This window comes from Melospiza melodia, chromosome Z (genome assembly GCF_035770615.1).
Source record: "Melospiza melodia melodia isolate bMelMel2 chromosome Z, bMelMel2.pri, whole genome shotgun sequence".
Classification (NCBI taxonomy): Eukaryota; Metazoa; Chordata; class Aves; order Passeriformes; family Passerellidae; genus Melospiza; species Melospiza melodia.
Window position 1 is genome coordinate 21,536,905 of NC_086226.1, and position 70,631 is coordinate 21,607,535.

Below are 70,631 nucleotides of genomic sequence, written 5' to 3' on the forward strand. Positions count from 1 at the left end.
TGGAAAGCTGCGCACACAATCCCAGTGTTGTGCAGCTTCCTTCTTCACCTTTCCGAAGGTGCCGCTCTCTCCGGCTCCCGGAGGCGAAGAAGCGGCTTCTTCGCGCAAAGACGATTGTGGCGCTCACAGTGCTCTCCGTAGCGCGGCTTGTGCCGAAAGACGCCCGGGAGCGGCGCTCAGCTCCGGAGAGCATCGTACCTTCGTCTTTAGCGTCTCTTCTCGTCTACATCTTAGCAAAAAGCTTTCTACTATGTCTGGCAGGAAAAAACTGTGCCAGAGCAGAAAACATCTCCCATCGTGTTCTAGACGTTGCACGGAGGTGTGCCGAGGCTTTGTATGTATAAAAGAATAGTTGTCGAAAACAGCTTCCAATCGAAGGTTTATGTGATTGGAAAAGACAGGAGAGTGCAAAGATACTGTTTTCTATCAGTTGGCAAGCTGCGCACACAATCCCAGTGTTGTGCAGCTTCCTTCTTCGCCTTTCCGAAGGTGCCGCTCTCTCCGGCTCCCGGAGGCGAAGAAGCGGCTTCTTTGCGCAAAGGCGATTGTGCCGCTCACAGTGCTCTCCTTAGCGCGGCTTATGGAGAACGACGCCCGGGAGCGGCGCTCAGCTCCGGAGAGCATCGTACCTTCGTCTTTAGCGTCTCTTCTCGTCTACATCATAGCAAAAAGCTTTTCCACTATGTCTGGCAGGAAAAAACTGTGCCAGCACAGAAAACATCTCCCATCGTGTTCTAGACGTTGCACGGAGGTGTGCCGAGTGTTTGGCAGGAAGAAAAGAAAAGTTGTCGAAAACAGCTTCCAATCGAATGTTCATGTGATTGGAAAAGTCAGGAGAGTGCAAAGGTACTGTTTTCTATCAGTTGGCAAGCTGCGCACACAATCCCAGTGTTGTGCAGCTTCCTTCTTCACCTTTCCGCAGGTGCCGCTCTCTCCGGCTCCCGGAGGCGAAGAAGCGGCTTCTTCGTGCAAAGGCGATTGTGCCGCTCACAGTGCTCTCCTTAGCGCGGCTTCTGCAGAAAGACGCCCAGGAGCGGCGCTCAGCTCCGGAGAGCATCGTACCTTCGTCTTTAGCCTCTCTTCTCGTCTACATCATAGCAAAAAGATTTTCCACTCTGTCTGGCAGGAAAGAACTGTGCCAGCACAGAAAACATCTCCCATCGTGTTCTAGACGTTGCACGGAGGTGTGCCGAGGGTTTGGCAGGAAGGAAAGAAAAGTTGTCCAAAACAGCTTCCAATCGAATGTTCATATGATTGGAAAAGTCAGGAGAGTGCAAAGGTACTGTTTTCTATCAGTTGGCAAGCTGCGCACACAATCCCAGTGTTGTGCAGCTTCCTTCTTCACCTTTCCGAAGGTGCTGCTCTCTCCGGCTCCCGGAGGCGAAGAAGCGGCTTCTTCGCGCAAAGGTGATTGTGCCGCTCACAGTGCTCTCCTTAGCGCGGCTTCTGCAGAACGACGCCCGGGAGCGGCGCTCAGCTCCGGAGAGCATCGTACCTTCGTCTTTAGCGTCTCTTCTCGTCTACATCATAGCAAAAAGCTTTCTACTATGTCTGGCAGGAAAAAACTGTGCCAGAGCAGAAAACATCTCCCATCGTGTTCTAGACGTTGCACGGAGGTGTGCCGAGGCTTTGTATGTATAAAAGAATAGTTGTCGAAAACAGCTTCCAATCGAAGGTTTATGTGATTGGAAAAGACAGGAGAGTGCAAAGATACTGTTTTCTATCAGTTGGCAAGCTGCGCACACAATCCCAGTGTTGTGCAGCTTCCTTCTTCGCCTTTCCGAAGGTGCCGCTCTCTCCGGCTCCCGGAGGCGAAGAAGCGGCTTCTTTGCGCAAAGGCGATTGTGCCGCTCACAGTGCTCTCCTTAGCGCGGCTTATGGAGAACGACGCCCGGGAGCGGCGCTCAGCTCCGGAGAGCATCGTACCTTCGTCTTTAGCGTCTCTTCTCGTCTACATCATAGCAAAAAGCTTTTCCACTATGTCTGGCAGGAAAAAACTGTGCCAGCACAGAAAACATCTCCCATCGTGTTCTAGACGTTGCACGGAGGTGTGCCGAGTGTTTGGCAGGAAGAAAAGAAAAGTTGTCGAAAACAGCTTCCAATCGAATGTTCATGTGATTGGAAAAGTCAGGAGAGTGCAAAGGTACTGTTTTCTATCAGTTGGCAAGCTGCGCACACAATCCCAGTGTTGTGCAGCTTCCTTCTTCACCTTTCCGCAGGTGCCGCTCTCTCCGGCTCCCGGAGGCGAAGAAGCGGCTTCTTCGTGCAAAGGCGATTGTGCCGCTCACAGTGCTCTCCTTAGCGCGGCTTCTGCAGAAAGACGCCCAGGAGCGGCGCTCAGCTCCGGAGAGCATCGTACCTTCGTCTTTAGCCTCTCTTCTCGTCTACATCATAGCAAAAAGATTTTCCACTCTGTCTGGCAGGAAAGAACTGTGCCAGCACAGAAAACATCTCCCATCGTGTTCTAGACGTTGCACGGAGGTGTGCCGAGGGTTTGGCAGGAAGGAAAGAAAAGTTGTCCAAAACAGCTTCCAATCGAATGTTCATATGATTGGAAAAGTCAGGAGAGTGCAAAGGTACTGTTTTCTATCAGTTGGCAAGCTGCGCACACAATCCCAGTGTTGTGCAGCTTCCTTCTTCACCTTTCCGAAGGTGCTGCTCTCTCCGGCTCCCGGAGGCGAAGAAGCGGCTTCTTCGCGCAAAGGTGATTGTGCCGCTCACAGTGCTCTCCTTAGCGCGGCTTCTGCAGAACGACGCCCGGGAGCGGCGCTCAGCTCCGGAGAGCATCGTACCTTCGTCTTTAGCGTCTCTTCTCGTCTACATCATAGCAAAAAGCTTTTCCACTATGTCTGGCAGGAAAAAACTGTGCCAGAGCAGAAAACATCTCCCATCGTGTTCTAGACGTTGCACGGAGGTGTGCCGCGGGTTTGGCAGGAAGAAAAGAAAAGTTGTCGAAAACAGCTTCCAATCGAATGTTCATGTGATTGGAAAAGTCAGGAGAGTGCAAAGGTACTGTTTTCTAACAGCTAGCAAGCTGCGCACACAATCCCAGTGTTGTGCAGCTTCCTTCTTCACCTTTCCGAAGGTGCCGCTCTCTCCGGCTCCCGGAGGCGAAGAAGCGGCTTCTTCGCGCAAAGGCGATTGTGGCGCTCACAGTGCTCTCCTTAGCGCGGCTTGTGCCGAAAGACGCCCGGGAGCGGCGCTCAGCTCCGGAGAGCATCGTACCTTCGTCTTTAGCGTCTCTTCTCGTCTACATCTTAGCAAAAAGCTTTCTACTATGTCTGGCAGGAAAAAACTGTGCCAGAGCAGAAAACATCTCCCATCGTGTTCTAGACGTTGCACGGAGGTGTGCCGAGGCTTTGTATGTATAAAAGAATAGTTGTCGAAAACAGCTTCCAATCGAAGGTTTATGTGATTGGAAAAGTCAGGAGAGTGCAAAGATACTGTTTTCTATCAGTTGGCAAGCTGCGCACACAATCCCAGTGTTGTGCAGCTTCCTTCTTCACCTTTCCGAAGGTGCCGCTCTCTCCGGCTCCCGGAGGCGAAGAAGCGGCTTCTTTGCGCAAAGGCGATTGTGCCGCTCACAGTGCTCTCCTTAGCGCGGCTTATGGAGAACGACGCCCGGGAGCGGCGCTCAGCTCCGGAGAGCATCGTACCTTCGTCTTTAGCGTCTCTTCTCGTCTACATCATAGCAAAAAGCTTTTCCACTATGTCTGGCAGGAAAAAACTGTGCCAGAGCAGAAAACATCTCCCATCGTGTTCTAGACGTTGCACGGAGGTGTGCCGAGTGTTTGGCAGGAAGAAAAGAAAAGTTGTCGAAAACAGCTTCCAATCGAAAGTTCATGTGATTGGAAAAGTCGGGAGAGTGCAAAGGTACTCTTTTCTATCAGTTGGCAAGCTGCGCACATAATCCCAGTGTTGTGCAGCTTCCTTCTTCACCTTTCCGAAGGTGCCGCTCTCTCCGGCTCCCGGAGGCGAAGAAGCGGCTTCTTCGCGCAAAGGCGATTGTGCCGCTCACAGTGCTCTCCTTAGCGCGGCTTCTGCAGAACGACGCCCGGGAGCGGCGCTCAGCTCCGGAGAGCATCGTACCTTCGTCTTTAGCCTCTCTTCTCGTCTACATCATAGCAAAAAGCTTTTCCACTATGTCTGACAGGAAAAAACTGTGCCAGAACAGAAAACATCTCCCATCGTGTTCTAGACGTTGCACGGAGGTGTGCCGAGTGTTTGGCAGGAAGAAAAGAAAAGTTGTCGAAAACAGCTTCCAATCGAATGTTCATGTGATTGGAAAAGTCAGGAGAGTGCAAAGGTACTGTTTTCTAACAGCTGGCAAGCTGCGCACACAATCCCAGTGTTGTGCAGCTTCCTTCTTCACCTTTCCGAAGGTGCCGCTCTCTCCGGCTCCCGGAGGCGAAGAAGCGGCTTCTTCGCGCAAAGGCGATTGTGCCTCTCACAGTGCTCTCCTTAGCGCGGCTTCTGCAGAAAGACGCCCAGGAGCGGCGCTCAGCTCCGGAGAGCATCGTACCTTCGTCTTTAGCCTCTCTTCTCGTCTACATCATAGCAAAAAGCTTTTCCACTCTGTCTGGCAGGAAAAAACTGTGCCAGCACAGAAAACATCTCCCATCGTGTTCTAGACGTTGCACGGAGGTGTGCCGAGTGTTTGGCAGGAAGGAAAGAAAAGTTGTCCAATACAGCTTCCAATCGAATGTTCATATGATTGGAAAAGTCAGGAGAGTGCAAAGGTACTGTTTTCTATCAGTTGGCAAGCTGCGCACACAATCCCAGTGTTGTGCAGCTTCCTTCTTCACCTTTCCGAAGGTGCCGCTCTCTCCGGCTCCCGGAGGCGAAGAAGCGGCTTCTTCGCGCAAAGGCGATTGTGCCGCTCACAGTGCTCTCCTTAGCGCGGCTTCTGCAGAACCACGCCCGGGAGCGGCGCTCAGCTCCGGAGAGCATCGTACCTTCGTCTTTAGCCTCTCTTCTCGTCTACATCATAGCAAAAAGCTTTTCCACTATGTGTGGCAGGAAAAAACTGTGCCAGAACAGAAAACATCTCCCATCGTGTTCTAGACATTGCACGGTTGTGTGCCGAGTGTTTGGCAGGAAGAAAAGAAAAGTTGTCGAAAACAGCTTCCAATCGAATGTTCATGTGATTGGAAAAGTCAGGAGAGTGCAAAGGTACTGTTTTCTAACAGCTGGCAAGCTGCGCACACAATCCCAGTGTTGTGCAGCTTCCTTCTTCACCTTTCCGAAGGTGCCGCTCTCTCCGGCTCCCGGAGGCGAAGAAGCGGCTTCTTCGCGCAAAGGCGATTGTGCCTCTCACAGTGCTCTCCTTAGCGCGGCTTCTGCAGAAAGACGCCCAGGAGCGGCGCTCAGCTCCGGAGAGTATCGTACCTTCGTCTTTAGCGTCTCTTCTCGTCTACATCATAGCAAAAAGCTTTTCCACTCTGTCTGGCAGGAAAAAACTGTGCCAGAACAGAAAACATCTCCCATCGTGTTCTAGACGTTGCACGGCGGTGTGCCGAGGGTTTGGCAGGAAGAAAAGGAAAGTTGTCCAAAACAGCTTCCAATCGAATGTTCATATGATTGGAAAAGTCAGGAGAGTGCAAAGGTACTGTTTTCTAACAGCTGGCAAGCTGCGCACACAATCCCAGTGTTGTGCAGCTTCCTTCTTCACTTTTCCGAAGGTGCCGCTCTCTCCGGCTCCCGGAGGCGAAGAAGCGGCTTCTTCGCGCAAAGACGATTGTGCCGCTCACAGTGCTCTCCTTAGCCCGGCTTCTGCAGAAAGACGCTTGGGAGCGGCTCTCAGCTCCGGAGAGCATCGTACCTTCGTCTTTAGCCTCTCTTCTCGTCTACATCATAGCAAAAAGCTTTTCCACTATGTCTGGCAGGAAAAAACTGTGCCAGCAGAGAAAACATCTCCCATCGTGTTCTAGACGTTGCACGGTTGTGTGCCGAGGCTTTGGCAGGAAGGAAAGAAAAGTTGTCCAATACAGCTTCCAATCGAATGTTCATGTGATTGGAAAAGTCAGGAGAGTGCAAAGGTACTGTTTTCTAACAGCTGGCAAGCTGCGCACACAATCCCAGTGTTGTGCAGCTTCCTTCTTCACCTTTCCGAAGGTGACGCTCTCTCCGGCTCCCGGAGGCGAAGAAGCGGCTTCTTCGCGCAAAGACGATTGTGGCGCTCACAGTGCTCTCCGTAGCGCGGCTTGTGCCGAAAGACGCCCGGGAGCGGCGCTCAGCTCCGGAGAGCATCGTACCTTCGTCTTTAGCGTCTCTTCTCGTCTACATCTTAGCAAAAAGCTTTCTACTATGTCTGGCAGGAAAAAACTGTGCCAGAGCAGAAAACATCTCCCATCGTGTTCTAGACGTTGCACGGAGGTGTGCCGAGGCTTTGTATGTATAAAAGAATAGTTGTCGAAAACAGCTTCCAATCGAAGGTTTATGTGATTGGAAAAGACAGGAGAGTGCAAAGATACTGTTTTCTATCAGTTGGCAAGCTGCGCACACAATCCCAGTGTTGTGCAGCTTCCTTCTTCACCTTTCCGAAGGTGCCGCTCTCTCCGGCTCCCGGAGGCGAAGAAGCGGCTTCTTTGCGCAAAGGCGATTGTGCCGCTCACAGTGCTCTCCTTAGCGTGGCTTCTGCAGAAAGACGCCCAGGAGCGGCGCTCAGCTCCGGAGAGCATCGTACCTTCGTCTTTAGCCTCTCTTCTCGTCTACATCATAGCAAAAAGCTTTTCCACTATGTCTGGCCGGAAAAAACTGTGCCAGCAGAGAAAACATCTCCCATCGTGTTCTAGACGTTGCACGGAGGTGTGCCGAGTGTTTGGCAGGAAGAAAAGAAAAGTTGTCCAAAACAGCTTCCAATCGAATGTTCATGTGATTGGAAAAGTCAGGAGAGTGCAAAGGTACTGTTTTCTATCAGTTGGCAAGCTGCGCACACAATCCCAGTGTTGTGCAGCTTCCTTCTTCACCTTTCCGCAGGTGCCGCTCTCTCAGGCTCCCGGAGGCGAAGAAGCGGCTTCTTCGCGCAAAGGCGATTGTGCCGCTCACAGTGCTCTCCTTAGCGCGGCTTCTGCAGAAAGACGCCCAGGAGCGGCGCTCAGCTCCGGAGAGCATCGTACCTTCGTCTTTAGCGTCTCTTCTCGTCTACATCCTAGCAAAAAGCTTTTCCACTATGTCTGGCAGGAAAAAACTGTGCCAGCACAGAAAACATCTCCCATCGTGTTCTAGACGTTGCACGGAGGTGTGCCGAGGCTTTGTAAGTATAAAAGAATAGTTGTCGAAAAGAGCTTCCAATCGAAGTTTTATGTGATTGGAAAAGTCAGGAGAGTGCAAAGATACTGTTTTCTATCAGTTGGCAAGCTGCGCACACAATCCCAGTGTTGTGCAGCTTCCTTCTTCACCTTTCCGAAGGTGCCGCTCTCTCCGGCTCCCGGAGGCGTAGAAGCGGCTTATTCACGCAAAGGCGATTGTGCCTCTCACAGTGCTCTCCTTAGCGCGGCTTCTGCAGAAAGACGCACGGGATCGGCGCTCAGCTCCGGAGAGCATCGTACCTTCGTCTTTAGCCTCTCTTCTCGTCTACATCATAGCAAAAAGCTTTTCCACTATGTCTGGCAGGAAAAAACTGTGCCAGCACAGAAAATATCTCCCATCGTGTTCTAGACGTTGCACGGAGGTGTGCCGAGTGTTTGGCAGGAAGGAAAGAAAAGTTGTCCAATACAGCTTCCAATCGAATGTTCATATGATTGGAAAAGTCAGGAGAGTGCAAAGGTACTGTTTTCTATCAGTTGGCAAGCTGCGCACACAATCCCAGTGTTGTGCAGCTTCCTTCTTCACCTTTCCGAAGGTGCCGCTCTCTCCGGCTCCCGGAGGCGAAGAAGCGGCTTCTTCGCGCAAAGACGATTGTGGCGCTCACAGTGCTCTCCGTAGCGCGGCTTGTGCCGAAAGACGCCCGGGAGCGGCGCTCAGCTCCGGAGAGCATCGTACCTTCGTCTTTAGCGTCTCTTCTCGTCTACATCTTAGCAAAAAGCTTTCTACTATGTCTGGCAGGAAAAAACTGTGCCAGAGCAGAAAACATCTCCCATCGTGTTCTAGACGTTGCACGGAGGTGTGCCGAGGCTTTGTATGTATCAAAGAATAGTTGTCGAAAACAGCTTCCAATCGAAGGTTTATGTGATTGGAAAAGACAGGAGAGTGCAAAGATACTGTTTTCTATCAGTTGGCAAGCTGCGCACACAATCCCAGTGTTGTGCAGCTTCCTTCTTCACCTTTCCGAAGGTGCCGCTCTCTCCGGCTCCCGGAGGCGAAGAAGCGGCTTCTTTGCGCAAAGGCGATTGTGCCGCTCACAGTGCTCTCCTTAGCGTGGCTTCTGCAGAAAGACGCCCAGGAGCGGCGCTCAGCTCCGGAGAGCATCGTACCTTCGTCTTTAGCCTCTCTTCTCGTCTACATCATAGCAAAAAGCTTTTCCACTATGTCTGGCAGGAAAAAACTGTGCCAGCAGAGAAAACATCTCCCATCGTGTTCTAGACGTTGCACGGAGGTGTGCCGAGTGTTTGGCAGGAAGAAAAGAAAAGTGGTCAAAAACAGCTTCCAATCGAATGTTCATGTGATTGGAAAAGTCAGGAGAGTGCAAAGGTACTGTTTTCTATCAGTTGGCAAGCTGCGCACACAATCCCAGTGTTGTGCAGCTTCCTTCTTCACCTTTCCGCAGGTGCCGCTCTCTCAGGCTCCCGGAGGCGAAGAAGCGGCTTCTTCGCGCAAAGGCGATTGTGCCGCTCACAGTGCTCTCCTTAGCGCGGCTTCTGCAGAAAGACGCCCAGGAGCGGCGCTCAGCTCCGGAGAGCATCGTACCTTCGTCTTTAGCGTCTCTTCTCGTCTACATCCTAGCAAAAAGCTTTTCCACTATGTCTGGCAGGAAAAAACTGTGCCAGCACAGAAAACATCTCCCATCGTGTTCTAGACGTTGCACGGAGGTGTGCCGAGGCTTTGTAAGTATAAAAGAATAGTTGTCGAAAAGAGCTTCCAATCGAAGTTTTATGTGATTGGAAAAGTCAGGAGAGTGCAAAGATACTGTTTTCTATCAGTTGGCAAGCTGCGCACACAATCCCAGTGTTGTGCAGCTTCCTTCTTCACCTTTCCGCAGGTGCCGCTCTCTCCGGCTCCCGGAGGCGTAGAAGCGGCTTATTCGCGCAAAGGCGATTGTGCCTCTCACAGTGCTCTCCTTAGCGCGGCTTCTGCAGAAAGACGCCCGGGATCGGCGCTCAGCTCCGGAGAGCATCGTACCTTCGTCTTTAGCCTCTCTTCTCGTCTACATCATAGCAAAAACTTTTCCACTATGTCTGGCAGGAAAAAACTGTGCCAGCACAGAAAATATCTCCCATCGTGTTCTAGACGTTGCACGGAGGTGTGCCGAGTGTTTGGCAGGAAGGAAAGAAAAGTTGTCCAATACAGCTTCCAATCGAATGTTCATATGATTGGAAAAGTCAGGAGAGTGCAAAGGTACTGTTTTCTATCAGTTGGCAAGCTGCGCACACAATCCCAGTGTTGTGCAGCTTCCTTCTTCACCTTTCCGAAGGTGCCGCTCTCTCCGGCTCCCGGAGGCGAAGAAGCGGCTTCTTCGCGCAAAGGCGATTGTGCCGCTCACAGTGCTCTCCTTAGCGCGGCTTCTGCAGAACGACGCCCGGGAGCGGCGCTCAGCTCCGGAGAGCATCGTACCTTCGTCTTTAGCGTCTCTTCTCGTCTACATCATAGCAAAAAGCTTTTGCACTATGTCTGGCAGTAAAAAACTGTGCCAGAGCAGAAAACATCTCCCATCGTGTTCTAGACGTTGCACGGAGGTGTGCCGAGTGTTTGGCAGGAAGAAAAGAAAAGTTGTCGAAAACAGCTTCCAATCGAATGTTCATGTGATTGGAAAAGTCAGGAGAGTGCAAAGGTACTGTTTTCTATCAGTTGGCAAGCTGCGCACATAATCCCAGTGTTGTGCAGCTTCCTTCTTCACCTTTCCGAAGGTGCCGCTCTCTCCGGCTCCCGGAGGCCAAGAAGCGGCTTCTTCGCGCAAAGGCGATTGTGCCGCTCACAGTGCTCTCCTTAGCGCGGCTTCTGCAGAAAGACGCCCGGGAGCGGCGCTCAGCTCCGGAGAGCATCGTACCTTCGTCTTTAGCCTCTCTTCTCGTCTACATCATAGCAAAAAGCTTTTCCACTATGTCTGGCAGGAAAAAACTGTGCCAGAACAGAAAACATCTCCCATCGTGTTCTAGACGTTGCACGGTGGTGTGCCGAGTGTTTGGCAGGAAGAAAAGAAAAGTTGTCGAAAACAGCTTCCAATCGAATGTTCATGTGATTGGAAAAGTCAGGAGAGTGCAAAGGTACTGTTTTCTAACAGCTGGCAAGCTGCGCACACAATCCCAGTGTTGTGCAGCTTCCTTCTTCACCTTTCCGAAGGTGCCGCTCTCTCCGGCTCCCGGAGGCGAAGAAGCGGCTTCTTCGCGCAAAGGCGATTGTGCCTCTCACAGTGCTCTCCTTAGCGCGGCTTCTGCAGAAAGACGCCCAGGAGCGGCGCTCAGCTCCGGAGAGCATCGTACCTTCGTCTTTAGCCTCTCTTCTCGTCTACATCATAGCAAAAAGCTTTTCCACTCTGTCTGGCAGGAAAAAACTGTGCCAGCAGAGAAAACATCTCCCATCGTGTTCTAGACGTTGCACGGAGGTGTGCCGAGGGTTTGGCAGGAAGAAAAGAAAAGCTGTCCAAAACAGCTTCCAATCGAATGTTCATATGATTGGAAAAGTCAGGAGAGTGCAAAGGTACTGTTTTCTATCAGTTGGCAAGCTGCGCACACAATCCCAGTGTTGTGCAGCTTCCTTCTTCACCTTTCCGAAGGTGCCGCTCTCTCCGGCTCCCGGAGGCGAAGAAGCGGCTTCTTCGCGCAAAGGCGATTGTGCCGCTCACAGTGCTCTCCTTAGCGTGGCTTCTGCCGAAAGACGCCCAGGAGCGGCGCTCAGCTCCGGAGAGCATCGTACCTTCGTCTTTGGCCTCTCTTCTCGTCTACATCATAGCAAAAAGCTTTTCCACTATGTCTGGCAGGAAAAAACTGCGCCAGCACAGAAAACATCTCCCATCGTGTTCTAGACGTTGCACGGAGGTGTGCCGAGTGTTTGGCAGGAAGGAAAGAAAAGTTGTCCAATACAGCTTCCAATCGAATGTTCATATGATTGGAAAAGTCAGGAGAGTGCAAAGGTACTGTTTTCTATCAGTTGGCAAGCTGCGCACACAATCCCAGTGTTGTGCAGCTTCCTTCTTCACCTTTCCGAAGGTGCCGCTCTCTCCGGCTCCCGGAGGCGAAGAAGCGGCTTCTTCGCGCAAAGGCGATTGTGCCGCTCACAGTGCTCTCCTTAGCGCGGCTTCTGCAGAACGACGCCCGGGAGCGGCGCTCAGCTCCGGAGAGCATCGTACCTTCGTCTTTAGCCTCTCTTCTCGTCTACATCATAGCAAAAAGCTTTTCCACTATGTCTGGCAGGAAAAAACTGTGCCAGAACAGAAAACATCTCCCATCGTGTTCTAGACATTGCACGGTGGTGTGCCGAGTGTTTGGCAGGAAGAAAAGAAAAGTTGTCGAAAACAGCTTCCAATCGAATGTTCATGTGATTGGAAAAGTCAGGAGAGTGCAAAGGTACTGTTTTCTAACAGCTGGCAAGCTGCGCACACAATCCCAGTGTTGTGCAGCTTCCTTCTTCACCTTTCCGAAGGTGCCGCTCTCTCTGGCTCCCGGAGGCCAAGAAGCGGCTTCTTCGCGCAAAGGCGATTGTGCCTCTCACAGTGCTCTCCTTAGCACGGCTTCTGCAGAAAGACGCCCAGGAGCGGCGCTCAGCTCCGGAGAGCATCGTACCTTCGTCTTTAGCCTCTCTTCTCGTCTACATCATAGCAAAAAGCTTTTCCACTCTGTCTGGCAGGAAAAAACTGTGCCAGCACAGAAAACATCTCCCATCGTGTTCTAGACGTTGCACGGAGGTGTGCCGAGGGTTTGGCAGGAAGAAAAGAAAAGTTGTCCAAAACAGCTTCCAATCGAATGTTCATATGATTGGAAAAGTCAGGAGAGTGCAAAGGTACTGTTTTCTATCAGTTGGCAAGCTGCGCACACAATCCCAGTGTTGTGCAGCTTCCTTCTTCACCTTTCCGAAGGTGCCGCTCTTTGCGGCTCCCGGAGGCGAAGAAGCGGCTTCTTCGCGCAAAGGCGATTGTGCCGCTCACAGTGCTCTCCTTAGCGCGGCTTCTGCCGAAAGACGCCCGGGAGCGGCGCTCAGCTCCGGAGAGCATCGTACCTTTGTCTTTAGCGTCTCTTCTCGTCTACATCATAGCAAAAAGCTTTTCCACTATGTCTGGCCGGAAAAAACTGTGCCAGCAGAGAAAACATCTCCCATCGCGTTCTAGACGTTGCACGGAGGTGTGCCGAGTGTTTGGCAGGAAGAAAAGCAAAGTGGTCAAAAACAGCTTCCAATCGAATGTTCATGTGATTGGAAAAGTCAGGAGAGTGCAAAGGTACTGTTTTCTATCAGTTGGCAAGCTGCGCACACAATCCCAGTGTTGTGCAGCTTCCTTCTTCACTTTTCCGAAGGTGCCGCTCTCTCCGGCTCCCGGAGGCGAAGAAGCGGCTTCTTCGCGCAAAGGCGATTGTGCCGCTCACAGTGCTCTCCTTAGCGCGGCTTCTGCAGAAAGACGCCCGGGAGCGGCTCTCAGCTCCGGAGAGCATCGTACCTTCGTCTTTAGCGTCTCTTTTCGTCTACATCATAGCAAAAAGCTTTTCCACTCTGTCTGGCAGGAAAAAACTGTGCCAGCACAGAAAACATCTCCCATCGTGTTCTAGACGTTGTACGGAGGTGTGCCGAGTGTTTGGCAGGAAGGAAAGAAAAGTTGTCCAATACAGCTTCCAATCGAATGTTCATATGATTGGAAAAGTCAGGAGAGTGCAAAGGTACTGTTTTCTATCAGTTTGCAGGCTGCACACACAATCCCAGTGTTGTGCAGCATCCTTCTTCACCTTTCCGAAGGTGCCGCTCTCTCCGGCTCCCGGAGGCGAAGAAGCGGCTTCTTCGCGCAAAGGCGATTGTGGCGCTCACAGTGCTCTCCTTAGCGCGGCTTCTGCCGAAAGACGCCCGGGAGCGGCGTTCAGCTCCGGAGAGCATGGTACCTTCGTCTTTAGCGTCTCTTCTCGTCTACATCATAGCAAAAAGCTTTTCCACTATGTCTGGCAGGAAAAAACTGTGCCAGCAGAGAAAACATCTCCCATCGTGTTCTAGACGTTGCACGGAGGTGTGCCGAGTGTTTGGCAGGAAGAAAAGAAAAGTTGTCCAAAACAGCTTCCAATCGAATGTTCATGTGATTGGAAAAGTCAGGAGAGTGCAAAGGTACTGTTTTCTATCAGTTGGCAAGCTGCGCACACAATCCCAGTGTTGTGCAGCTTCCTTCTTCACCTTTCCGCAGGTGCCGCTCTCTCAGGCTCCCGGAGGCGAAGAAGCGGCTTCTTCGCGCAAAGGCGATTGTGCCGCTCACAGTGCTCTCCTTAGCGCGGCTTCTGCAGAAAGACGCCCAGGAGCGGCGCTCAGCTCCGGAGAGCATCGTACCTTCGTCTTTAGCGTCTCTTCTCGTCTACATCATAGCAAAAAGCTTTTCCACTATGTCTGGCAGGAAAAAACTGTGCCAGCACAGAAAACATCTCCCATCGTGTTCTAGACGTTGCACGGAGGTGTGCCGAGCCTTTGTAAGTATAAAAGAATAGTTGTCGAAAACAGCTTCCAATCGAAGGTTTATGTGATTGGAAAAGTCAGGAGAGTGCAAAGATACTGTTTTCTATCAGTTGGCAAGCTGCGCACACAATCCCAGTGTTGTGCAGCTTCCTTCTTCACCTTTCCGCAGGTGCCGCTCTCTCCGGCTCCCGGAGGCGTAGAAGCGGCTTATTCGCGCAAAGGCGATTGTGCCTCTCACAGTGCTCTCCTTAGCGCGGCTTCTGCAGAAAGACGCCCGGGATCGGCGCTCAGCTCCGGAGAGCATCGTACCTTCGTCTTTAGCCTCTCTTCTCGTCTACATCATAGCAAAAACTTTTCCACTATGTCTGGCAGGAAAAAACTCTGCCAGCACAGAAAATATCTCCCATCGTGTTCTAGACGTTGCACGGAGGTGTGCCGAGTGTTTGGCAGGAAGGAAAGAAAAGTTGTCCAATACAGCTTCCAATCGAATGTTCATATGATTGGAAAAGTCAGGAGAGTGCAAAGGTACTGTTTTCTATCAGTTGGCAAGCTGCGCACACAATCCCAGTGTTGTGCAGCTTCCTTCTTCACCTTTCCGAAGGTGCCGCTCTCTCCGGCTCCCGGAGGCGAAGAAGCGGCTTCTTCGCGCAAAGGCGATTGTGCCGCTCACAGTGCTCTCCTTAGCGCGGCTTCTGCAGAACGACGCCCGGGAGCGGCGCTCAGCTCCGGAGAGCATCGTACCTTCGTCTTTAGCGTCTCTTCTCGTCTACATCATAGCAAAAAGCTTTTGCACTATGTCTGGCAGTAAAAAACTGTGCCAGAGCAGAAAACATCTCCCATCGTGTTCTAGACGTTGCACGGAGGTGTGCCGAGTGTTTGGCAGGAAGAAAAGAAAAGTTGTCGAAAACAGCTTCCAATCGAATGTTCATGTGATTGGAAAAGTCAGGAGAGTGCAAAGGTACTGTTTTCTATCAGTTGGCAAGCTGCGCACATAATCCCAGTGTTGTGCAGCTTCCTTCTTCACCTTTCCGAAGGTGCCGCTCTCTCCGGCTCCCGGAGGCCAAGAAGCGGCTTCTTCGCGCAAAGGCGATTGTGCCGCTCACAGTGCTCTCCTTAGCGCGGCTTCTGCAGAAAGACGCCCGGGAGCGGCGCTCAGCTCCGGAGAGCATCGTACCTTCGTCTTTAGCCTCTCTTCTCGTCTACATCATAGCAAAAAGCTTTTCCACTATGTCTGGCAGGAAAAAACTGTGCCAGAACAGAAAACATCTCCCATCGTGTTCTAGACGTTGCACGGTGGTGTGCCGAGTGTTTGGCAGGAAGAAAAGAAAAGTTGTCGAAAACAGCTTCCAATCGAATGTTCATGTGATTGGAAAAGTCAGGAGAGTGCAAAGGTACTGTTTTCTAACAGCTGGCAAGCTGCGCACACAATCCCAGTGTTGTGCAGCTTCCTTCTTCACCTTTCCGAAGGTGCCGCTCTCTCCGGCTCCCGGAGGCGAAGAAGCGGCTTCTTCGCGCAAAGGCGATTGTGCCTCTCACAGTGCTCTCCTTAGCGCGGCTTCTGCAGAAAGACGCCCAGGAGCGGCGCTCAGCTCCGGAGAGCATCGTACCTTCGTCTTTAGCCTCTCTTCTCGTCTACATCATAGCAAAAAGCTTTTCCACTCTGTCTGGCAGGAAAAAACTGTGCCAGCAGAGAAAACATCTCCCATCGTGTTCTAGACGTTGCACGGAGGTGTGCCGAGGGTTTGGCAGGAAGAAAAGAAAAGCTGTCCAAAACAGCTTCCAATCGAATGTTCATATGATTGGAAAAGTCAGGAGAGTGCAAAGGTACTGTTTTCTATCAGTTGGCAAGCTGCGCACACAATCCCAGTGTTGTGCAGCTTCCTTCTTCACCTTTCCGAAGGTGCCGCTCTCTCCGGCTCCCGGAGGCGAAGAAGCGGCTTCTTCGCGCAAAGGCGATTGTGCCGCTCACAGTGCTCTCCTTAGCGTGGCTTCTGCCGAAAGACGCCCAGGAGCGGCGCTCAGCTCCGGAGAGCATCGTACCTTCGTCTTTGGCCTCTCTTCTCGTCTACATCATAGCAAAAAGCTTTTCCACTATGTCTGGCAGGAAAAAACTGCGCCAGCACAGAAAACATCTCCCATCGTGTTCTAGACGTTGCACGGAGGTGTGCCGAGTGTTTGGCAGGAAGGAAAGAAAAGTTGTCCAATACAGCTTCCAATCGAATGTTCATATGATTGGAAAAGTCAGGAGAGTGCAAAGGTACTGTTTTCTATCAGTTGGCAAGCTGCGCACACAATCCCAGTGTTGTGCAGCTTCCTTCTTCACCTTTCCGAAGGTGCCGCTCTCTCCGGCTCCCGGAGGCGAAGAAGCGGCTTCTTCGCGCAAAGGCGATTGTGCCGCTCACAGTGCTCTCCTTAGCGCGGCTTCTGCAGAACGACGCCCGGGAGCGGCGCTCAGCTCCGGAGAGCATCGTACCTTCGTCTTTAGCCTCTCTTCTCGTCTACATCATAGCAAAAAGCTTTTCCACTATGTCTGGCAGGAAAAAACTGTGCCAGAACAGAAAACATCTCCCATCGTGTTCTAGACATTGCACGGTGGTGTGCCGAGTGTTTGGCAGGAAGAAAAGAAAAGTTGTCGAAAACAGCTTCCAATCGAATGTTCATGTGATTGGAAAAGTCAGGAGAGTGCAAAGGTACTGTTTTCTAACAGCTGGCAAGCTGCGCACACAATCCCAGTGTTGTGCAGCTTCCTTCTTCACCTTTCCGAAGGTGCCGCTCTCTCTGGCTCCCGGAGGCCAAGAAGCGGCTTCTTCGCGCAAAGGCGATTGTGCCTCTCACAGTGCTCTCCTTAGCACGGCTTCTGCAGAAAGACGCCCAGGAGCGGCGCTCAGCTCCGGAGAGCATCGTACCTTCGTCTTTAGCCTCTCTTCTCGTCTACATCATAGCAAAAAGCTTTTCCACTCTGTCTGGCAGGAAAAAACTGTGCCAGCACAGAAAACATCTCCCATCGTGTTCTAGACGTTGCACGGAGGTGTGCCGAGGGTTTGGCAGGAAGAAAAGAAAAGTTGTCCAAAACAGCTTCCAATCGAATGTTCATATGATTGGAAAAGTCAGGAGAGTGCAAAGGTACTGTTTTCTATCAGTTGGCAAGCTGCGCACACAATCCCAGTGTTGTGCAGCTTCCTTCTTCACCTTTCCGAAGGTGCCGCTCTTTGCGGCTCCCGGAGGCGAAGAAGCGGCTTCTTCGCGCAAAGGCGATTGTGCCGCTCACAGTGCTCTCCTTAGCGCGGCTTCTGCCGAAAGACGCCCGGGAGCGGCGCTCAGCTCCGGAGAGCATCGTACCTTTGTCTTTAGCGTCTCTTCTCGTCTACATCATAGCAAAAAGCTTTTCCACTATGTCTGGCCGGAAAAAACTGTGCCAGCAGAGAAAACATCTCCCATCGCGTTCTAGACGTTGCACGGAGGTGTGCCGAGTGTTTGGCAGGAAGAAAAGCAAAGTGGTCAAAAACAGCTTCCAATCGAATGTTCATGTGATTGGAAAAGTCAGGAGAGTGCAAAGGTACTGTTTTCTATCAGTTGGCAAGCTGCGCACACAATCCCAGTGTTGTGCAGCTTCCTTCTTCACTTTTCCGAAGGTGCCGCTCTCTCCGGCTCCCGGAGGCGAAGAAGCGGCTTCTTCGCGCAAAGGCGATTGTGCCGCTCACAGTGCTCTCCTTAGCGCGGCTTCTGCAGAAAGACGCCCGGGAGCGGCTCTCAGCTCCGGAGAGCATCGTACCTTCGTCTTTAGCGTCTCTTTTCGTCTACATCATAGCAAAAAGCTTTTCCACTCTGTCTGGCAGGAAAAAACTGTGCCAGCACAGAAAACATCTCCCATCGTGTTCTAGACGTTGTACGGAGGTGTGCCGAGTGTTTGGCAGGAAGGAAAGAAAAGTTGTCCAATACAGCTTCCAATCGAATGTTCATATGATTGGAAAAGTCAGGAGAGTGCAAAGGTACTGTTTTCTATCAGTTTGCAGGCTGCACACACAATCCCAGTGTTGTGCAGCATCCTTCTTCACCTTTCCGAAGGTGCCGCTCTCTCCGGCTCCCGGAGGCGAAGAAGCGGCTTCTTCGCGCAAAGGCGATTGTGGCGCTCACAGTGCTCTCCTTAGCGCGGCTTCTGCCGAAAGACGCCCGGGAGCGGCGTTCAGCTCCGGAGAGCATGGTACCTTCGTCTTTAGCGTCTCTTCTCGTCTACATCATAGCAAAAAGCTTTTCCACTATGTCTGGCAGGAAAAAACTGTGCCAGCAGAGAAAACATCTCCCATCGTGTTCTAGACGTTGCACGGAGGTGTGCCGAGTGTTTGGCAGGAAGAAAAGAAAAGTTGTCCAAAACAGCTTCCAATCGAATGTTCATGTGATTGGAAAAGTCAGGAGAGTGCAAAGGTACTGTTTTCTATCAGTTGGCAAGCTGCGCACACAATCCCAGTGTTGTGCAGCTTCCTTCTTCACCTTTCCGCAGGTGCCGCTCTCTCAGGCTCCCGGAGGCGAAGAAGCGGCTTCTTCGCGCAAAGGCGATTGTGCCGCTCACAGTGCTCTCCTTAGCGCGGCTTCTGCAGAAAGACGCCCAGGAGCGGCGCTCAGCTCCGGAGAGCATCGTACCTTCGTCTTTAGCGTCTCTTCTCGTCTACATCATAGAAAAAAGCTTTTCCACTATGTCTGGCAGGAAAAAACTGTGCCAGCACAGAAAACATCTCCCATCGTGTTCTAGACGTTGCACGGAGGTGTGCCGAGCCTTTGTAAGTATAAAAGAATAGTTGTCGAAAACAGCTTCCAATCGAAGGTTTATGTGATTGGAAAAGTCAGGAGAGTGCAAAGATACTGTTTTCTATCAGTTGGCAAGCTGCGCACACAATCCCAGTGTTGTGCAGCTTCCTTCTTCACCTTTCCGAAGGTGCCGCTCTCTCCGGCTCCCGGAGGCGAAGAAGCGGCTTCTTCGCGCAAAGGCGATTGTGCCGCTCACAGTGCTCTCCTTAGCGCGGCTTCTGCAGAAAGACGCCCGGGAGCGGCTCTCAGCTCCGGAGAGCATCGTACCTTTGTCTTTAGCGTCTCTTCTCGTCTACATCATAGCAAAAAGCTTTTCCACTATGTCTGGCAGGAAAAAACTGTGCCAGCAGAGAAAACATCTCCCATCGTGTTCTAGACGTTGCACGGAGGTGTGCCGAGTGTTTGGCAGTAAGAAAAGAAAAGTTGTCGAAAACAGCTTCCAATCGAATGTTCATGTGATTGGAAAAGTCAGGAGAGTGCAAAGGTACTGTTTTCTATCAGTTGGCAAGCTGCGCCCACAATCCCAGTGTTGTGCAGCTTCCTTCTTCACCTTTCCGCAGGTGCCGCTCTCTCCGGCTCCCGGAGGCGTAGAAGCGGCTTATTCGCGCAAAGGCGATTGTGCCTCTCACAGTGCTCTCCTTAGCGCGGCTTCTGCAGAAAGACGCCCGGGATCGGCGCTCAGCTCCGGAGAGCATCGTACCTTCGTCTTTAGCGTCTCTTCTCGTCTACATCATACCAAAAAGCTTTTCCACTATGTCTGGCAGGAAAAAACTGTGCCAGCACAGAAAACATCTCCCATCGTGTTCTAGACGTTGCACGGAGGTGTGCCGAGTGTTTGGCAGGAAGGAAAGAAAAGTTGTCCAATACAGCTTCCAATCGAATGTTCATATGATTGGAAAAGTCAGGAGAGTGCAAAGGTACTGTTTTCTATCAGTTGGCAAGCTGCGCACATAATCCCAGTGTTGTGCAGCTTCCTTCTTCACCTTTCCGAAGGTGCCGCTCTCTCCGGCTCCCGGAGGCCAAGAAGTGGCTTCTTCGCGCAAAGGCGTTTGTGCCGCTCACAGTGCTCTCCTTAGCGCGGCTTCTGCAGAACGACGCCCGGGAGCGGCGCTCAGCTCCGGAGAGCATCGTACCTTCGTCTTTAGCCTCTCTTCTCGTCTACATCATAGCAAAAAGCTTTTCCACTATGTCTGGCAGGAAAAAACTGTGCCAGAACAGAAAACATCTCCCATCGTGTTCTAGACGTTGCACGGTGGTGTGCCGAGTGTTTGGCAGGAAGAAAAGAAAAGTTGTCGAAAACAGCTTCCAATCGAATGTTCATGTGATTGGAAAAGTCAGGAGAGTGCAAAGGTACTGTTTTCTAACAGCTGGCAAGCTGCGCACACAATCCCAGTGTTGTGCAGCTTCCTTCTTCACCTTTCCGAAGGTGCCGCTCTCTCCGGCTCCCGGAGGCGTAGAAGCGGCTTCTTCGCGCAAAGGCGATTGTGCCTCTCACAGTGCTCTCCTTAGCGCGGCTTCTGCAGAAAGACGCCCAGGAGCGGCGCTCAGCTCCGGAGAGCATCGTACCTTCGTCTTTAGCCTCTCTTCTCGTCTACATCATAGCAAAAAGCTTTTCCACTCTGTCTGGCAGGAAAAAACTGTGCCAGCAGAGAAAACATCTCCCATCGTGTTCTAGACGTTGCACGGAGGTGTGCCGAGGGTTTGGCAGGAAGAAAAGAAAAGTTGTCCAAAACAGCTTCCAATCGAATGTTCATGTGATTGGAAAAGTCAGGAGAGTGCAAAGGTACTGTTTTCTATCAGTTGGCAAGCTGCGCACACAATCCCAGTGTTGTGCAGCTTCCTTCTTCACCTTTCCGAAGGTGCCGCTCTCTCCGGCTCCCGGAGGCGAAGAAGCGGCTTCTTCGCGCAAAGGCGATTGTGCCGCTCACAGTGCTCTCCTTAGCGCGGCTTCTGCAGAACGACGCCCGGGAGCGGCGCTCAGCTCCGGAGAGCATCGTACCTTCGTCTTTAGCCTCTCTTCTCGTCTACATCATAGCAAAAAGCTTTTCCATGATGTCTGGCAGGAAAATACTGTGCCAGAGCAGAAAACATCTCCCATCGTGTTCTAGACGTTGCACGGAGGTGTGCCGAGTGTTTGGCAGGAAGAAAAGAAAAGTTGTCGAAAACAGCTTCCAATCGAATGTTCATGTGATTGGAAAAGTCAGGAGAGTGCAAAGGTACTGTTTTCTATCAGTTGGCAAGCTGCGCACACAATCCCAGTGTTGTGCAGCTTCCTTCTTCACCTTTCCGCAGGTGCCGCTCTCTCCGGCTCCCGGAGCCGAAGAAGCGGCTTCTTCGTGCAAAGGCGATTGTGCCGCTCACAGTGCTCTCCGTAGCGCGGCTTCCGCAGAAAGACACCCGGGAGCGGCGCTCAGCTCCGGAGAGCATCGTACCTTCGTCTTTAGCCTCTCTTCTCGTCTACATCATACCAAAAAGCTTTTCCACTCTGTCTGGCAGGAAAAAACTGTGCCAGCAGAGAAAAAATATCCCATCGTGTTCTAGACGTTGCACGGAGGTGTGCCGAGTGTTTGGCAGGAAGAAAAGAAAAGTTGTCGAAAACAGCTTCCAATCGAATGTTCATGTGATTGGAAAAGTCAGGAGAGTGCAAAGGTACTGTTTTCTAACAGCTGGCAAGCTGCGCACACAATCCCAGTGTTGTTGACCTTCCTTCTTCACCTTTCCGAAGGTGCCGCTCTTTGCGGCTCCCGGAGGCGAAGAAGCGGCTTCTTCGCGCAAAGGCGATTGTGCCGCTCGCAGTGCTCTCCTTAGCGCGGCTTCTGCCGAAAGACGCCCGGGAGCGGCGCTCAGCTCCGGAGAGCATCGTACCTTCGTCTTTAGCCTCTCTTCTCGTCTACATCTTAGCAAAAAGCTTTTCCACACTGTCTGGCAGGAAGAAACTGTGCCAGAACAGAAAACATCTCCCATCGTGTTCTAGACGTTGCACGGAGGTGTGCCGAGTGTTTGGCAGGAAGAAAAGAAAAGTTGTCGAAAACAGCTTCCAATCGAATGTTCATGTGATTGGAAAAGTCAGGAGAGTGCAAAGGTACTGTTTTCTAACAGCTGGCAAGCTGCGCACACAATCCCAGTGTTGTGCAGCTTCCTTCTTCACTTTTCCGAAGGTGCCGCTCTCTCCGGCTCCCGGAGGCGAAGAAGCGGCTTCTTCGCGCAAAGACGATTGTGCCGCTCACAGTGCTCTCCTTAGCGCGGCTTCTGCAGAAAGACGCCCGGGAGCGGCTCTCAGCTCCGGAGAGCATCGTACCTTCGTCTTTAGCCTCTCTTCTCGTCTACATCATAGCAAAAAGCTTTTCCACTATGTCTGGCCGGAAAAATCTGTGCCAGCAGAGAAAACATCTCCCATCGTGTTCTAGACGTTGCACGGAGGTGTGCCGAGTGTTTGGCAGTAAGAAAAGAAAAGTTGTCCAAAACAGCTTCCAATCGAATGTTCATGTGATTGGAAAAGTCAGGAGAGTGCAAAGGTACTGTTTTCTATCAGTTGGCAAGCTGCGCCCACAATCCCAGTTTGTGCAGCTTCCTTCTTCACCTTTCCGCAGGTGCCGCTCTCTCCGGCTCCCGGAGGCGAAGAAGCGGCTTATTCGCGCAAAGGCGATTGTGCCTCTCACAGTGCTCTCCTTAGCGCGGCTTCTGCAGAAAGACGCCCGGGAGCGGCGCTCAGCTCCGGGGAGCATCGTACCTTCGTCTTTAGCCTCTCTTCTCGTCTACATCATAGCAAAAAGCTTTTCCATGATGTCTGGCAGGAAAAAACTGTGCCAGAACAGAAAACATCTCCCATCGTGTTCTAGATGTTGCACGGAGGTGTGCCGAGTGTTTTGCAGGAAGGAAAGAAAAGTTGTCCAATACAGCTTCCAATCGAATGTTCATATGATTGGAAAAGTCAGGAGAGTGCAAAGGTACTGTTTTCTATCAGTTGGCAAGCTGCGCACACAATCCCAGTGTTGTGCAGCTTCCTTCTTCACCTTTCCGAAGGTGCCGCTCTCTCTGGCTCCCGGAGGCGAAGAAGCGGCTTCTTCGCGCAAAGGCGATTGTGCCGCTCACAGTGCTCTCCTTAGCGCGGCTTCTGCAGAAAGACGCCCGGGAGCGGCGCTCAGCTCCGGAGAGCATCGTACCTTCGTCTTTAGCCTCTCTTCTCGTCTACATCATAGCAAAAAGCTTTTCCACTATGTCTGGCAGTAAAAAACTGTGCCAGAGCAGAAAACATCTCCCATCGTGTTCTAGACGTTGCACGGAGGTGTGCCGAGTGTTTGGCAGGAAGAAAAGAAAAGTTGTCGAAAACAGATTCCAATCGAATGTTCATGTGATTGGAAAAGTCAGGAGAGTGCAAAGGTACTGTTTTCTATCAGTTGGCAAGCTGCGCACACAATCCCAGTGTTGTGCAGCTTCCTTCTTCACCTTTCCGAAGGTGCCGCTCTTTGCGGCTCCCGGAGGCGAAGAAGCGGCTTCTTCGCGCAAAGGCGATTGTGCCGCTCACAGTGCTCTCCTTAGCGCGGCTTCTGCAGAACGACGCCCGGGAGCGGCGCTCAGCTCCGGAGAGCATCGTACCTTCGTCTTTAGCCTCTCTTCTCGTCTACATCATACCAAAAAGCTTTTCCACTATGTCTGGCAGGAAAAAACTGTGCCAGAACAGAAAACATCTCCCATCGTGTTCTAGACGTTGCACGGTGGTGTGCCGAGTGTTTGGCAGGAAGAAAAGAAAAGTTGTCGAAAACAGCTTCCAATCGAATGTTCATGTGATTGGAAAAGTCAGGAGAGTGCAAAGGTACTGTTTTCTATCAGTTGGCAAGCTGCGCACACAATCCCAGTGTTGTGCAGCTTCCTTCTTCACCTTTCCGCAGGTGCCGCTCTCTCAGGCTCCCGGAGGCGAAGAAGCGGCTTCTTCGCGCAAAGGCGATTGTGCCTCTCACAGTGCTCTCCTTAGCGCGGCTTATGGAGAAAGACGCCCAGGAGCGGCGCTCAGCTCCGGAGAGCATCGTACCTTCGTCTTTAGCCTCTCTTCTCGTCTACATCATAGCAAAAAGCTTTTCCACTCTGTTTGGCAGGAAAAAACTGTGCCAGCACAGAAAACATCTCCCATCGTGTTCTAGACGTTGCACGGAGGTGTGCCGAGTGTTTGGCAGTAAGAAAAGAAAAGTTGTCCAAAACAGCTTCCAATCGAATGTTCATGTGATTGGAAAAGTCAGGAGAGTGCAAAGGTACTGTTTTCTATCAGTTGGCAAGCTGCGCACACAATCCCAGTGTTGTGCAGCTTCCTTCTTCACCTTTCCGAAGGTGCCGCTCTCTCCGGCTCCCGGAGTCGAAGAAGCATCTTCTTCACGCAAAGGCGATTGTGCCGCTCACAGTGCTCTCCTTAGCGCGGCTTCTGCAGAACGACGCCCGGGAGCGGCGCTCAGCTCCGGAGAGCATCGTACCTTCGTCTTTAGCGTCTCTTCTCGTCTACATCCTAGCAAAAAGCTTTTCCACTATGTCTGGCAGGAAAATACTGTGCCAGAGCAGAAAACATCTCCCATCGTGTTCTAGATGTTGCACGGAGGTGTGCCGAGTGTTTGGCAGGAAGAAAAGAAAAGTTGTCCAAAACAGCTTCCAATCGAATGTTCATGTGATTGGAAAAGTCAGGAGAGTGCAAAGGTACTGTTTTCTATCAGTTGGCAAGCTGCGCACACAATCCCAGTGTTGTGCAGCTTCCTTCTTCACATTTCCGCAGGTGCCGCTCTCTCGGGCTCCCGGAGGCGAAGAAGCGGCTTCTTCGCGCAAAGGCGATTGTGCCGCTCACAGTGCTCTCCGTAGCGTGGCTTCCGCAGAAAGACACCCGGGAGCGGCGCTCAGCTCCGGAGAGCATCGTACATTCGTCTGTAGCCTCTCTTCTCGTCTACATCCCACCAAAAACTTTTCCACTCTGTCTGGCAGGAAAAAACTGTGCCAGAGCAGAAAACATCTCCCATCGTGTTCTAGACGTTGCACGGAGGTGTGCCGAGTGTTTGGCAGGAATAAAAGAAAAGTTGTCCAAAACTGCTTCCAATCGAAAGTTCATGTGATTGGAAAAGTCAGGAGAGTGCAAAGGTACTGTTTTCTAACAGCTGGCAAGCTGCGCACACAATCCCAGTGTTGTGCAGCTTCCTTCTTCACCTTTCCGAAGGTGCCGCTCTCTCCGGCTCCCGGAGGCGAAGAAGCGGCTTCTTCGCGCAAAGGCGATTGTGCCGCTCACAGTGCTCTCCTTAGCGCGGCTTCTGCCGAAAGACGCCCGGGAGTGGCGCTCAGCTCCGGAGAGCATCGTACCTTCGTCTTTAGCCTCTCTTCTCGTCTACATCATAGCAAAAAGCTTTTCCACTATGTCTGGCCGGAAAAAACTGTGCCAGAGCAGAAAACATCTCCCATCGTGTTCTAGACGTTGCACGGAGGTGTGCCGAGTGTTTGGCAGGAAGAAAAGAAAAGTTGTCGAAAACAGCTTCCAATCGAATGTTCATGTGATTGGAAAAGTCAGGAGAGTGCAAAGGTACTGTTTTCTAACAGCTGGCAAGCTGCGCACACAATCCCAGTGTTGTGCAGCTTCCTTCTTCACGTTTCCGAAGGTGCCGCTCTCTCCGGCTCCCGGAGGCGAAGAAGCGGCTTCTTCGCGCAAAGGCGATTGTGCCGCTCACAGTGCTCTCCTTAGCGCGGCTTCTGCAGAAAGACACCCGGGAGCGGCGCTCAGCTCCGGAGAGCATCGTACCTTCGTCTTTAGCGTCTCTTCTCGTCTACATCATAGCAAAAAGCTTTTCCACTATGTCTGGCAGGAAAAAACTGTGCCAGAGCAGAAAACATCTCCCATCGTGTTCTAGACGTTGCACGGAGGTGTGCCGAGTGTTTGGCAGGAAGAAAAGAAAAGTTGTCGAAAACAGCTTCCAATCGAATGTTCATGTGTTTGGAAAAGTCAGGAGAGTGCAAAGGTCCTGTTTTCTATCAGCAGGCAAGCTGCGCACACAAGCCCAGTGTTGTGCAGCTTCCTTCTTCACCTTTCCGAAGGTGCAGCTCTCTCCGGCTCCCGGAGGCGAAGAAGCGGCTTCTTCGCGCAAAGGCGATTGTGCCGCTCACAGTGCTCTCCGTAGCGCGGCTTCTGCCGAAAGACGCCCGGGAGCGGCGCTCAGCTCTGGAGAGCATCGTACCTTCGTCTTTAGCCTCTCTTCTCGTCTACATCATAGCAAAAAGCTTTTCCCTTATGTCTGGCAGGAAAAAACTGTGCCAGCACAGAAAACATCTCCCATCGTGTTCTAGAATTTGCACGGTGGTGTGCCGAGGGTTTGGCAGGAAGGAAAGAAAAGTTGTCCAAAACAGCTTCCAATCGAATGTTCATGTGATTGGAAAAGTCAGGAGAGTGCAAAGGTACTGTTTTCTATCAGTTGGCAAGCTGCGCACACAATCCCAGTGTTGTGCAGCTTCCTTCTTCACCTTTCCGAAGGTGCTGCTCTCTCCGGCTCCCGGAGGCGAAGAAGCGGCTTCTTCGCGCAAAGGCGATTGTGCCGCTCACAGTGCTCTCCTTACCGCGGCTTCTGCAGAAAGACGCCCAGGAGCGGCGCTCGTCTCCGGAGAGCATCGTACCTTCGTCTTTAGCCTCTCTTCTCGTCTACATCATAGCAAAAAGCTTTTCCACTATGTCTGGCAGGAAAAAACTGTGCCAGAACAGAAAACATCTCCCATCGTGTTCTAGACGTTGCACGGAGGTGTGCCGAGGGTTTGGCAGGAAGAAAAGAAAAGTTGTCGAAAACAGCTTCCAATCGAATGTTCATGTGATTGGAAAAGTCAGGAGAGTGCAAAGGTACTGTTTTCTAACAGCTGGCAAGCTGCGCACACAATCCCAGTGTTGTGCAGCTTCCTTCTTCACCTTTCCGAAGGTGCCGCTCTCTCCGGCTCCCGGAGGCGAAGAAGCGGCTTCTTCGCGCAAAGGCGATTGTGGCGCTCACAGTGCTCTCCTTAGCGCGGCTTGTGCCGAAAGACGCCCGGGAGCGGCGCTCAGCTCCGGAGAGCATCGTACCTTCGTCTTTAGCGTCTCTTCTCGTCTACATCTTAGCAAAAAGCTTTCTACTATGTCTGGCAGGAAAAAACTGTGCCAGAGCAGAAAACATCTCCCATCGTGTTCTAGACGTTGCACGGAGGTGTGCCGAGGCTTTGTATGTATAAAAGAATAGTTGTCGAAAACAGCTACCAATCGAAGGTTTATGTGATTGGAAAAGACAGGAGAGTGCAAAGATACTGTTTTCTATCAGTTGGCAAGCTGCGCACACAATCCCAGTGTTGTGCAGCTTCCTTCTTCACCTTTCCGAAGGTGCCGCTCTCGCCGGCTCCCGGAGCCCAAGAAGCGGCTTCTTTGCGCAAAGGCGATTGTGCCGCTCACAGTGCTCTCCTTAGCGCGGCTTATGGAGAACGACGCCCGGGAGCGGCGCTCAGCTCCGGAGAGCATCGTACCTTCGTCTTTAGCGTCTCTTCTCGTCTACATCATAGCAAAGAGCTTTTCCACTATGTCTGGCAGGAAAAAACTGTGCCAGCACAGAAAACATCTCCCATCGTGTTCTAGACGTTGCACGGAGGTGTGCCGAGTGTTTGGCAGGAAGAAAAGAAAAGTTGTCGAAAACAGCTTCCAATCGAATGTTCATGTGATTGGAAAAGTCGGGAGAGTGCAAAGGTACTCTTTTCTATCAGATGGCAAGCTGCGCACATAATCCCAGTGTTGTGCAGCTTCCTTCTTCACCTTTCCGAAGGTGCCGCTCTCTCCGGCTCCCGGAGGCGAAGAAGCGGCTTCTTCGCGCAAAGGCGATTGTGCCGCTCACAGTGCTCTCCTTAGCGCGGCTTCTGCAGAAAGACACCCGGGAGCGGCGCTCAGCTCCGGAGAGCATCGTACCTTCGTCTTTAGCCTCTCTTCTCGTCTACATCATAGCAAAAAGCTTTTCCACTATGTCTGGCAGGAAAAAACTGTGCCAGAACAGAAAACATCTCCCATCGTGTTCTAGACGTTGCACGGAGGTGTGCCGAGTGTTTGGCAGGAAGAAAAGAAAAGTTGTCCAAAACAGCTTCCAATCGAATGTTCATGTGATTGGAAAAGTCAGGAGAGTGCAAAGGTACTGTTTTCTAACAGCTGGCAAGCTGCGCACACAATCCCAGTGTTGTGCAGCTTCCTTCTTCACCTTTCCGCAGGTGCCGCTCTCTCCGGCTCCCGGAGGCGAAGAAGCGGCTTCTTCGCGCAAAGGCGATTGTGCCGCTCACAGTGCTCTCCTTAGCGCGGCTTCTGCAGAAAGACGCCCGATAGCGGCGCTCAGCTCCGGAGAGCACCGTACCTTCGTCTTTAGCGTCTCTTCTCGTCTACATCTTAGCAAAAAGCTTTTCTACTATGTCTGGCAGGAAAAAACTGTGCCAGAGCAGAAAACATCTCCCATCGTGTTCTAGACGTTGCACGGAGGTGTGCCGAGGGTTTGGCAGGAATAAAAGAAAAGTTGTCCAAAACAGCTTCCAATCGAATGTTCATGTGATTGGAAAAGTCAGGAGAGGGCAAAGGTACTGTTTTCTAACAGCTGGCAAGCTGCGCACACAATCCCAGTGTTGTGCAGCTTCCTTCTTCACCTTTCCGCAGGTGCCGCTCTCTCCGGCTCCCGGAGGCGAAGAAGCGGCTTCTTCGCGCAAAGGCGATTGTGCCGCTCACAGTGCTCTCCTTAGCGCGGCTTCTGCAGAAAGACGCCCGGGAGCGGCTCTCAGCTCCCGAGTGCATCGTACCTTCGTCTTTAGCGTCTCTTCTCGTCTACATCATAGCAAAAAGCTTTTCCACTATGTCTGGCAGGAAAAAAACTGTGCCAGCACAGAAAACATCTCCCATCGTGTTCTAGACGTTGCACGGAGGTGTGCCGAGTGTTTGTCAGGAAGAAAAGAAAAGTTGTCGAAAACAGCTTCCAATCGAATGTTCATGTGATTGGAAAAGTCAGGAGAGTGCAAAGGTACTGTTTTCTATCAGTTGGCAAGCTGCGCACACAATCCCAGTGTTGTGCAGCTTCCTTCTTCACCTTTCCGCAGGTGCCGCTCTCTCCGGCTCCCGGAGGCGAAGAAGCGGCTTCTTCGCGCAAAGGCGATTGTGCCGCTCACAGTGCTCTCCTTAGCGCGGCTTCTGCAGAAAGACGCCCGGGAGCGGCGCTCAGCTCCGGAGAGCATCGTACATTCGCCTTTAGCCTCTCTTCTCGTCTACATCATAGCAAAAAGCTTTTCCACTATGTCTGGCAGGAAAAAACTCTGCCAGAACAGAAAACATCTCCCATCGTGTTCTAGATGTTTTATGGTGGTATGCCGAGGGTTTGGCAGGAAGGAAAGAAAAGTTGTCGAAAACAGCTTCCAATCGAATGTTCATGTGATTGGAAAAGTCAGGAGAGTGCAAAGGTACTGTTTTCTATCAGTTGGCAAGCTGCGCCCACAATCCCAGTGTTGTGCAGCTTCCTTCTTCACCTTTCCGCAGGTGCCGGTCTCTCTGGCTCCCGGAGGCGAAGAAGCGGCTTCTTCGCGCAAAGGCGATTGTGCCGCTCACAGTGCTCTCCTTAGCGCGGCTTCTGCAGAAAGACGCCCGGGAGCGGCGCTCAACTCCGGAGAGCATCGTACCTTCGTCTTTAGGCTCTCTTCTCGTCTACATCTTAGCAAAAAGCTTTTCCACTATGTCTGGCAGGAAAAAACTCTGCCAGCACAGAAAACATCTCCCATCGTGTTCTAGACATTGCACGGAGGTGTGCCGAGTGTTTGGCAGGAAGGAAAGAAAAGTGGTCAAAAACAGCTTCCAATCGAATGTTCATCTGATTTTAAAAGTCAGGAGAGTGCAAAGGTACTGTTTTCTATCAGTTGGCGAGCTGCGCACACAATCCCAATGTTGTGCAGCTTCCTTCTTCACCTTTCCGCAGGTGCCGCTCTCTCCGGCTCCCGGAGGCGAAAAAGCGGCTTCTTCGCGCAAAGGCGATTGTGCCGCTCACAGTGCTCTCCTTAGCGCGGCTTCTGCAGAAAGACGCCCGGGAGCGGCGCTTAACTCCGGAGAGCATCGTACCTTCGTCTTTAGCCTCTCTTCTTGTCTACATCTTAGCAAAAGCTTTTCCACTATGTCTGGCAGGAAAAAAACTGTGCCAGCACAGAAAACATCTCCCATTGTGTTCTAGACGTTGCACGGAGGTGTGCCGTGTGTTTTGCAGGAAGAAAAGTTGTCGAAAACAGCTTCCAATCGAATGTTCATGTGATTGGAAAAGTCAGGAGAGTGCAAAGGTACTGATTTCTATCAGTTGGGAAGCTGCGCACACAATCCCAGTGTTGTGCAGCTTCCTTCTTCACCTTTCCGCAGGTGCCGCTCTCTCCGGCTCCCGGAGGCGAAGAAGCGGCTTCTTCGCGCAAAGGCGATTGTGCCGCTCACAGTGCTCTCCTTAGCGCGGCTTCTGCAGAAAGACGCCCGATAGCGGCGCTCAGCTCCGGAGAGCACCGTACCTTCGTCTTTAGCGTCTCTTCTCGTCTACATCTTAGCAAAAAGCTTTTCTACTATGTCTGGCAGGAAAAAACTGTGCCAGAGCAGAAAACATCTCCCATCGTGTTCTAGACGTTGCACGGAGGTGTGCCGAGGGTTTGGCAGGAAGAAAAGAAAAGTTGTCGAAAACAGCTTCCAATCGAATGTTCATGTGATTGGAAAAGTCAGGAGAGTGCAAAGGTACTGTTTTCTAACAGCTGGCAAGCTGCACACACAATCCCAGTGTTGTGCAGCTTCCTTCTTCACCTTTCCGCAGGTGCCGCTCTCTCCGGCTCCCGGAGGCGAAGAAGCGGCTTCTTCGCGCAAAGGCGATTGTGCCGCTCACAGTGCTCTCCTTAGCGCGGCTTCTGCAGAACGACGCCCGGGAGCGGCGCTCAGCTCCGGAGAGCATCGTACCTTCGTCTTTAGCCTCTCTTCTCGTCTACATCATAGCAAAAAGCTTTTCCACTATGTCTGGCAGGAAAAAACTGTGCCAGAACAGAAAACATCTCCCATCGTGTTCTAGACGTTGCACGGCGGTGTGCCGAGTGTTTGGCAGGAAGAAAAGAAAAGTTGTCCAAAACAGCTTCCAATCGAATGTTCATGTGATTGGAAAAGTCAGGAGAGTGCAAAGGTACTGTTTTCTAACAGCTGGCAAGCTGCGCACACAATCCCAGTGTTGTGCAGCTTCCTTCTTCACCTTTCCGCAGGTGCCGCTCTCTCCGGCTCCCGGAGGCGAAGAAGCGGCTTCTTCGCGCAAAGGCGATTGTGCCGCTCACAGTGCTCTCCTTAGCGCGGCTTCTGCAGAAAGACGCCCGATAGCGGCGCTCAGCTCCGGAGAGCACCGTACCTTCGTCTTTAGCGTCTCTTCTCGTCTACATCTTAGCAAAAAGCTTTTCTACTATGTCTGGCAGGAAAAAACTGTGCCAGAGCAGAAAACATCTCCCATCGTGTTCTAGACGTTGCACGGAGGTGTGCCGAGGGTTTGGCAGGAAGAAAAGAAAAGTTGTCCAAAACAGCTTCCAATCGAATGTTCATGTGATTGGAAAAGTCAGGAGAGGGCAAAGGTACTGTTTTCTAACAGCTGGCAAGCTGCGCACACAATCCCAGTGTTGTGCAGCTTCCTTCTTCACCTTTCCGCAGGTGCCGCTCTCTCCGGCTCCCGGAGGCGAAGAAGCGGCTTCTTCGCGCAAAGGCGATTGTGCCGCTCACAGTGCTCTCCTTAGCGCGGCTTCTGCAGAAAGACGCCCGGGAGCGGCTCTCAGCTCCCGAGTGCATCGTACCTTCGTCTTTAGCGTCTCTTCTCGTCTACATCATAGCAAAAAGCTTTTCTACTATGTCTGGCAGGAAAAAACTGTGCCAGCACAGAAAACATCTCCCATCGTGTTCTAGACGTTGCACGGAGGTGTGCCGAGGGTTTGTCAGGAAGAAAAGAAAAGTTGTCGAAAACAGCTTCCAATCGAATGTTCATGTGATTGGAAAAGTCAGGAGAGTGCAAAGGTACTGTTTTCTATCAGTTGGCAAGCTGCGCACACAATCCCAGTGTTGTGCAGCTTCCTTCTTCACCTTTCCGCAGGTGCCACTCTCTCCGGCTCCCGGAGGCGAAGAAGCGGCTTCTTCGCGCAAAGGCGATTGTGCCGCTCACAGTGCTCTCCTTAGCGCGGCTTCTGCAGAAAGACGCCCGGGAGCGGCGCTCAACTCCGGAGAGCATCGTACCTTCGTCTTTAGGCTCTCTTCTCGTCTACATCTTAGCAAAAAGCTTTTCCACTATGTCTGGCAGGAAAAAACTCTGCCAGCACAGAAAACATCTCCCATCGTGTTCTAGACATTGCACGGAGGTGTGCCGAGTGTTTGGCAGGAAGGAAAGAAAAGTGGTCAAAAACAGCTTCCAATCGAATGTTCATCTGATTTTAAAAGTCAGGAGAGTGCAAAGGTACTGTTTTCTATCAGTTGGCGAGCTGCGCACACAATCCCAATGTTGTGCAGCTTCCTTCTTCACCTTTCCGCAGGTGCCGCTCTCTCCGGCTCCCGGAGGCGAAAAAGCGGCTTCTTCGCGCAAAGACGATTGTGCCGCTCACAGTGCTCTCCTTAGCGCGGCTTCTGCAGAAAGACGCCCGGGAGCGGCGCTTAACTCCGGAGAGCATCGTACCTTCGTCTTTAGCCTCTCTTCTTGTCTACATCTTAGCAAAAGCTTTTCCACTATGTCTGGCAGGAAAAAAACTGTGCCAGCACAGAAAACATCTCCCATTGTGTTCTAGACGTTGCACGGAGGTGTGCCGTGTGTTTTGCAGGAAGAAAAGTTGTCGAAAACAGCTTCCAATCGAATGTTCATGTGATTGGAAAAGTCAGGAGAGTGCAAAGGTACTGTTTTCTATCAGTTGGGAAGCTGCGCACACAATCCCAGTGTTGTGCAGCTTCCTTCTTCACCTTTCCGCAGGTGCCGCTCTCTCCGGCTCCCGGAGGCGAAGAAGCGGCTTCTTCGCGCAAAGGCGATTGTGCCGCTCACAGTGCTCTCCTTAGCGCGGCTTCTGCAGAAAGACGCCCGATAGCGGCGCTCAGCTCCGGAGAGCACCGTACCTTCGTCTTTAGCGTCTCTTCTCGTCTACATCTTAGCAAAAAGCTTTTCTACTATGTCTGGCAGGAAAAAACTGTGCCAGAGCAGAAAACATCTCCCATCGTGTTCTAGACGTTGCACGGAGGTGTGCCGAGGGTTTGGCAGGAAGAAAAGAAACGTTGTCCAAAACAGCTTCCAATCGAATGTTCATGTGATTGGAAAAGTCAGGAGAGTGCAAAGGTACTGTTTTCTAACAGCTGGCAAGCTGCACACACAATCCCAGTGTTGTGCAGCTTCCTTCTTCACCTTTCCGCAGGTGCCGCTCTCTCCGGCTCCCGGAGGCGAAGAAGCGGCTTCTTCGCGCAAAGACGATTGTGCCGCTCTCAGTGCTCTCCTTAGCGCGGCTTCTGCAGAAAGACACCCTGGGCGACTCCGTACCTACCGATTCAATTTTTAGGCTCGCGAAACGAAATGGTATACTTGCAGCAGTAGGGCGGGACATTGAACTGGACTTTCTCCTTTTAGAGAGAAGCTAATGAAAAAGTTTCACCGGAATCAGAGCAGGCTGTAAAACAAGAAAATTGTCCTGAAAATAAGCCAGCCTTATATTCTTAGTCTTGCTTGTTGTGATTGGCCAAGAATGAAATGTGTCAACTCTGTGTTTCTGGGTATCACATCAGTAACAGGTACTTCATCTGCTGTACTTCTCTCCTAAAGTTAAGAACAGAATCTAAGGAATTGTGATTCCATGGTCTCAATTCACCGGTGCTATGGTGCCGAAAAAGGAGTGGAAGGTGCACGGGTCAATTAACTTGAATGGCCTATGTAAATCAGCGGCCACTGATTTCCTGAAGGCTTCAACAGGTTAGTTGCCTATGTTTCTCTTGGAATTGTTTTAACCTTTGGTCATGTTTTTCTTGGGATTCTTTGACCCTTTCCCCATTAGTTCAGCCTTTGCTCTCAAGCCTTTGCTGATATTTCCAATATCTCGGTAGCCTGGAAAAGTGTTGTCTTGATTGATCACATCATGATTCCCTTCCAAGGGTTGTTTGCCTCAAATCTCAGTTTGGCTGGTTTTCTGCTAGTTGATTGTCAGAGGGCAGCAGGTGTTTTGTGAGAGCAAGTACACAATCCCATAGCTTGCTTTTCTTTGGATGTGGCCTGTCTAGAAAATGGAATGACTGAACATCTCGGAGAGGCTTTTCTCTCCCCATTAGGTTTCACTGGAAGGGCAGATGCAAATCGTCTACCTAAAGTCTCGGCACAGAAGAAAGTAGTGGTTTGCTGCTGCATAGAGCTAGAAGCTTAAAAAAGGAAGGCCTTGGGCTGAGGCCCATTACTTTGGCTAAGTAGAAAAGGACTGTGGGAAGGTGAGGCAGCTGAATTCGAGCTAGATCAACAAGTTCTAGAAGCGTCGTGTGTTCACAGCGTGGTGCATGGTGGTTGGTTGAATTGTGTTTGTTATGGCTTAAAGCTATGGAACTGATAAAGGCCTGGTTTTTGCAAGAAAGCAGCTCTCCTTTGCATCTGCCTGGGGACTCTGCATCACCACGGACCCTCACTGCCAGTTTGCCAAGGAGATGATCAGTAGGAATGTTGCAGAGCTGCTGTGTGCATCTGAATGGAATGGCAGAGAGCGAAGCGCTGGACATTTCTGGCTTTAGTACAATGCTGCTGCATTGGTGCCAGTAGAGTTGGTTTTCCATCAGTGGCCTTTCTGTCTAGAAGTACACTGCCCAGAGTATTTGATGCCATTTCCTTCCTGTTGTTTTCATACCTTCCTTCAGTTGAAAGGATGATACAACCTTTCCATTTTGAAGATCCCTGTTAGGAAACGCTAGGCCAGAGGAGTCATCGCTCCCTTTTCTTCTGCCTCCTTTGTCATTTTCAGAGACTCCTTTCAAATTTCTGCTCATGTCAAGAAGAATACTGAGACTACTTAGCAGGGTTGACGCTCTCAGCTGCTTCCCTCTTTCCTACTGCTTCATACTGGATGTGACTTCAAGGCCTCGTTTTGTCATCTGCATTTTGCCGTGATCCAAAGCTAAATATTCCAGGCCTGTGAACACAAAAAGAACTCTTAGTCTTTTGCAAGAACTACCCCTAGGAGGATTTGTGTTCACTTTGATCTCTACAGTGTTTCAGAAAAAAGGAGATTGTACTCTCTTCTTGTGTACTCTCTTCTTGTGCTCTCATTTCCCTCTCTCTGCCTTGCATGCCCTAGTTAATCTACCGGCGTGACTCATTTGGCATCATCTCACGGTGCAAATTCTGCATAGTTTCATCTCCTTACAAATGCCAGTTGCCAAGGAGCCTATCTAACCATTCAAGGGGCAAAGAATTGTAGGGCTGGCCAGTTCAGGTGCTGAAACGGTAAGTCATGCCATATCAAAGTGACAGAGCAAATCAATTGATCTAGGACTTTCAGCTGGACACCTCTGAGAATAGCAGCTTGTCAGCAATGACACAGCCATCTTCCTAGCTGTATTCCAGAAAGTGGAAAGGGACACCTTCAATGGTTAATATGTTTGGCATGAGAAAACAGCAAGAAATGTACTGCAAAATACTTGAGTCAGATCAAGTGCGTTTCTCCAGTGAGAATTTTGCACTTGTTCTTTCTTGTCTGTGCCTTTACTTTTCACAGAAGACAGGGGAGCATTTCATTATTACTATTCTTTTGTTTTCTTTTGTTGGCCTCCCTCTTTCCACCTGCAATTAACAAATTTGCCTTTCTTTGCTGGCTTCTCTTTCTTTACTTCTACAAGTTGACATGAGGTCATCCAACCTAATCATCAATGTTCTCAGACAGTGGAGAGAAGTAGAAGGTACAGCTAAATGGATAAAAGAAACCCACAAAATAGACAGGTTTTTACAGTCTTCTGTGAGAACATTAGGACACAAGATGTCTTTGAACTGAGTAATGCTCTATTGATTTAACTTTTAGTCCACTCGTTACTATTATTACAGGCGTTTGGCCTTTAGTACAGAGCCTTGGAACTAATCCAGGCCAATACTTTGGCTAATTTTGTTTTATTTCTAGTGAGGCCTTTGTTTCTTAAGGAATAGTCCAGAGAAAGAGCGTCCATGGTACAGTTACGGGTCATAAATTCTGGTACAGTTTGTGCTGGAAATACGTCTAGGAAAGAAAGGTTTGACATCTTTTTTGACTTTCAAATGGAACCACGATTTGAAAAACCTAAGAGTTGGGGTTCCCCCCCACCCCACACTCCAAGTACTTCTCTTTGCAATATTACTCAGGGATTACACATAAAAGCCCACCCTGTAAAATACGTTGCAGATACTTTGCAAGAAGTGCAGCTTAGCAGCTAGAGATGATAACGTGGGTTAAATAACATGGCTTCTGCAGTGATGGAAACTCTGTCTACGCAGACATACTCAACAAAGGTTACGATGGCTTAGCTCCTGTGCTCAAGTGAACGTGCATTTTAGAACTTCCCAAGAAGGTGAAGTCAACCTCCTTCATTGCTCTCTGCTGGAGTCCCAAGAGAATTTCAGTCTGCTTTTTGTCATTGACAGCTGTCACTGCTTAGCTCTTGAACATGAGACTCCCTCATGACTGATGAAAGTTGTCTAGTTAAGAGTGGCTGAAAGACATGGTCTTGCTCTAGAAGGAGATGAGAAGGTTTCTGCAGTCTTTGTCATCTCTACTGCTTGTGATTTCTAGACAAAACCAGTGGGAAGTTTTCTGAAGGCAGTCCAAAAGCTGGCAATATGGACAGCTTACAGCCGAACACTTGCTGCAGTGCAACCATGGTGACACCAGAAAGGACTTCAAACATTTCAAAGGGGCAAACAAAGCAGTTGGAAGGAAAAGAACATGAACCATTATTCCGTTTTTCTCATCTATCTTTCTTTCAATCATCATTTTCGTGCAGTTTTGCGGCTTGCGTTGGTATCCCTCCGAAGGAATCTGAGACAGAGTAAGCTTTTGAATGGAGTAGAAGTGAGAAACGCAGGCCAAGTTGCCTTTTTTGCCATCAAATACCAGTCACGCTTGAACTACCCTTTGCTTAGGGTGCTTAGCTTACACTAAGAATTGATTAGCACATTTTGATGGGAGCAAATTTTACTGTCATGACTGAGTAAATTTTGCTGTCACTCAGAATTTTACTGTCGTCTGAATAGCAATGTTTGTGTCAAAATAGGATTTTGTCTCCTGTATCTGCAGCAGGTAAGCCTTTTGCTGTCAGCAGTGTTGCTTAACCTTTCATGTCATATCCCTCTTCACATCCATCTTCTGCTTAAGGCTTATTAATCTACTTTAGAATTGGCACGTGGAATAAGACTACTTTTCCTTTTTGAAAGCTAATGTCATTTGACCTACTTACAGCAAATAATTCATTAATTGCAAGTCCCCAGCTAGCATCTTTTCGGCATATTCTAACCTTCTAAAGAAGTAACAAAAGCACTCGCCAATACATTGCTTCTTAAGCACACCAAATGCTTGCCTCCTTTGCAGTTGGCATGAACTCTAAAATGAACCACATGTTTGCAGTATTTTAACATGCGCCATATTTAGCCAAGTCATTCATAACAAACAAAAAGCAGTCCCTTCAATTCAGAAAGAGTTTTCAATTGTTCTTGAATATACAAAACCTACCCTTACCGTAGGCATTGCATGCAGATTTAATGGTCGTGAAAGCAAACCCTATGCTTCTCTTGTGATCGAAGGGTTTTCCACAGTTTTTCACAATTGTTCTTGGCACACTTTTCTACTGATATGACTGTTAGGAAACTTGAAGGTACTTCTAAGGTACTGTAGTAAGCAGAAAAGGAGGAGAGGTTGTGCCTTATTTCTGGCTTCCTTTGGTTTTCTTTTTGGTTTTCTTCCTCTTGCTCTTTTTCATGTCACCTTTCTAGATATTGTGATTTAGATTGGTAGTTTACTAAGCTGTGTTTTCTGTTGGGAATTCTTGTAAATTCCGAAAGGAACCCAGCTGGTGAATAGGCATCTTGTTATGATTTGCTAGCTGCATAGAAAATCTTCCTGCTGCTCTAAAATGCTTTGATTTGATACGCATTTTTATCACCATTCAAATGAAAAGAGAATGGTTCTTCTGGCCACTGCTTTTGTATTGGATTCAGTTCAGTGTTCGCTAACGGTGCAAAAAAGTCCTGCTGGAAGAAAGGATCTGCATAGAAATTGACCAAGACACGTGCTACATGGGTCTTGGAAATGTCGGAAGTTTCTCTACCTTTCTGGCAGTCTGTCTTCACAGCAAGACTTGAGGAGGGCTTTTGCTAGCATTTCTTTGACAGAAAGCAAGAACAAAGCAAGCAAAATGGAGCAGCAAAAGAAGATAGCAGCAAAAGGCACATTATCCCCTCTGTTATTCATGCATCGATGGAGTATACCATCTATGCATACTAATAAATGGGGACTCCAGACAAAGGAGCAAATGCAGATGAATTTCAGGGAAGGAAATTAGTGGAGAGCTAACTGCAGTCCCTCGACTTCACAAGAAATGGTGTCCGATAATCCCAACCAGAAAGAAATAGAACTCCATTTTCAAATGGGTTGCCACCTATGGTCCTCTCTTCTTCCTGTATGAAGGAACTGTGTTTTGAATCAATCTTCAAGATGGGATGGCTAAAGACCTTAGATGCCTCCAATTTTAATTTATTTTTTTTTCCAGAAGCAACTGTCTCAAAACCTCTTTAAAGCTGACTTTTTCCCTTAAGATGCCATCATTTAAAAGAGCACCTTTTCATTTAACAGGGTATTTCAAACATCATTTATCAATTTAGACTAAAAGTAACACTTTTCCTAGTAGTCTTTAATTTTTTGCAGCTCAGTGCTAACATAGGCAGCAAAGAAGAGAACAGAGCACAGCTCTTTCTGGAGCATCTTGAACAAATGCCCTTGCTTATGTTCTAATCATTCACTTCACCAAAATACCTAATGATGAAGAAAAGGTTGTTTACATGGCAATGAATGGGTGTGATTTCTCAAGTAGAATTTGTATCACGTAGATGATACTTGGCAAAGAGCAAATGAAGGGGTTTTCTTCAGCTCTCAGACTGATGTTACGTGTGGGTCATTAAAAGAAAAGATAACAAGAAGGATATTTTTAACATGTGAATTTAATTACACCCCTACCATGGGCATCTGAATCTTATTAAAGAAAGATAGGATCATAAACCCTTTGCTGATGGAATGTAGCCTATTCATTGGTTGAAATGAAGCAGGTAGACAGGACATATGAAATATTTTTTTTGTGGATCAAACATTTATTTTCAAAAGTGATGCTGACAGATGGTGAACTCACCAACTTAGATATTGCCAGTAGACAAGGTTGCATAACTTGCTCCATCAAGTTATGCCTTGGAATGATCATCCAAGGGGATTTTCCCTGCATCTGTGAAAATGTGCCTACCTTTTTCACAATATTTTTGCAGCAGCATTGTTAGGCCTGATCAGATGGTATGTAGGGTGAATTAGCAGCAGCAGCAAGGTGACTGGCCAGGAGAATTTGCTTCCATGGATTTTGATCTCCTGGATATTTTGAAGATTTGCTTCAGCCCTGTTTGTCAAACACCACCTTTAAAGGGTGCGAAACAATTGTTCAGGCTGGCTCCCGAAATTCTTTGATATGCAGGATGGTTCCCAGAGCCAAGGGAACAATACTGCCAAGTGGGGCTGGTTTGATAGTACCAAGTGGCTCCTGCAATCTGCCAGCCAGATGTGGGGCAGGGGAGGAGTTTTGCTTGTAAGGGAAAAGGACCGAGGTTTCTGTTTGGCAGCTAGGGGCCGAGAGTGATGGCTGGCTCCTGAAATTCTTTGATATGCAGGATGGCTCCCAGACCCAAGGTGGCACCAGTGCCAAGTCAGGCTGGTTTGTTACTACCAAGTGCCTTGTGCGATCTGCCATCTAGAAGTGGGGCAGGTGAGTTTTGTTTGCAAGGGAAGAGGGCTGTGGTTTGTGTTTGGGGGCCCGTGGCTTGGAGTGGCCAGCTGACTCCGGAAAATCCACGATACGCAGGGTGGTTTGGATCCCTAAGTTGCCACCAGTGCCAAGTCAGGCAGCTTTGATACTACAACGAGGCTCCTACAATCTGCCATCCAGAAGCGGAGCAGGTGAGTTTTGTTTGCCAGGGAAAAGGGCTGAGGTTTGTGTTTGGGGGCCTGTGGCTGGGAGTGGCCGTCTGGCTCCTGAAAATCCATGATACGTGGGAGAGTTCCCAGACCCAAGGTGGCACCAGTGCCAAGTCGGGCTGGTTTGACAGTGCCAAGTAGTTCCTGCAATCTGCCATCCAGAAGCGGGGTAGCTGAGTTTTGTTTGTCAGGGAAACGGTCCGAGGTTTGTTTTTCGGGGGCCTGTGGCTGGGAGTGGCCGTCTGGCTCCTGAAAATCCATGATACGTGGGAGAGTTCCCAGACCCAAGGTGGCACCAGTGCCAAGTCGGGCTGGTTTGACAGTGCCAAGTAGTTCCTGCAATCTGCCATCCAGAAGCGGGGCATCTGAGTTTTGTTAGCCAGGGAAAAGGGCCGTGGTTTGTGTTTGGCAGCCTATGGCTGGGAGTGGCCGGCTGGCTCCTGAAAATCCACGATATGCAAGGATGGTTCCCAGACCCAAGGTGGCACCAGTGCCAAGTCAGGCTGGTTTGATAGTGCCAAGTGGCTCCTGCAATCTCCCATGATCCCATGAAGAAATACTTTCTGGTGTCCGTACTGGGCCATATGCTCTTTCTTCTCTCCCTCAACTTCTCCATCACCTCTCATGTTTTTCACACGTGCCATCTTCAAGGTCCACAGGCTACTTTTCACAGAATCTTCAGGCCTGATGCAGTAAGAATGATGAATAGAACAGAGCTGGGATCTATTTTCCATTTGGATAAAATGCATTCTGCACACAAATCCAAGGGGAAGGTGCTGCCCCGATGCCCAGAAAAGCTTTCACTCCTGCTAGTGTTCTACGTCAACCGCAACTTAGTCTGAAAGAAAAGCTTTTTCTCTGAGAGCATCTGAGAGGTTTGCATGAAGCACTGATATCTGACATATGCAATTTTGAATAGGAGAGGAAAAAGAAAATGGCAAGAAGTTTTTAATTTTAGTGGTTTCAATTTTAATTTCCGTGCACTTTTTCAAAACTTGTCGGCTCAAATGCCCATCAACATCTTTTAGTCATCTGGAAGTCAGTATTCATATAAAATGTGCTTCAAATCAAAAGAATTTCGCATTTGCACTCCAAGTTTCTACGCCTAGATTTATGATTTCCTGCACATATTAGATGAAAGGAAGGCCTTTTTTACTGTGGGAGTGCTGGAACACTGGAACAGGTTGCCCAGAGAAGTTGTGGGTGTCCCTGAATCCCTGAAAGTATTCAAGGTCAGCTTGGACGGGGCTTGGAGCAGCAACAAAGGAGAAGCTTGATGGTAGAGAAACAAAGTTGGACTATAGAAGAAACTCGGATTGAAGTATAGGAGCAAGTTTTCTCTCAGCTCTTGGGGTAAATTCAAAGTTGTACAAAATGACATTTGTCTGTGCTATTCACTACTGTAACAGAAAGGTTCATGAAAACTGTACAGAAGATAGCAAATTTTAAGAGATAAGAATTACAGCATAAAATCCATGGGATGGGTTATAACATGAGACACTCTCTAAGAGAAAATCTCTGCGTTTCAGCACTTCATCATGGTAAGATTTCAGGAAGTGCCAAAGAAGGCGGCAAAATATCATTCGGGACATTGTTTCCTGGAATTCAGCCTGGCCATTAGTAGGAACTGGGTTTGAACACATCATCTAGATATACCACACACACTTTCCCTTCACTGAAAACTTACTGTTTACAACGAATAAGCAATTGACGATCAAAATTGATTGAAAGCATCTTAAACATGTCAAGTATTTCATTGTAGATGATCTGTGATCCAAATGCTTCTTCCACCTTAGAGAGGGACAGAAGAATTCTTCCATATCATGATGGTTTGAAATGGTATCAACCAATGTTTTCTGCTGAAAAGATATCATCTATTTTTTTCTATTTTTGGAAGAAAATATTCCTAGACACACAACAGGTGAGAACGAAGTAATTTTAAAGAAACAAATGAAATGAAAATGTCCTGAAAATAGAATGAAATGAAAAGCTGTGTTTTAAATAGGAGCTAAAGATTCAACAGAATTTTTGTACCAGGCATTTGAATTACTGCACCAGCTCTTTTGCCCATCAAGAGAGGCATTTAGCATTTCAGTCTTTTCCAAGGTGTTCATGATGGGCTATGCTGATCTCTGTGTGTGCCTAGGTGTGTGTGGAAGGGGGGGCATGTGAAGGGGAGTGTGTATGTTTGCTTTACAATTGTTGTGGCAGATTCATGCCTCAGCTCCACATTTTGTTTTAAAAAGATCACCCAGAGAGGATATGAAGTTTCCTATCAACAAGAGATCAATTCCCAAATCATCCATTTGACTCTACCTTATAAATCATGTGCTTTGTTGCATATTTTATCAAATATACTTTCAAGCCAGATGGAGGAAGGAGGATGTGGGAATCCCTCCACCATCTTGCAACTTTTATGCAAGTAGGTTTTCAAGAAAATCATCATTTCTCTTTTAAATATGTCTGGAACAGGCATGATGGTAGTGTCAACCTGTTGGAGATTTTGTTGCTGGAAGAAGTTGTACAAAAGGATTGGTTTTTACATTGACCAGTTACTGAATCAAGGGCAGGAATACATTGGAAATTCAACTGGGGGTTCCTTTTCCCAGCAGACTACTTCTAGAACGAGCTTGTACACTGAAGCTGACTCTTTTGCTCTCTTTTTGTTTCTTTCCTATTTTCTTGGCTTCTTTGCCACTATCTAGACAATTTTGGAACTTTTTTCCCAACTAAAATGGTTTCAGTAGTCTGATTGTGATCATACATTTTTACAAGGAATTTTTAAAATCTTTCCCCGAGTTAAGAAAGTCAAGGACTTAGGTCTTTTTCTTCCCTACTCAATATTGCAATGAAATTGATTAAATAAAGACCAACTCTTTATTTTTGTTTTTAACCCAAGCAGATAATTCCCATCCATTATTCCATTTTGTGGACCAATAGTTGCCATTCTGATGGAAGTTGTCGCTTCTTAACACTAGGCATTCTGTGACTATGTTGACAGCACTTTGGGTGAAGATCCTAACGGGTCTTAGATACACATAGGGAGAAATTTGCTCAGCCAGTGTCAGTCTTAAGCATGCGTATCAGAAGATCTTTCTATAGCTGGGAATTTTCCCATGAAAGGGATTCACTTAGGGAAGAGACACTTGTGCCAGAGTTTTACATTCTTCTTGAACACTGCTTAAGGAACTTAGATGCCATGTCCATTTGGATCTCTGTCTGCACAGAACTTTGTCATGCCAGTGCTTGAAATGCCTCTTGAAGAGAATTCACTAGCACAGAATGAAAGAGAGTGGAAGGGGTTGGTGGGGCTAACCAGGCCCAACCGCCCTGCCTAAACCAGGATACCTAGAGCCTCTTGCCCAGGATTCTATCTGGGTGTACTTTTAATGTCTTCAAAGATCCAGGCTCCACAATCTTTCTGGGCAGTCTGTGCCGTGGTTCATTCACCCTCACAATAAAGAATCATTTACTGATGTTCAAAGGCAATCTCCTGTATTTCAGTGTGTGCCCACTGCCTCTTGTCTTTTCACTCAGCACCACTGAAAAGACACTGGTTCCCTCCCCTTTGCACTATTGCTTCCATATATATGTGTGCTGCCATGTAGAGATATGTCAAAAACCTCCCTGAAGCCCAGGCAGATAATATTTCCTCCATCTACCAGTCAATTTGATTCATCAGAGGAGTTTAAAGTGATGTTCAGCATGAAATTCCCCTGAAAAATCACGCTAACTACATTATTTGCTCGTCTTTCATGTGCCTGGCAAGGTTTTCCAGGAAGAGCTGCTTCATCATCTTCCTGGGGATAAAAAAGAGGCTTGTTGTTTGCACTATTCCGAGTCCTCCTAATTGCCTTTTTTGAAGATGGGTGTCATTTGCTTACATCCAGTTTTTAGCCTCTCTTCTCGGCTACATCTTAGCAAAAAGCTTTTCCACTATGTCTGGCAGGAAAAAACTGTGCCAGCACAGAAAACATCTCCCATCGTGTTCTAGACATTGCACGGAGGTGTGCCGAGGGTTTGGCAGGAAGAAAAGAAAAGTTGTCGAAAACAGCTTCCAATCGAATGTTCATGTGATTGGAAAAGTCAGGAGAGTGCAAAGGTACTGTTTTCTATCAGTTGGCAAGCTGCGCACACAATCCCAGTGTTGTGCAGCTTCCTTCTTCACCTTTCCGAAGGTGCCGCACTCTCCGGCTCCCAGAGGCGAAGAAGCGGCTTCTTCGCGCAAAGGCGATTGTGCCGCTCACAGTGCTCTCCTTAGCGCGGCTTCTGCAGAAAGACGCCCGGGAGCGGTGCTTAACTCCGGAGAGCATCGTACCTTCGTCTTTAGCCTCTCTTCTCGGCTACATCATAGCAAAAAGCTTTTCCACTATGTCTGGCAGGAAAAAACTGTGCCAGCACAGAAAACATCTCCCATCGTGTTCTAGACGTTGCACGGAGGTGTGCCGAGTGTTTGGCAGGAAGGAAAGAAAAGTTGTCCAAAACAGCTTCCAATCGAATGTTCATGTGATTGGAAAAGTCAGGAGAGTGCAAAGGTACTGTTTTCTATCAGTTGGCAAGCTGCGCACACAATCCCAGTGTTGTGCAGCTTCCTTCTTCACCTTTCCGAAGGCGCCGCTCTCTCTGGCTCCCGGAGGCGAAGAAGCGGCTTCTTCGCGCAAAGGCGATTGTGCCGCTCACAGTGCTCTCCTTAGCGCGGCTTCTTCAGAAAGACGCCCCGGGCGACTCCGTACCTTCCGATTCAATTTTTAGGCTCAAGAAACCAAATGGTATACTTGCAGCAGTAGGGCGGGACATTGAACTGGACTTTCTCCTTTTAGAGAGAAGCTAATGAAAAAGTTTCACCGGAATCAGAGCAGGCTGTAAAACAAGAAAAGTGTCCTGAAAATAAGCCAGCCTTATGTTCTTAGTCTTGCTTGTTGTGATTGGCCAAGAATGAAATGTGTCAACTCTGTGTTTCTGGGTATCACATCAGTAACAGGTACTTCAGCTGCTGTACTTCTCTCCTAAAGTTAAGAACAGAATCCAAGGAATTGTGATTCCATGGTCTCAATTCACCGGTGCTATGGTGCCGAAAAAGGAGTGGAAGGTGCACGGGTCAATTAACTTGAATGGCCTATGTAAATCAGCGGCCACTGATTTCCTGAAGGCTTCAACAGGTTAGTTGCCTATGTTTCTCTTGGAATTGTTTTAACCTTTGGTCATGTTTTTCTTGGGATTCTTTGACCCTTTCCCCATTAGTTCAGCCTTTGCTCTCAAGCCTTTGCTGATATTTCCAATATCTCGGTAGCCTGGAAAAGTGTTGTCTTGATTGATCACATCATGATTCCCTTCCAAGGGTTGTTTGCCTCAAATCTCAGTTTGGCTGGTTTTCTGCTAGTTGATTGTCAGAGGGCAGCAGGTGTTTTGTGAGAGCAAGTACACAATCCCATAGCTTGCTTTTCTTTGGATGTGGCCTGTCTAGAAAATGGAATGACTGAACATCTCGGAGAGGCTTTTCTCTCCCCATTAGGTTTCACTGGAAGGGCAGATGCAAATCGTCTACCTAAAGTCTCGGCACAGAAGAAAGTAGTGGTTTGCTGCTGCATAGAGCTAGAAGCTTAAAAAAGGAAGGCCTTGGGCTGAGGCCCATTACTTTGGCTAAGTAGAAAAGGACTGTGGGAAGGTGAGGCAGCTGAATTCGAGCTAGATCAACAAGTTCTAGAAGCGTCGTGTGTTCACAGCGTGGTGCACGGTGGTTGGTTGAATTGTGTTTGTTATGGCTTAAAGCTATGGAACTGATAAAGGCCTGGTTTTTGCAAGAAAGCAGCTCTCCTTTGCATCTGCCTGGGGACTCTGCATCACCACGGACCCTCACTTGCCAGTTTGCCAAGGAGATGATCAGTAGGAATGTTGCAGAGCTGCTGTGTGCATCTGAATGGAATGGCAGAGAGTGAAGCGCTGGACATTTCTGGCTTTAGTACAATGCTGCTGCATTGGTGCCAGTTGAGTTGGTTTTCCATCAGTGGCCTTTCTGTCTAGAAGTACACTGCCCAGAGTATTTGATGCCATTTCCTTCCTGTTGTTTTCATACCTTCCTTCAGTTGAAAGGATGATACAACCTTTCCATTTTGAAGATCCCTGTTAGGAAACGCTAGGCCAGAGGAGTCATCGCTCCCTTTTCTTCTGCCTCCTTTGTCATTTTCAGAGACTCCTTTCAAATTTCTGCTCATGTCAAGAAGAATACTGAGACTACTTAGCAGGGTTGACGCTCTCAGCTGCTTCCCTCTTTCCTACTGCTTCATACTGGATGTGACTTCAGGGCCTCGTTTTGTCATCTGCATTTTGCCGTGATCCAAAGCTAAATATTCCAGGCCTGTGAACACAAAAAGAACTCTTAGTCTTTTGCAAGAACTACCCCTAGGAGGATTTGTGTTCACTTTGATCTCTACAGTGTTTCAGAAAAAAGGAGATTGTACTCTCTTCTTGTGTACTCTCTTCTTGTGCTCTCATTTCCCTCTCTCTGCCTTGCATGCCCTAGTTAATCTACCGGCGTGACTCATTTGGCATCATCTCACGGTGCAAATTCTGCATCTCCTTACAAATGCCAGTTGCCAAGGAGCCTATCTAACCATTCAAGGGGCAAAGAATTGTAGGGCTGGCCAGTTCAGGTGCTGAAACGGTAAGTCATGCCATATCAAAGTGACAGAGCAAATCAATTGATCTAGGACTTTCAGCTGGACACCTCTGAGAATAGCAGCTTGTCAGCAATGACACAGCCATCTTCCTAGCTGTATTCCAGAAAGAGGAAAGGGACACCTTCAATGGTTAATATGTTTGGCACGAGAAAACAGCAAGAAATGTACCGCAAAATACTTGAGTCAGATCAAGTGCGTTTCTCTAGTGAGAATTTTGCACTCGTTCTTTCTTGTCTGTGCCTTTACTTTTCACAGAAGACAGGGGAGCATTTCATTATTACTGTTCTTTTGTTTTCTTTTGTTGGCCTCCCTCTTTCCACCTGCAATTAACAAATTTGCCTTTCTTTACTGGCTTCTCTTTCTTTACTTCTACAAGTTGACATGAGGTCATCCAACCTAATCATCAATGTTCTCAGACAGTGGAGAGAAGTAGAAGGTACAGCTAAATGGATAAAAGAAACCCACAAAATAGACAGGTTTTTACAGTCTTCTGTGAGAACATTAGGACACAAGATGTCTTTGAACTGAGTAATGCTCTATTGATTTAACTTTTAGTCCACTCGTTACTATTATTACAGGCCTTTGGCCTTTAGTACAGAGCCTTGGAACTAATCCAGGCCAATACTTTGGCTAATTTTGTTTTATTTCTAGTGAGGACTTTGTTTCTTAAGGAATAGTCCAGAGAAAGAGCGTCCATGGTACAGTTACGGGTCATAAATTCTGGTACAGTTTGTGCTGGAAATACGTCTAGGAAAGAAAGGTTTGACATCTTTTTTGACTTTCAAATGGAACCACGATTTGAAAAACCTAAGAGTTGGGGTTCCCCCCCCACCCCACACCCCAAGTACTTCTCTTTGCAATATTACTCAGGGATTACACATAAAAGCCCACCCTGTAAAATACGTTGCAGATACTTTGCAAGAAGTGCAGCTTAGCAGCTAGAGATGATAACGTGGGTTAAATAACATGGCTTCTGCAGTGATGGAAACTCTGTCTACGCAGACATACTCAACAAAGGTTACGATGGCTTAGCTCCTGTGCTCAAGTGAACGTGCATTTTAGAACTTCCCAAGAAGGTGAAGTCAACCTCCTTCATTGGGACTCCTTCACTCTGCTGGAGTCCCAAGAGAATTTCAGTCTGCTTTTTGTCATTGGCAGCTGTCACTGCTTAGCTCTTGAACATGAGACTCCCTCATGACTGATGAAAGTTGTCTAGTTAAGAGTGGCTGAAAGACATGGTCTTGCTCTAGAAGGAGATGAGAAGGTTTCTGCAGTCTTTGTCATCTCTACTGCTTGTGATTTCTAGACAAAACCAGTGGGAAGTTTTCTGAAGGCAGTCCAAAAGCTGGCAATATGGACAGCTTACAGCCGAACACTTGCTGCAGTGCAACCATGGTGACACCAGAAAGGACTTCAAACATTTCAAAGGGGCAAACAAAGCAGTTGGAAGGAAAAGAACATGAACCATTATTCCGTTTTTCTCATCTATCTTTCTTTCAATCATCATTTTCGTGCAGTTTCGCGGCTTGCGTTGGTATCCCTCCGAAGGAATCTGAGACAGAGTAAGCTTTTGAATGGAGTAGAAGTGAGAAACGCAGGCCAAGTTGCCTTTTTTGCCATCAAATACCAGTCACGCTTGAACTACCCTTTGCTTAAGGTGCTTAGCTTACACTAAGAATTGATTAGCACATTTTGATGGGAGCAAATTTTACTGTCATGACTGAGTAAATTTTGCTGTCACTCAGAATTTTACTGTCGTCTGAATAGCAATGTTTGTGTCAAAATAGGATTTTGTCTCCTGTATCTGCAGCAGGTAAGCCTTTTGCTGTCAGCAGTGTTGCTTAACCTTTCATGTCATATCCCTCTTCACATCCATCTTCTGCTTAAGGCTTATTAATCTACTTTAGAATTGGCACGTGGAATAAGACTACTTTTCCTTTTTGAAAGCTAATGTCATTTGACCTACTTACAGCAAATAATTCATTAATTGCAAGTCCCCAGCTAGCATCTTTTCGGCATATTCTAACCTTCTAAAGAAGTAACAAAAGCACTCGCCAATACATTACTTCTTAAGCACACCAAATGCTTGCCTCCTTTGCAGTTGCCATCTCTAAAACGAACCACATGTCTGCAGTATTTTAACATGCGCCATATTTAGCCAAGTCATTCATAACAAACAAAAAGCAGTCCCTTCAATTCAGAAAGAGTTTTCAATTGTTCTTGAATATACAAAACCTACCCTTACCGTAGGCATTGCATGCAGATTTAATGGTCGTGAAAGCAAACCCTATGCTTCTCTTGTGATCGAAGGGTTTTCCACAGTTTTCCACAATTGTTCTTGGCACACTTTTCTACTGATATGACTGTTAGGAAACTTGAAGGTACTTCTAAGGTACTGTAGTAAGCAGAAAAGGAGGAGAGGTTGTGCTTTATTTCTGGCTTCCTTTGGTTTTCTTTTTGGTTTTCTTCCTCTTGCTCTTTTTCATGTCACCTTTCTAGATATTGTGATTTAGATTGGTAGTTTATTAAGCTGTGTTTTCTGTCGGGAATTCTTGTAAATTCCGAAAGGAACCCAGCTGGTGAATAGGCATCTTGTTATGATTTGCTAGCTGCATAGAAAATCTTCCTGCTGCTCTAAAATGCTTTGATTTGATACGCATTTTTATCACCATTCAAATGAAAAGAGAATGGTTCTTCTGGCCACTGCTTTTGTATTGGATTCAGTTCAGTGTTCGCTAACGGTGCAAAAAAGTCCTGCTGGAAGAAAGGATCTGCATAGAAATTGACCAAGACACGTGCTACATGGGTCTTGGAAATGTCGGAAGTTTCTCTACCTTTCTGGCAGTCTGTCTTCACAGCAAGACTTGAGGAGGGCTTTTGCTAGCATTTCTTTGACAGAAAGCAAGAACAAAGCAAGCAAAATGGAGCAGCAAAAGAAGATAGCAGCAAAAGGCACATTATCCCCTCTGTTATTCATGCATCGATGGAGTATACCATCTATGCATACTAATAAATGGGGACTCCAGACAAAGGAGCAAATGCAGATGAATTTCAGGGAAGGAAATTAGTGGAGAGCTAACTGCAGTCCCTCGACTTCACAAGAAATGGTGTCCGATAATCCCAACCAGAAAGAAATAGAACTCCATTTTCAAATGGGTTGCCACCTATGGTCCTCTCTTCTTCCTGTATGAAGGAACTGTGTTTTGAATCAATCTTCAAGATGGGATGGCTAAAGACCTTAGATGCCTCCAATTTTCTTTTATTTTTTTTTCCAGAAGCAACTGTCTCAAAACCTCTTTAAAGCTGACTTTTTCCCTTAAGATGCCATCATTTAAAAGAGCACCTTTTCATTTAACAGGGTATTTCAAACATCATTTACCAATTTAGACTAAAAGTAACACTTTTCCTAGTAGTCTTTCATTTTTTGCAGCTCAGTGCTAACATAGGCAGCAAAGAAGAGAACAGAGCACAGCTCTTTCTGGAGCATCTTGAACAAATGCCCTTGCTTATGTTCTAATCATTCACTTCACCAAAATACCTAATGATGAAGAAAAGGTTGTTTACATGGCAATGAATGGGTGTGATTTCTCAAGTAGAATTTGTATCACGTAGATGATACTTGGCAAAGAGCAAATGAAGGGGTTTTCTTCAGCTCTCAGACTGATGTTACGTGTGGGTCATTAAAAGAAAAGATAACAAGAAGGATATTTTTAACATGTGAATTTAATTACACCCCTACCATGGGCATCTGAATCTTATTAAAGAAAGATAGGATCATAAACCCTTTGCTGATGGAATGTAGCCTATTCATTGGTTGAAATGAAGCAGGTAGACAGGACATATGAAATATTTTTTTTGTGGATCAAACATTTATTTTCAAAAGTGATGCTGACAGATGGTGAACTCACCAACTTAGATATTGCCAGTAGACAAGGTTGCATAACTTGCTCCATCAAGTTATGCCTTGGAATGATCATCCAAGGGGATTTTCCCTGCATCTGTGAAAATGTGCCTACCTTTTTCACAATATTTTTGCAGCAGCATTGTTAGGCCTGATCAGATGGTATGGAGGGTGAATTAGCAGCAGCAGCAAGGTGACTGGCCAGGAGAATTTGCTTCCATGGATTTTGATCTCCTGGATATTTTGAAGATTTGCTTCAGCCCTGTTTGTCAAACACCACCTTTAAAGGGTGCTAAACAATTGTTCAGGCTGGCTCCTGAAATTCTTTGATATGCAGGATGGTTCCCAGACCCAAGGGAACAATACTGCCAAGTGGGGCTGGTTTGATAGTACCAAGTGGCTCCTGCAATCTGCCAGCCAGAAGTGGGGCAGGGGAGGAGTTTTGCTTGTAAGGGAAAAGGACCGAGGTTTCTGTTTGGCAGCCAGGGGCCGAGAGTGACGGCTGGCTCCTGAAATTCTTTGATATGCAGGATGGCTCCCAGACCCAAGGTGGCACCAGTGCCAAGTCAGGCTGGTTTGTTACTACCAAGTGCCTTGTGCGATCTGCCATCCAGAAGTGGGGCAGGTGAGTTTTGTTTGCAAGGGAAGAGGGCTGTGGTTTGTGTTTGGGGGCCCGTGGCTTGGAGTGGCCGGCTGACTCCGGAAAATCCACGATACGCAGGGTGGTTTGGATCCCTAAGTTGCCACCAGTGCCAAGTCAGGCAGCTTTGATACTACAACGAGGCTCCTGCAATCTGCCATCCAGAAGCGGAGCAGGTGAGTTTTGTTTGCCAGGGAAAAGGGCCGTGGTTTGTGTTTGGGGGCCTGTGGCTGGGAGTGGCCGGCTGGCTCCTGAAAATCCATGATACGTGGGAGAGTTCCCAGACCCAAGGTGGCACCAGTGCCAAGTAGGGCTGGTTTGACAGTGCCAAGTAGTTCCTGCAATCTGCCATCCAGAAGCGGGGTAGCTGAGTTTTGTTTGTCAGGGAAACGGTCCGAGGTTTGTGTTTGGGGGCCTGTGGCTGGGAGTGGCCGTCTGGCTCCTGAAAATCCATGATACGTGGGAGAGTTCCCAGACCCAAGGTGGCACCAGTGCCAAGTCGGGCTGGTTTGATAGTGCCAAGTGGCTCCTGCAATCTCCCATGTACTTTCTGGTGTCCGTACTGGGCCATATGCTCTTTCTTCTCTCCCTCAACTTCTCCATCACCTCTCATCTTTTTCACATGTGCCATCTTCAAGGTCCACAGGCTACTTTTCACAGAATCTTCAGGCCTGATGCAGTAAGAATGATGAATAGAACAGAGCTGGGATCTATTTTCCAGTTTGGATAAAATGCATTCTGCACACAAATCCAAGGGGAAGGTGCTGCCCCGATGCCCAGAAAAGCTTTCACTCCTGCTAGTGTTCTACGTCAACCGCAACTTAGTCTGAAAGAAAAGCTTTTTCTCTGAGAGCATCTGAGAGGTTTGCATGAAGCACTGATATCTGACATATGCAATTTTGAATAGGAGAGGAAAAAGAAAATGGCAAGAAGTTTTTAATTTTAGTGGTTTCAATTTTAATTTCCGTGCACTTTTTCAAAACTTGTCGGCTCAAATGCCCATCAACATCTTTTAGTCATCTGGAAGTCAGTATTCATATAAAATGTGCTTCAAATCAAAAGAATTTCGCATTTGCACTCCAAGTTTCTACGCCTAGATTTATGATTTCCTACACATATTAGATGAAAGGAAGGCCTTTTTTACTGTGGGAGTGCTGGAACACTGGAACAGGTTGCCCAGAGAAGTTGTGGGTGTCCCTGAATCCCTGAAAGTATTCAAGGTCAGCTTGGACGGGGCTTGGAGCAGCAACAAAGGAGAAGCTTGATGGTAGAGAAACAAAGTTGGACTATAGAAGAAACTCGGATTGAAGTATAGGAGCAAGTTTTCTCTCAGCTCTTGGGGTAAATTCAAAGTTGTACAAAATGACATTTGTCTGTGCTATTCACTACTGTAACAGAAAGGTTCATGAAAACTGTGCAGAAGATAGAAAATTTCAAGAGATAAGAATTACAGCATAAAATCCATGGGATGGGTTATAACATGAGACACTCTCTAAGAGAAAATCTCTGCGTTTCAGCACTTCATCATGGTAAGATTTCAGGAAGTGCCAAAGAAGGCGGCAAAATATCATTCGGGACATTATTTCCTGGAATTCAGCCTGGCCATTAGTAGGAACTGGGTTTGAACACATCATCTAGATATACCACACACACTTTCCCTTCACTGAAAACTTACTGTTTACAACGAATAAGCAATTGACGATCAAAATTGATTGAAAGCATCTTAAACATGTCAAGTATTTCATTGTAGATGATCTGTGATCCAAATGCTTCTTCCACCTTAGAGAGGGACAGAGGAATTCTTCCATATCATGATGGTTTGAAATGGTATCAACCAATGTTTTCTGCTGAAAAGATATCATCTATTTTTTTCTATTTTTGGAAGAAAATATTCCTAGACACACAACAGGTAAGAACGAAGTAATTTTAAAGAAACAAATGAAATGAAAATATTCTGTAAATAGAATGAAATGAAAAGCTGTGTTTTAAATAGGAGCTAAAGATTCAACAGAATTTTTGTACCAGGCATTTGAATTACTGCACCAGCTCTTTTGCCCATCAAGAGAGGCATTTAGCATTTCAGTCTTTTCCAAGGTGTTCATGATGGGCTATGCTGATCTCTGTGTGTGCCTAGGTGTGTGTGGAAGGGGGGGCATGTGAAGGGGAGTGTGTATGTTTGCTTTACAATTGTTGTGGCAGATTCATGCCTCAGCTCCACATTTTGTTTTAAAAAGATCACCCAGAGAGGATATGAAGTTTCCTATCAACAAGAGATCAATTCCCAAATCATCCATTTGACTCTACCTTATAAATCATGTGCTTTGTTGCATATTTTATCAAATATACTTTCAAGCCAGATGGAGGAAGGAGGATGTGGGAATCCCTCCACCATCTTGCAACTTTTATGCAAGTAGGTTTTCAAGAAAATCATCATTTCTCTTTTAAATATGTCTGGAACAGGCATGATGGTAGTGTCAACCTGTTGGAGATTTTGTTGCTGGAAGAAGTTGTACAAAAGGATTGGTTTTTACATTGACCAGTTACTGAATCAAGGGCAGGAATACATTGGAAATTCAACTGGGGGTTCCTTTTCCCAGCAGACTACTTCTAGAACGAGCTTGTACACTGAAGCTGACTCTTTTGCTCTCTTTTTGTTTCTTTCCTATTTTCTTGGCTTCTTTGCCACTATCTAGACAATTTTGGAACTTTTTTCCCAACTAAAATGGTTTCAGTAGTCTGATTGTGATCATACATTTTTACAAGGAATTTTTAAAATCTTTCCCCGAGTTAAGAAAGTCAAGGACTTAGGTCTTTTTCTTCCCTTCTCAATATTGCAATGAAATTGATTAAATAAAGACCAACTCTTTATTTTTGTTTTTAACCCAAGCAGATAATTCCCATCCATTAATCCATTTGTGGACCAATAGTTGCCATTCTGATGGAAGTTGTCGCTTCTTAACACTAGGCATTCTGTGACTATGTTGACAGCACTTTGGGTGAAGATCCTAACGGGTCTTAGATACACATAGGGAGAAATTTGCTCAGCCAGTGTCAGTCTTAAGCATGCGTATCAGAAGATCTTTCTATAGCTGGGAATTTTCCCATGAAAGGGATTCACTTAGGGAAGAGACACTTGTCCCAGAGTTTTACATTCTTCTTGAACACTGCTTAAGGAACTTAGATGCCATGTCCATTTGGATCTCTGTCTGCACAGAACTTTGTCATGCCAGTGCTTGAAATGCCTCTTGAAGAGAATTCACTAGCACAGAATGAAAGAGAGTGGAAGGGGTTGGTGGGGCTAACCAGGCCCAACCGCCCTGCCTAAACCAGGATACCTAGAGCCTCTTGCCCAGGATTCTATCTGGGTGTACTTTTAATGTCTTCAAAGATCCAGGCTCCACAATCTTTCTGGGCAGTCTGTGCCGTGGTTCATTCACCCTCACAATAAAGAATCATTTACTGATGTTCAAAGGCAATCTCCTGTATTTCAGTGTGTGCCCACTGCCTCTTGTCTTTTCACTCAGCACCACTGAAAAGACACTGGCTCCCTCCCCTCTGCACTATTGCTTCCATTTGTATGTGTGCTGCCATGTAGAGATATGTCAAAAACCTCCCTGAAGCCTAGGCAGATAATATTTCATCCATCTACCAGTCAATTTGATTCATCAGAGGAGTTTAAAGTGATGTTCAGCATGAAATTCCCCTGAAAAATCACGCTAACTACATTATTTGCTCGTTTTTCATGTGCCTGGCAAGGTTTTCCAGGAAGAGCTGCTTCATCATCTTCCTGGTGATAAAAAAGAGGCTTGTTGTTTGCACTATTCCGAGTCCTCCTAATTGCCTTTTTTGAAGAAGGGTGTCATTTGCTTACATCCAGTCTTTAGGCTCTCTTGTCGTCTACATCGTAGCAAAAATCTTTTCGACTATGTCTGGCAGGAAGAAACTGTGCCAGCACAGAAAACATCTCCCATCGTGTTCTAGACGTTGCACGGTGGTGTGCCGAGTGTTTGGCAGGAAGAAAAGAAAAGTTGTCGAAAACAGCTTCCAATCGAATGTTCATGTGATTGGAAATGTCAGGAGAGTGCAAAGGTACTGTTTTCTATCAGTTGGCAAGCTGCGCACACAATCCCAGTGTTGTGCAGCTTCCTTCTTCACCTTTCCGCAGGTGCCGCTCTTTCCGGCTCCCGGAGGCGAAGAAGCGGCTTCTTCGCGCAAAGGCGATTGTGCCGCTCACAGTGCTCTCCTTAGCGCGGCTTCTGCCGAAAGACGCCCAGCAGCGGCTCGCAGCTCCGGAGAGAATCGTACCTTCGTCTTTAGCCTCTCTTCTTGTCTACATCTTAGCAAAAAACTTTTCCACTATGTCTGGCAGGAAAAAAACTGTTCCAGCACAGAAAACATCTCCCATCGTGTTCTAGACGTTGCACGGAGGTGTGCCGAGTGTTTGGCAGGAAGAAAAGAAAAGTTGTCCAAAACAGCTTCCAATCGAATGTTCATGTGATTGGAAAAGTCAGGAGAGTGCAAAGGTACTGTTTTCTAACAGCTGGCAAGCTGCGCACACAATCCCAGTGTTGTGCAGCTTCCTTCTTCACCTTTCCGCAGGTGCCGCTCTCTCCGGCTCCCGGAGGCGAAGAAGCGGCTTCTTCGCGCAAAGGTGATTGTGCCGCTCACAGTACTCTCCTTAGCGCGGCTTCTGCCGAAAGACGCCCGGCAGCGGCTCTCAGCTCCGGAGAGCATCGTACCTTCGTCTTTAGCGTCTCTTCTCGTCTACATCATAGCAAAAAGCTTTTCCACTCTGTCTGGCAGGAAAAAACTGTGCCAGCACAGAAAATATCTCCCATCGTGTTCTAGACGTTGCACGGATGTGTGCCGAGTGTTTGGCAGGAAGAAAAGAAAAGTTGTCCAAAACAGCTTCCAATCGAATGTTCATGTGATTGGAAAAGTCAGGAGAGTGCAAAGGTACTGTTTCCTAACAGCTGGCAAGCTGCGCACACAATCCCAGTGTTGTGCAGCTTCCTTCTTCACCTTTCCGAAAGTGCCGCTCTCTAGGGCTCCCAGAGGCGAAGAAGCGGCTTCTTCGCGCAAAGGCGATTGTGCCTCTCACAGTGCTCTCCGTAGCGCGGCTTCTGCAGAAAGACGCCCGGGAGCGGCGCTCAGCTCCGGAGAGCATCGTACCTTCGTCTTTAGCCTCTCTTTTAGTCTACATCTTAGCAAAAAGCTTTTCTACTATGTCTGGCAGGTAAAAACTGTGCCAGGGCAGAAAACATCTCCCATCGTGTTCTAGACGTTGCACGGAGGTGTGCCGAGTGTTTGGCAGGAAGGAAAGAAAAGTTGTCCAAAACAGCTTCCAATCGAATGTTCATGTGATTGGAAAAGTCAGGAGAGTGCAAAGGTACTGATTTCTAACAGCTGGCAAGCTGCGCACACAATCCCAGTGTTGTGCAGCTTCCTTCTTCACCTTTCCGCAGGTGCCGGTCTTTCTGGCTCCCGGAGGCGAAGAAGCGGCTTCTTCGCGCAAAGGCGATTGTGCCGCTCACAGTGCTCTCCTTAGCGCGGCTTCTGCCGAAAGATGCCCGGGAACGGCGCTCAGCTCCGGAGAGCATCGTACCTTCGTCTTTAGCCTCTCTTCTCGTCTACATCTTAGCAAAAAGCTTTTCCACTCTGTCTGGCAGGAAGAAACTGTGCCTGCGCAGAAAACATCTCCCATCGTGTTCTAGACGTTGCACGGAGGTGTGCCGAGTGTTTGGCAGGAAGAAAAGAAAAGTTGTCCAAAACAGCTTCCAATCGAATGTTCATGTGATTGGAAAAGTCAGGAGAGTGCAAAGGTACTGATTTCTAACAGCTGGCAAGCTGCGCACACAATCCCAGTGTTGTGCAGCTTCCTTCTTCACCTTTCCGCAGGTGCCACTCTCTCTGGCTCCCGGAGGCGAAGAAGCGGCTTCTTCGCGCAAAGGCGATTGTGCCGCTCACAGTGCTCTCCTTAGCGCGGCTTCTGCCGAAAGATGCCCGGGAACGGCGCTCAGCTCCGGAGAGCATCGTACCTTCGTCTTTAGCCTCTCTTCTTGTCTACATCTTAGCAAAAAGCCTTTCCAATATCTCTGGCAGGAAGAAACTGTGCCTGCGCAGAAAACATCTCCCATCGTGTTCTAGACGTTGCACGGAGGTGTGCCGAGTGTTTGGCAGGAAGAAAAGAAAAGTTGTCCAAAACAGCTTCCAATCGAATGTTCATGTGATTGGAAATGTCAGGAGAGTGCAAAGGTACTGTTTTCTAACAGCTGGCATGCTGCGCACACAATCCCAGTGTTGTGCAGCTTCCTTCTTCACCTTTCCGAAGGTGCCGCACTCTCCGGCTCCCGGAGGCGAAGAAGCGGCTTCTTCGCGCAAAGGCGATTGTGCCGCTCACAGTGGTCTCCTTAGCGCGGCTTCTGCAGAAAGACGCCCGGGAGCGGCGCTCAACTCCGGAGAGCATCGTACCTTCGTCTTTAGGCTCTCTTCTCGTCTACATCTTAGCAAAAAGCTTTTCCACTATGTCTGGCAGGAAAAAACTCTGCCAGCACAGAAAACATCTCCCATCATGTTCTAGACGTTGCACGGAGGTGTGCCGAGTGTTTGGCAGGAAGGAAAGAAAAGTGGTCAAAAACAGCTTCCAATCGAATGTTCATCTGATTTTAAAAGTCAGGAGAGTGCAAAGGTACTGTTTTCTATCAGTTGGCAAGCTGCGCACACAATCCCAGTGTTGTGCAGCTTCCTTCTTCACCTTTCCGAAGGTGCCGCTCTCTCCAGCTCCCGGAGGCGAAGAAGCGGCTTCTTCGCGCAAAGGCGATTGTGCCGCTCACAGTGCTCTCCTTAGTGCGGCTTGTGCAGAACGACGCCCAGGAGCGGCGCTCAGTTCCGGAGAGCATCGTACCTTCGTCTTTAGCGTCTCTTCTCGTCTACATCATAGCAAAAAGCTTTTCCACTATGTCTGGCAGGAAAAAACTGTGCCAGAGCAGAAAACATCTCCCATCGTGTTCTAGACGTTGCACGGAGGTGTGCCGAGTGTTTGGAAGGAAGGAAAGAAAAGTTGACGAAAACAGCTTCCAATCGAATATTCATGTGATTGGAAATGTCAGGAGAGTGCAAAGGTACTGTTTTCTATCAGTTGGCGAGCTGCGCACACAATCCCAATGTTGTGCAGCTTCCTTCTTCACCTTTCCGCAGGTGCCGCTCTCTCCGGCTCCCGGAGGCGAAGAAGCGGCTTCTTCGCGCAAAGGCGATTGTGCCGCTCACAGTGCTCTCCTTAGCGCCTCTTCTGCAGAAAGACGCCCGGGAGCGGCTCTCAGCTCCGGAGAGCATCGTACCTTCGTCTTTAGCCTCTCTTCTCGTCTACATCTTAGCAAAAAGCTTTTCCACTATGTCTGGCATGAAAAAACTGTGCCAGCAGAGAAAACATCTCCCATCGTGTTCTAGACTTTGCACGGAGGTGTGCCGAGTGTTTGGCAGGAAGAAAAGAAAAGTTGTCCAAAACTGCTTCCAATCGAATGTTCATGTGATTGGAAAAGTCAGGAGAGTGCAAAGGTACTGTTTTCTAACAGCTGGCAAGCTGCGCACACAATCCCAGTGTTGTGCAGCTTCCTTCTTCACCTTTCCGCAGGTGCCGCTCTCTCCGGCTCCCGGAGGCGAAGAAGCGGCTTCTTCGCGCAAAGGCGATTGTGCCGCTCACAGTGCTCTCCTTAGCGCGGCTTCTGCAGAACGACGCCCGGGAGCGGCGCTCAGTTCCGGAGAGCATCGTACCTTCGTCTTTAGCGTCTCTTCTCGTCTACATCATAGCAAAAAGCTTTTCCACTATGTCTGGCAGGAAAAAACTGTGCCAGCACAGAAAACATCTCCCATCATGTTCTAGACGTTGCACGGAGGTGTGCCGTGTGTTTGGCAGGAAGAAAAGTTGTCCAAAACAGCTTCCAATCGAATGTTCATGTGATTGGAAAAGTCAGGAGAGTGCAAAGGTACTGTTTTCTAACAGCTGGCAAGCTGCGCACACAATCCCAGTGTTGTGCAGCTTCCTTCTTCACCTTTCCGCAGGTGCCGCTCTCTCCGGCTCCCGGAGGCGAAGAAGCGGCTTCTTTGCGCAAAGGCGATTGTGCCGCTCACAGTGCTCTCCTTAGCGCGGCTTCTGCAGAAAGACGCCCGATAGCGGCGCTCAGCTCCGGAGAGCACCGTACCTTCGTCTTTAGCGTCTCTTCTCGTCTTCATCTTAGCAAAAAGCTTTTCTACTATGTCTGGCAGGAAAAAACTGTGCCAGAGCAGAAAACATCTCCCATCGTGTTCTAGACGTTGCACGGAGGTGTGCCGAGGGTTTGGCAGGAAGAAAAGAAAAGTTGTCGAAAACAGCTTCCAATCGAATGTTCATGTGATTGGAAAAGTCAGGAGAGTGCAAAGGTACTGTTTTCTAACAGCTGGCAAGCTGCACACACAATCCCAGTGTTGTGCAGCTTCCTTCTTCACCTTTCCGCAGGTGCCGCTCTCTCCGGCTCCCGGAGGCGAAGAAGCGGCTTCTTCGCGCAAAGGCGATTGTGCCGCTCACAGTGCTCTCCTTAGCGCGGCTTCTGCCGAAAGACGCCCGGCAGCGGCTCTCAGCTCCCGAGTGCATCGTACCTTCGTCTTTAGCGTCTCTTCTCGTCTACATCTTAGCAGAAAGCTTTTCCACTATGTCTGGCAGGAAAAGAACTGTGCCAGCACAGAAAACATCTCCCATCGTGTTCTAGACGTTGCACGGAGGTGTGCCGAGGGTTTGTCAGGAAGAAAAGAAAAGTTGTCGAAAACAGCTTCCAATCGAATGTTCATGTGATTGGAAAAGTCAGGAGAGTGCAAAGGTACTGTTTTCTATCAGTTGGCAAGCTGCGCACACAATCCCAGTGTTGTGCAGCTTCCTTCTTCACCTTTCCGCAGGTGCCGCTCTCTCCGGCTCCCGGAGGCGAAGAAGCGGCTTCTTCGCGCAAAGGCGATTGTGCCGCTCACAGTGCTCTCCTTAGCGCGGCTTCTGCAGAAAGACACCCCGGGCGACTCCGTACCTACCGATTCAATTTTTAGGCTCGCGAAACGAAATGGTATACTTGCAGCAGTAGGGCGGGACATTGAACTGGACTTTCTCCTTTTAGAGAGAAGCTAATGAAAAAGTTTCACCGGAATCAGAGCAGGCTGTAAAACAAGAAAATTGTCCTGAAAGTAAGCCAGCCTTATATTCTTAGTCTTGCTTGTTGTGGTTGGCCAAGAATGAAATGTGTCAACTCTGTGTTTCTGGGTATCACATCAGTAACAGGTACTTCATCTGCTGTACTTCTCTCCTAAAGTTAAGAACAGAATCTAAGGAATTGTGATTCCATGGTCTCAATTCACCGGTGCTATGGTGCCGAAAAAGGAGTGGAAGGTGCACGGGTCAATTAACTTGAATGGCCTATGTAAATCAGCGGCCACTGATTTCCTGAAGGCTTCAACAGGTTAGTTGCCTATGTTTCTCTTGGAATTGTTTTAACCTTTGGTCATGTTTTCCTTGGGATTCTTTGACCCTTTCCCCATTAGTTCAGCCTTTGCTCTCAAGCCTTTGCTGATATTTCCAATATCTCGGTAGCCTGGAAAAGTGTTGTCTTGATTGATCACATCATGATTCCCTTCCAAGGGTTGTTTGCCTCAAATCTCAGTTTGGCTGGTTTTCTGCTAGTTGATTGTCAGAGGGCAGCAGGTGTTTTGTGAGAGCAAGTACACAATCCCATAGCTTGCTTTTCTTTGGATGTGGCCTGTCTAGAAAATGGAATGACTGAACATCTCGGAGAGGCTTTTCTCTCCCCATTAGGTTTCACTGGAAGGGCAGATGCAAATCGTCTACCTAAAGTCTCGGCACAGAAGAAAGTAGTGGTTTGCTGCTGCATAGAGCTAGAAGCTTAAAAAAGGAAGGCCTTGGGCTGAGGCCCATTACTTTGGCTAAGTAGAAAAGGACTGTGGGAAGGTGAGGCAGCTGAATTCGAGCTAGATCAACAAGTTCTAGAAGCGTCGTGTGTTCACAGCGTGGTGCACGGTGGTTGGTTGAATTGTGTTTGTTATGGCTTAAAGCTATGGAACTGATAAAGGCCTGGTTTTTGCAAGAAAGCAGCTCTCCTTTGCATCTGCCTGGGGACTCTGCATCACCACGGACCCTCACTTGCCAGTTTGCCAAGGAGATGATCAGTAGGAATGTTGCAGAGCTGCTGTGTGCATCTGAATGGAATGGCAGAGAGCGAAGCGCTGGACATTTCTGGCTTTAGTACAATGCTGCTGCATTGGTGCCAGTTGAGTTGGTTTTCCATCAGTGGCCTTTCTGTCTAGAAGTACACTGCCCAGAGTATTTGATGCCATTTCCTTCCTGTTGTTTTCATACCTTCCTTCAGTTGAAAGGATGATACAACCTTTCCATTTTGAAGATCCCTGTTAGGAAACGCTAGGCCAGAGGAGTCATCGCTCCCTTTTCTTCTGCCTCCTTTGTCATTTTCAGAGACTCCTTTCAAATTTCTGCTCATGTCAAGAAGAATACTGAGACTACTTAGCAGGGTTGACGCTCTCAGCTGCTTCCCTCTTTCCTACTGCTTCATACTGGATGTGACTTCAGGGCCTCGTTTTGTCATCTGCATTTTGCCGTGATCCAAAGCTAAATATTCCAGGCCTGTGAACACAAAAAGAACTCTTAGTCTTTTGCAAGAACTACCCCTAGGAGGATTTGTGTTCACTTTGATCTCTACAGTGTTTCAGAAAAAAGGAGATTGTACTCTCTTCTTGTGTACTCTCTTCTTGTGCTCTCATTTCCCTCTCTCTGCCTTGCATGCCCTAGTTAATCTACCGGCGTGACTCATTTGGCATCATCTCACGGTGCAAATTCTGCATCTCCTTACAAATGCCAGTTGCCAAGGAGCCTATCTAACCATTCAAGGGGCAAAGAATTGTAGGGCTGGCCAGTTCAGGTGCTGAAACGGTAAGTCATGCCATATCAAAGTGACAGAGCAAATCAATTGATCTAGGACTTTCAGCTGGACACCTCTGAGAATAGCAGCTTGTCAGCAATGACACAGCCATCTTCCTAGCTGTATTCCAGAAAGAGGAAAGGGACACCTTCAATGGTTAATATGTTTGGCACGAGAAAACAGCAAGAAATGTACCGCAAAATACTTGAGTCAGATCAAGTGCGTTTCTCTAGTGAGAATTTTGCACTCGTTCTTTCTTGTCTGTGCCTTTACTTTTCACAGAAGACAGGGGAGCATTTCATTATTACTGTTCTTTTGTTTTCTTTTGTTGGCCTCCCTCTTTCCACCTGCAATTAACAAATTTGCCTTTCTTTACTGGCTTCTCTTTCTTTACTTCTACAAGTTGACATGAGGTCATCCAACCTAATCATCAATGTTCTCAGACAGTGGAGAGAAGTAGAAGGTACAGCTAAATGGATAAAAGAAACCCACAAAATAGACAGGTTTTTACAGTCTTCTGTGAGAACATTAGGACACAAGATGTCTTTGAACTGAGTAATGCTCTATTGATTTAACTTTTAGTCCACTCGTTACTATTATTACAGGCCTTTGGCCTTTAGTACAGAGCCTTGGAACTAATCCAGGCCAATACTTTGGCTAATTTTGTTTTATTTCTAGTGAGGCCTTTGTTTCTTAAGGAATAGTCCAGAGAAAGAGCGTCCATGGTACAGTTACGGGTCATAAATTCTGGTACAGTTTGTGCTGGAAATACGTCTAGGAAAGAAAGGTTTGACATCTTTTTTGCCTTTCAAATGGAACCACAATTTGAAAAACCTAAGAGTTGGGGTTCCCCCCCCACCCCACACCCCAAGTACTTCTCTTTGCAATATTACTCAGGGATTACACATAAAAGCCCACCCTGTAAAATACGTTGCAGATACTTTGCAAGAAGTGCAGCTTAGCAGCTAGAGATGATAACGTGGGTTAAATAACATGGCTTCTGCAGTGATGGAAACTCTGTCTACGCAGACATACTCAACAAAGGTTACGATGGCTTAGCTCCTGTGCTCAAGTGAACGTGCATTTTAGAACTTCCCAAGAAGGTGAAGTCAACCTCCTTCATTGCTCTCTGCTGGAGTCCCAAGAGAATTTCAGTCTGCTTTTTGTCATTGGCAGCTGTCACTGCTTAGCTCTTGAACATGAGACTCCCTCATGACTGATGAAAGTTGTCTAGTTAAGAGTGGCTGAAAGACATGGTCTTGCTCTAGAAGGAGATGAGAAGGTTTCTGCAGTCTTTGTCATCTCTACTGCTTGTGATTTCTAGACAAAACCAGTGGGAAGTTTTCTGAAGGCAGTCCAAAAGCTGGCAATATGGACAGCTTACAGCCGAACACTTGCTGCAGTGCAACCATGGTGACACCAGAAAGGACTTCAAACATTTCAAAGGGGCAAACAAAGCAGTTGGAAGGAAAAGAACATGAACCATTATTCCGTTTTTCTCATCTATCTTTCTTTCAATCATCATTTTCGTGCAGTTTCGCGGCTTGCGTTGGTATCCCTCCGAAGGAATCTGAGACAGAGTAAGCTTTTGAATGGAGTAGAAGTGAGAAACGCAGGCCAAGTTGCCTTTTTTGCCATCAAATACCAGTCACGCTTGAACTACCCTTTGCTTAAGGTGCTTAGCTTACACTAAGAATTGATTAGCACATTTTGATGGGAGCAAATTTTACTGTCATGACTGAGTAAATTTTGCTGTCACTCAGAATTTTACTGTCGTCTGAATAGCAATGTTTGTGTCAAAATAGGATTTTGTCTCCTGTATCTGCAGCAGGTAAGCCTTTTGCTGTCAGCAGTGTTGCTTAACCTTTCATGTCATATCCCTCTTCACATCCATCTTCTGCTTAAGGCTTATTAATCTACTTTAGAATTGGCACGTGGAATAAGACTACTTTTCCTTTTTGAAAGCTAATGTCATTTGACCTACTTACAGCAAATAATTCATTAATTGCAAGTCCCCAGCTAGCATCTTTTCGGCATATTCTAACCTTCTAAAGAAGTAACAAAAGCACTCGCCAATACATTGCTTCTTAAGCACACCAAATGCTTGCCTCCTTTGCAGTTGCCATCTCTAAAATGAACCACATGTCTGCAGTATTTTAACATGCGCCATATTTAGCCAAGTCATTCATAACAAACAAAAAGCAGTCCCTTCAATTCAGAAAGAGTTTTCAATTGTTCTTGAATATACAAAACCTACCCTTACCGTAGGCATTGCATGGCAGATTTAATGGTCGTGAAAGCAAACCCTATGCTTCTCTTGTGATAGAAGGGTTTTCCACAGTTTTCCACAATTGTTCTTGGCACACTTTTCTACTGATATGACTGTTAGGAAACTTGAAGGTACTTCTAAGGTACTGTAGTAAGCAGAAAAGGAGGAGAGGTTGTGCCTTATTTCTGGCTTCCTTTGGTTTTCTTTTTGGTTTTCTTCCTCTTGCTCTTTTTCATGTCACCTTTCTAGATATTGTGATTTAGATTGGTAGTTTACTAAGCTGTGTTTTCTGTTGGGAATTCTTGTAAATTCCGAAAGGAACCCAGCTGGTGAATAGGCATCTTGTTATGATTTGCTAGCTGCATAGAAAATCTTCCTGCTGCTCTAAAATGCTTTGATTTGATACGCATTTTTATCACCATTCAAATGAAAAGAGAATGGTTCTTCTGGCCACTGCTTTTGTATTGGATTCAGTTCAGTGTTCGCTAACGGTGCAAAAAAGTCCTGCTGGAAGAAAGGATCTGCATAGAAATTGACCAAGACACGTGCTACATGGGTCTTGGAAATGTCTGAAGTTTCTCTACCTTTCTGGCAGTCTGTCTTCACAGCAAGACTTGAGGAGGGCTTTTGCTAGCATTTCTTTGACAGAAAGCAAGAACAAAGCAAACAAAATGGAGCAGCAAAAGAAGATAGCAGCAAAAGGCACATTATCCCCTCTGTTATTCATGCATCGATGGAGTATACCATCTATGCATACTAATAAATGGGGACTCCAGACAAAGGAGCAAATGCAGATGAATTTCAGGGAAGGAAATTAGTGGAGAGCTAACTGCAGTCCCTCGACTTCACAAGAAATGGTGTCCGATAATCCCAACCAGAAAGAAATAGAACTCCATTTTCAAATGGGTTGCCACCTATGGTCCTCTCTTCTTCCTGTATGAAGGAACTGTGTTTTGAATCAATCTTCAAGATGGGATGGCTAAAGACCTTAGATGCCTCCAATTTTAATTTTTTTTTTTTCTTCCAGAAGCAACTGTCTCAAAACCTCTTTAAAGCTGACTTTTTCCCTTAAGATGCCATCATTTAAAAGAGCACCTTTTCATTTAACAGGGTATTTCAAACATCATTTACCAATTTAGACTAAAAGTAACACTTTTCCTAGTAGTCTTTCATTTTTTGCAGCTCAGTGCTAACATAGGCAGCAAAGAAGAGAACAGAGCACAGCTCTTTCTGGAGCATCTTGAACAAATGCCCTTGCTTATGTTCTAATCATTCACTTCACCAAAATACCTAATGATGAAGAAAAGGTTGTTTACATGGCAATGAATGGGTGTGATTTCTCAAGTAGAATTTGTATCACGTAGATGATACTTGGCAAAGAGCAAATGAAGGGGTTTTCTTCAGCTCTCAGACTGATGTTACGTGTGGGTCATTAAAAGAAAAGATAACAAGAAGGATATTTTTAACATGTGAATTTAATTACACCCCTACCATGGGCATCTGAATCTTATTAAAGAAAGATAGGATCATAAACCCTTTGCTGATGGAATGTAGCCTATTCATTGGTTGAAATGAAGCAGGTAGACAGGACATATGAAATATTTTTTTTGTGGATCAAACATTTATTTTCAAAAGTGATGCTGACAGATGGTGAACTCACCAACTTAGATATTGCCAGTAGACAAGGTTGCATAACTTGCTCCATCAAGTTATGCCTTGGAATGATCATCCAAGGGGATTTTCCCTGCATCTGTGAAAATGTGCCTACCTTTTTCACAATATTTTTGCAGCAGCATTGTTAGGCCTGATCAGATGGTATGTAGGGTGAATTAGCAGCAGCAGCAAGGTGACTGGCCAGGAGAATTTGCTTCCATGGATTTTGATCTCCTGGATATTTTGAAGATTTGCTTCAGCCCTGTTTGTCAAACACCACCTTTAAAGGGTGCTAAACAATTGTTCAGGCTGGCTCCCGAAATTCTTTGATATGCAGGATGGTTCCCAGAGCCAAGGGAACAATACTGCCAAGTCGGGCTGGTTTGATAGTACCAAGTGGCTCCTGCAATCTGCCAGCCAGATGTGGGGCAGGGGAGGAGTTTTGCTTGTAAGGGAAAAGGACCGAGGTTTCTGTTTGGCAGCTAGGGGCCGAGAGTGACGGCTGGCTCCTGAAATTCTTTGATATGCAGGATGGCTCCCAGACCCAAGGTGGCACCAGTGCCAAGTCAGGCTGGTTTGTTACTACCAAGTGCCTTGTGCGATCTGCCATCCAGAAGTGGGGCAGGTGAGTTTTGTTTGCAAGGGAAGAGGGCTGTGGTTTGTGTTTGGGGGCCTGTGGCTTGGAGTGGCCGGCTGACTCCGGAAAATCCACGATACGCAGGGTGGTTTGGAGCCCTAAGTTGCCACCAGTGCCAAGTCAGGCAGCTTTGATACTACAACGAGGCTCCTGCAATCTGCCATCCAGAAGCGGAGCAGGTGAGTTTTGTTTGCCAGGGAAAAGGGCCGAGGTTTGTTTTTCGGGGGCCTGTGGCTGGGAGTGGCCGTCTGGCTCCTGAAAATCCATGATACGTGGGAGAGTTCCCAGACCCAAGGTGGCACCAGTGCCAAGTCGGGCTGGTTTGACAGTGCCAAGTAGTTCCTGCAATCTGCCATCCAGAAGCGGGGCATCTGAGTTTTGTTAGCCAGGGAAAAGGGCCGTGGTTTGTGTTTGGTAGCCTATGGTTGGGAGTGGCCGGCTGGCTCCTGAAAATCCACGATATGCAAGGATGGTTCCCAGACCCAAGGTGGCACCAGTGCCAAGTCGGGCTGGTTTGATAGTGCCAAGTGGCTCCCGCAATCTCCCATGATCCCATGAAGAAATACTTTCTGGTGTCCGTACTGGGCCATATGCTCTTTCTTGTCTCCCTCAACTTCTCCATCACCTCTCATCTGTTTCCCATGTGCTATCTTCAAGGTCCACAGGCTACTTTTCACAGAATCTTCAGGCCTGATGCAGTAAGAATGATGAATAGAACAGAGCTGGGATCTATTTTCCAGTTTGGATAAAATGCATTCTGCACACAAATCCAAGGGGAAGGTGCTGCCCCGATGCCCAGAAAAGCTTTCACTCCTGCTAGTGTTCTACGTCAACCGCAACTTAGTCTGAAAGAAAAGCTTTTTCTCTGAGAGCATCTGAGAGGTTTGCATGAAGCACTGATATCTGACATATGCAATTTTGAATAGGAGAGGAAAAAGAAAATGGCAAGAAGTTTTTAATTTTAGTGGTTTCAATTTTAATTTCCGTGCACTTTTTCAAAACTTGTCAGCTCAAATGCCCATCAACATCTTTTAGTCATCTGGAAGTCAGTATTCATATAAAATGTGCTTCAAATCAAAAGAATTTCGCATTTGCACTCCAAGTTTCTACGCCTAGATTTATGATTTCCTACACATATTAGATGAAAGGAAGGCCTTTTTTACTGTGGGAGTGCTGGAACACTGGAACAGGTTGCCCAGAGAAGTTGTGGGTGTCCCTGAATCCCTGAAAGTATTCAAGGTCAGCTTGGACGGGGCTTGGAGCAGCAACAAAGGAGAAGCTTGATGGTAGAGAAACAAAGTTGGACTATAGAAGAAACTCGGATTGAAGTATAGGAGCAAGTTTTCTCTCAGCTCTTGGGGTAAATTCAAAGTTGTACAAAATGACATTTGTCTGTGCTATTCACTACTGTAACAGAAAGGTTCATGAAAACTGTACAGAAGATAGCAAATTTTAAAAGAGATAAGAATTACAGTATAAAATCCATGAGATAGGTTACAAGATGAGACACTCTCTAAGAGAAAATCTCTGTGCTTCAGCACTTCATCATGGTAAGATTTCAGGAAGTGCCAAAGAAGGCGGCAAAATATCATTCGGGACATTATTTCCTGGAATTCAGCCTGGCCATTAGTAGGAACTGGGTTTGAACACATCATCTAGATATACCACACACACTTTCCCTTCACTGAAAAATTACTGTTTACAACGAATATGCAATTGACGATCAAAATTGATTGAAAGCATCTTAAACATGTCAAGTATTTCATGGTAGATGATCTGTGATCCAAATGCTTCTTCCACCTTAGAGAGGGACAGAGGAATTCTTCCATATCATGACGGTTTGAAATGGTATCATCCAATGTTTTCTGCTGAAAAGATATCATCTATTTTTTTCTGTTTTTGGAAGAAAATATTCCTAGACACACAACAGGTGAGAACGAAGTAATTTTAAAGAAACAAATGAAATGAAAATATTCTGTAAATAGAATGAAATGAAAAGCTGTGTTTTAAATAGGAGCTAAATATTCAACAGAATTTTTGTACCAGGCATTTGAATTACTGCACCAGCCCTTTTCCCCATCAAGAGAGGCATTTAGCATTTCAGTCTTTTCCAAGGTGTTTATGATGGGCTATGCTGATCTCTGTGTGTGCTTAGGTGTGTGTGGAAGGGGGGCATGTGAAGGGGAGTGTGTATGTTTGCTTTACAATTGTTGTGGCAGATTCATGCCTCAGCTCCACATTTGGTTTTAGAAAGGTCACACAGAGTGGATATGAAGTTTCCTATCAACAAGAGATCAATTCCCAAATCATCCATTTGACTCTACCTTATAAATCATGTGCTTTGTTGCATATTTTATCAAATATACTTTCAAGCCAGATGGAGGAAGGAGGAGGTGGGAATCCCTCCACCATCTTGCAACTTTTATGCAAGTAGGTTTTCAAGAAAATCATCATTTCTCTTTTAAATATGTCTGGAACAGGCATGATGGTAGTGTCAACCTGTTGGAGATTTTGTTGCTGGAAGAAGTTGTACAAAAGGATTGGTTTTTACATTGACCAGTTACTGAATCAAGGGCAGGAATACATTGGAAATTCAACTGGGGGTTCCTTTTCCCAGCAGACTACTTCTAGAACGAGCTTGTACACTGAAGCTGACTCTTTTGCTCTCTTTTTGTTTCTTTCCTATTTTCTTGGCTTCTTTGCCACTATCTAGACAATTTTGGAACTTTTTTCCCAACTAAAATGGTTTCAGTAGTCTGATTGTGATCATACATTTTTACAAGGAATTTTTAAAATCTTTCCCCGAGTTAAGAAAGTCAAGGACTTAGGTCTTTTTCTTCCCTACTCAATATTGCAATGAAATTGATTAAATAAAGACCAACTCTTTATTTTTGTTTTTAACCCAAGCAGATAATTCCCATCCATTAATCCATTTTGTGGACCAATAGTTGCCATTCTGATGGAAGTTGTCGCTTCTTAACACTAGGCATTCTGTGACTATGTTGACAGCACTTTGGGTGAAGATCCTAACGGGTCTTAGATACACATAGGGAGAAATTTGCTCAGCCAGTGTCAGTCTTAAGCATGCGTATCAGAAGATCTTTCTATAGCTGGGAATTTTCCCATGAAAGGGATTCACTTAGGGAAGAGACACTTGTCCCAGAGTTTTACATTCTTCTTGAACACTGCTTAAGGAACTTAGATGCCATGTCCATTTGGATCTCTGTCTGCACAGAACTTTGTCATGCCAGTGCTTGAAATGCCTCTTGAAGAGAATTCACTAGCACAGAATGAATGAGAGTGGAAGGGTTTGGTGGGGCTAACCAGGCCCAACCGCCCTGCCTAAACCAGGATACCTAGAGCCTCTTGCCCAGGATTCTATCTGGGTGTACTTTTAATGTCTTCAAAGATCCAGGCTCCACAATCTTTCTGGGCAGTCTGTGCCGTGGTTCATTCACCCTCACAATAAAGAATCATTTACTGATGTTCAAAGGCAATCTCCTGTATTTCAGTGTGTGCCCACTGCCTCTTGTCTTTTCACTCAGCACCACTGAAAAGACACTGGTTCCCTCCCCTTTGCACTATTGCTTCCATATGTATGTGTGCTGCCATGTAGAGATATGTCAAAAACCTCCCTGAAGCCCAGGCAGATAATATTTCCTCCATCTACCAGTCAATTTGATTCATCAGAGGAGTTTAAAGTGATGTTCAGCATGAAATTCCCCTGAAAAATCACGCTAACTACATTATTTGCTCGTCTTTCATGTGCCTGGCAAGGTTTTCCAGGAAGAGCTGCTTCATCATCTTCCTGGGGATAAAAAAGAGGCTTGTTGTTTGCACTATTCCGAGTCCTCCTAATTGCCTTTTTTGAAGATGGGTGTCATTTGCTTACATCCAGTCTTTAGGCTCTCTTGTCGTCTACATCTTAGCAAAAAGCTTTTCCACTACATCTGGCAAGGAGAAACTGTGCCAGCACAGAAAACATCTCCCATCGTGTTCTAGACGTTGCACGGAGGTGTGCCGAGTCTTTGGCAGGAAGGAAAGAAAAGTTGTCCAAAACAGCTTCCAATCGAATGTTCATGTGTTTGGAAAAGTCAGGAGAGTGCAAAGGTACTGTTTTCTATCAGTTGGCAAGCTGCGCACACAATCCCA